Source organism: Labrus bergylta, chromosome 8 (genome assembly GCF_963930695.1).
Source record: "Labrus bergylta chromosome 8, fLabBer1.1, whole genome shotgun sequence".
Classification (NCBI taxonomy): domain Eukaryota; kingdom Metazoa; phylum Chordata; class Actinopteri; order Labriformes; family Labridae; genus Labrus; species Labrus bergylta.
The window spans coordinates 18,966,190-19,035,724 of NC_089202.1; the positions used below are offsets into that span (position 1 = coordinate 18,966,190).

At 37.5% G+C, this 69,535-nt stretch overlaps 2 protein-coding genes and 1 long non-coding RNA gene across 3 annotated transcripts; all 3 read left to right on the forward strand.

Moving 5' to 3' along the window:
- Window positions 1-17,708: 17,708 nt before the first annotated feature.
- Window positions 17,709-19,289, forward strand: LOC136179759 (uncharacterized). The gene is made up of 3 exons (XR_010666725.1): window positions 17,709-17,783; window positions 18,434-18,506; window positions 18,954-19,289. It is a non-coding gene; the product is annotated as an uncharacterized lncRNA (long non-coding RNA).
- Window positions 19,290-42,729: 23,440 nt separating this feature from the next.
- Window positions 42,730-49,902, forward strand: LOC136179808 (sialoadhesin-like). The gene is made up of 7 exons (XM_065957884.1): window positions 42,730-42,810; window positions 43,469-43,541; window positions 43,909-44,256; window positions 44,403-44,714; window positions 48,768-49,007; window positions 49,573-49,678; window positions 49,794-49,902. Exons 2-7 carry the CDS (start codon window positions 43,496-43,498, stop codon window positions 49,900-49,902), a joined length of 1,161 nt encoding a protein of 386 aa, XP_065813956.1. The 5' UTR covers window positions 42,730-42,810; window positions 43,469-43,495.
- A 3,370-nt stretch (window positions 49,903-53,272) lies between these two features.
- On the forward strand, window positions 53,273-57,391 carry LOC109976492 (sialoadhesin-like). Its single transcript, XM_065957887.1, has 8 exons — window positions 53,273-53,858; window positions 54,033-54,123; window positions 54,567-54,639; window positions 54,795-55,136; window positions 55,283-55,594; window positions 56,237-56,500; window positions 57,067-57,172; window positions 57,283-57,391. Exons 3-8 carry the CDS (start codon window positions 54,594-54,596, stop codon window positions 57,389-57,391), a joined length of 1,179 nt encoding a protein of 392 aa, XP_065813959.1. The 5' UTR covers window positions 53,273-53,858; window positions 54,033-54,123; window positions 54,567-54,593.
- Window positions 57,392-69,535: the final 12,144 nt, after the last annotated feature.

Genomic DNA, 69,535 nt, shown 5'->3' on the forward strand with positions numbered 1-69,535 from the left:
TCTATCTTTAGACCTTAAAAAAACATTGTCGTCATGGGGATGTCAGCATTTGATTAAAATGCAAAAACCAATGAAAAGCCTGTACTGTCAAAAGAATGTTTATAATTCATTTTAATGCAAAAACATCTTGATGTTTTTTTAATATTTACAACCCATCAGTTTGACTAGAATGTTAGTATCTGAGATCCACATACAGGAGGTGACAACGTATAAAAAACATTGTTGTCAAAGCTTCTGCCTAATCATGAAGCAATGAAATAAGCAGGCTACTCTATAAATTACTTTTTTAATCACAACAACACAATTGTGAAAAAAAAATACTTTCATTCTCACTCAAGGTCGGCTAACTCTTCCAGGTCAAACTAAATAAAAGTGTATAAAAATATGTAAGATGTATTCAAAGCTAAAAAGATGTTGTGTTCTTTGTGTTCAGACCGGGCTTTGAACCTGGAATCTGCTGATTCTAAAAATAGATGCAAAACAGAGAACAGAGTGAAAGTTTCAAGGTTTCTACAAAGACTTTCTCAGGCAGAGCTCAAGGCAACAAAGTCAAACGATTTTGTGATGGACTGTCGAGAAATTGAAGATTCTTGGCTCTCATGTCACATCTGTCCTCATGTCTTTACACACTGAGGCCATATAACACCAGCAGGTCCCTGAAGTCCTCTGACCAGGGTCTGCTGGTTGTTCCTCTGTGGACACTTTTAAAAAGCAGTTAAAGACCCACCTGTTCAGACGGGTTTGATCCGTCTATATTTGATTTTATGTAATTGTCTGTTAATAATGTCTCTGCTCAATCCTTTATTGTGAAGCACTTTGTGACGTCTGTTCTTGAAAGCTGCTATATAAATAAACTTTACTTACTTAGTCACCTGAGATCTCACACTTGTCTCACTTTTTTTAAAACTCAGATCTTTGAATGAGACACCACAAGATGATTTAAAGAACTTGGACTGTGTCTCATACTTGTCTCATCGTTTTCTTAGCTGAGATCTAAAAATGACACATCTGAACAGCCTGGCTCAGACTGGAGGATAATCGGGCTGATTTGAAGTCCGATTCTGCCTTACCGTCAACTGCGTGGGCGTTTCCGATTCGAGGCTGATCAGAAGTGATTATCTGGTGGACTATTTTGTAGTGTGAGTGGTGTAAAGATCCAATCTTAACCTCCCCAATCTGCTCTGAGAGCATCGGGATTTCAGATTAGATCAGCTGAGCTGCTCTGCTTCTTGTGCTGCAGACTGCTGAGAGTTTTTTTAAACTGTCGAAATAGCACTCCCCCTGCTGGACAAACTATGTATTGGCACTGTCTCTTAATTTCCTCAAGAAGTGTTTTCTGTAATAAATCATCTGCGAAAAAATCGTATTGAGACGTATAGAGAAAGAAATATGTATAGCTTTAGTCACATGACCGGCGTGCGGGCCTGAAGGGAAAAGCTAAAGAAAGTATCGACCAACCATTGAACAAACTTCATTTAATTTTCCATCTCTTCAAAACGACGCATGTTCTTGTGGTAGACAACACAACACTGAGGTCTTGAATGCAGCCTCTCACCTGTCCCACTCACTAGTCAGTGAAGCTTATTTAAAGGCACCTGGATGTCAGGTACAGGCCTCCTGCTCCTGCCTGGCATGTGCCTTTGCTGTTGCTGCTGGTATGTACAACCTTGTTTTGATGTACAGCTTGCTGGTTTGAATGTTTAAATGACCTCCTTGTTTGGTTGTTGCTGCAGCTTGACTAGTTTGCCCATGGCTCCTCACCCCCCAGATCAGTCCTGACTGAAACCCTGTAGTGGTGAGTAGGTGGCTCAGTTTTAACTTTAGAAGTTGAAGCATTGATTGTTTTTTTTTATTAATAGCTGTTTTCATTTTAGGTTGCTAAAATTCTACTTTTCTTTCAGCCACTTAGTTGGGAGGCTAGGCACCCAGGGTGAGGGCCCTCCACTTGTTTGCATGTGAGTTTAAGAGCACTGGGACACAAATGGACTACACCAAAAGTTGTTGAGGATTGCTGTGTGATTTGCTGTTCCTTCCCCAAAGCTTTGGTCCACCTTGTTTTTTACATTGATTAATTCAGAGAAATTCCTTAAATTATTTTGAAACCACGTCTCTGCCTCATCAGTTTTCGAGTCTGTGTGTCTTACCTATTTACAAGAGTAATAAGTTGTGTATTTCCTGGGGTGTGCTGTCTGTTCTTATTTTACATCATTAGTTATTACCACCACCAACTCTTGCCACATTTCCATCACCAGACAACCACAGAAAAAACAAAAGATATTAAAATAAAATGTAAGTTTTAGGCACGTGTGACTGTTTAGCATTCATCAGAATGACAGCCTGGGGGAACAAACTGTTGTTGTTTTGGTGTACAGTGATCCGTATCAGAGGGGAAGAGTTTGTAGTACTTCTACCTGCTCGTTTCCTGATAGGGGGCAGGTTGACACCAATGATATTTTTTCTGCAGTCCTGATTATCCGTTGCAATCTGTGTCTGTCCAGTTTGGTTGCAGTCCATTTTGCTCAATTTAACATAATATAGACTGAGGGTTTGGCTTAAAGGGATAAAACATAATTAGTTCTGAGTGTCAGACAAATATTGTGATGTACGAAACCAAGCTCCTGGATTTTATCTTATATAGTAGACTATCCTGAAAGAATCAAATAGCTGGATATCATTCAGTTTAACCTGGAAAGAAATGAGTTGGCTGACTCTGAGTGAGAATGAAAGTACTTTTTGTCATAACTGATAATTGATTGATAATTGTGTTGTGATTAAAAAGTAATTTATAGAGTAGCCTGCTTATTTCATTGCTTCATGATTAGGCAGAAGCTTTGACAACAATGTTTTTTATAAGTTCTCACCTCCTGTATGTGGATCTCAAATAGTAACATTCTAGTCAAACTGATGGGTTGTAAATATTGAAACACATCAAGATGTTATTGCATTAAAATGAATTATAAACATTCTTTTGACAGTACAGGCTTTTCATTGGTTTTTGCATTTTAATCAAATGCTGACATCCCCATGACGACGATGTTTTATTTAAGATGTAAAGATAGAAATAATTGGTGCAGAGAGATGTTTGTTATCAATAGTAAATAAAATGTAAAGAAGGATGTGACCCTGTATGAAAACTATTCCCATGAAATGTACTGAACATTTCATGTGAACATGAATGTTCACTTTTTTTTGACTTCCTCATTTTCAAAACAAATTTTGAATGCTCTTTATGAAGGTGGCCAAATGATGAGGAACTTCACTTCTTTAAACATCCTTCACCTCTCTGCTCAAAAAGACCTGACAAAAACGTAAGTTTAAAAAACTTTTATATCACTTTTAAATAACTTTATACTTTTTCAGGAGATAAAACAAATCAACATGTTTAATATCATAAAGGCTAATTTTTAAGAAGTGCATTTTTTCTGAAGTTAATCAAACAAACTTTGTTACAGGGGAAAGAAAACATTCACTCTGATCAAGTTTTGAACATTTTAAAGCTCTCATGCAGATTTTCTTCTGGGCGTTATTACTGATCAAATAGTTTCCTTAAAGAGGTTGTAAACAAAATGAACTCAGACAAAATATATATATATTTTTCTGTTTTGTCTCTTTTCTTTGAGGCAGGCAGTCAAACTTCTTGTTTTTTATTTTATTATCATTTCATCTTCTATGTTTTAATAATGAGCATCTTTACTTGAATTGAATGAAATGCAGAAAGATTTAAATTTAAACCTTAAAATGAGAAGCTGCACACCTTGAAGTCTTTTAGTTTTGTTGGGATCAATTTAGTTAACTAAACTCTGGATCCAACCTTTTCCACATTGATGAAGATTTAAACATTTCAAGATATTTCTCCATCTGCAACTTCTGCAAAGATCACATTCAACAACAGCCTCAAAATGAAATCTAAGTTTATTTGGAGCGAAATACACTAAACTGTAAATCTACATGTATTCTCTCCAGACTTTCTGCCTCTTCTGAAACACAAAGATGGCTGCAGCTCTGACTCTCCTCCTCATTGGCTGTCTGCTGCAAGGTGAGATGCTCACTTATATTTGTCAAAGAAATTAGCTACTAATGTGTTCTACTTTCTTTTAACGATATCATAATGTAGAGATTTGGTGTTAAATTTACAACTTTCATGTAAAAAAGCTGTGTGAAAATGATGAATCCTGAGTTATATGTGAAGACTATTTTATCTTTGAAAGCATACTGATAAGATTTTTAGAAACAGAGCCAACAATAAAATGTATCATGACTTCATTTTTTTTGTTTGTTTATTTAACAGAGACACATGCAATGAACATTGCTGTTTTTAGTAATATAGTCATTATAAACTCAATATGAATAAGGATTGTATTGTTAATGTATAATTGTAATAAGGATTTGTTTCTTGTGTTTCAGGTGCCCTGTGTGGACAGTTTAAGGTCTTTATACCAAAGACTATAGAGGTTCTGAAGGGATCCTGTGTGACAATCCCCTGCTCCTTTGACGTACAGGATCAATATAATGTAAACTTAGATAACACTTGTAAAGCATTATGGAAAGATTATTATAGGGGACCTGTTGTGTTTGATAGCAGTAATCCACAACACAAACAAAAGGGACAATTGATCGGTGACCTAACAAAAAAAGACTGCACCACAACCCTGAATGACATGCAACCTCAAAACAACAAAGTGCATTATTTTAGATTGCAATGTGACAATGATCTGAAATACTTTTTTGCTGGCGTGAAAATTTCAGTCACAGGTAGGTTTCAAATTAAACTTATTAACAGTTCAGTCATGTAGTAGTTCTCTGACCTTATCATTGATTACTTTAAAATAAAGATAAATCAAACCTTTGATAGTAGAGAGAAATGACTGCTTATACATGTTTATGTATCTTCTGAACAGATGATCCACCCAGACCGACTCTGACTCCGCCCACACTGAAGGTGAAAGAGGGAACCTCAGTGAGTTTGAACTGCTCTGCTCCAGCTCCCTGTCTGTCTCTTCCTCCAAATCTGACATGGAGCCCCGGCCTGGGTGAAGGTCAGGAGACCCTGCAGGAGAATCAGGACAAAACTAAAGTCAAGATCTCTGTGCTGAACTTCAACGCATCACACCTCCATCACAGACAGGAAATCTCCTGTACTGCTGTCTACAGAAAACAAGATGGCAGCACTGAGTCATCTGTGAACACCAGTTTAACAGCTGACATTACATGTGAGTATGTGTGTCTTGTGATAAATTGATTACATAAAATACATGCTTCTTCTTCTTTGTTTGTTGTTTTGTAATCATTTAGCAAACAGTTACGAGCATGGCCGTCACCTGGGGTGTGATTACCTTTTTTTCTCTCCACTCAGATGTTTGATTGTAGATGTATTCATTGTATGAACAGGGTTTGTTGTTTAGCCTCTACATAAATGATCTAATAAATGAATGCTATTAGGTCAGACATCCTAATGTACGCTGATGATACTATCATTTTTGAACATGCAACAACAAACCAGCAAGCTGCACGTAAACTAACAGCAGTGATGACTAATGTCACACAGTGGTTTAATAACTCCTGTCAATACTTAAACATAAAGAAAACAATCTGCATGTTTTTCACAAAGAGGTCAGCAGATCATTTCACACTCAGTGTTTTCATCACAGGGTTAAAGGTCACAGTTGTATCTGATTATAAATGAATGTAACACTGGACTTTAATCTCCCATTTCAAAAACAAATTAAGATGGTAACAAACATAGTAAAGTTCATATTTAAATATTTCTACCAACTGTTTATCCGCTGAGGAAGCAACACTGTACTGTAGGTCTACACTGTTATTAGAGGTGGGAATCACCAGAGGCCCTTTGATACGATATTATAACGATGCTTGAGTCACGTTACGATATTATTGCGATTTTAAACATTTTGCGACAGGCTGAGAATTGTGATATAATATATTGAATTTCAATTTTCAGTCTAGAATAATATCACTCATATAGCATTTCTCGCTAGCAGAATATTGTGATTCTATGCTGTATCTATTTTCCCCCACCTTTAATTGGTATGCTGTCTCATGTAGGCCTACGTCTCCTGCTTTGATGTCCTGCTTTTAGGTATCTTGTTTGTTTTACCAGGAGAACAGGATTACTGTCCTGTTTTAATGCACATCTCTCTTTTAAGTGTTTCATATGCTTCTAGAATTACAATTTTGTTGTCCCACTTTAGTCTGTTTTACATATTGCTACTGTCTATGACGGCTAAACTTGTGCATTACAGAAACGATATGAATGTGCATTGTTTTTATAACTTTACATTTTATTAATAAAAATAAATAAAAATGAATGCACTGAACGGTGAAGACCAAACCGTGATGGCTCTACATGAGTACACATACTGTTATAGTCCTACTCAGTGTTGGGCTCGTTATTAAAAAAAAGGAATCTATTACTCATTACTCTTTAAGTACTTTAATTACTTTACTTATTACTCCCTGCCATCAGTAATATGTTACACTACTTGTTATATTACTTTTCGTAATAAGCCACAACTTTCATTAGTTCTTTTTCGCTTTTAGCTGTGCTCGATTAAAATCCAGTCTTGGTTGATTTGTAGACATTGTAGGGCTACAGCTGTCCTCCACAGCTCATTGGTGGGGTTTATTTACACGAGCTTCATGTTGTTGTGTTGTCGTCAGATGTTGTAAGTGCTTAAGGAGTTTTGAAGTCTTGTGTTTTACAGTATAAAGAGTCCTGGTACTGGGACACAATTTACATATGACAATGATGTTCTTGTTATCTTTCTTGTCGACAAAACTTAAGTAATGGGAATATTTCCAGCCGCTGAATGTAAACTTCCATCTTTCAAGCTAGCCAGGGTTGCCAGGTATGTGTGACAACAAATGACAAAACAAGCCCAATGGCCAAAACAAAACTACTATCGGCGGCACCTAAAAAAAAATCCCAAATCCGCATATCTGGCAACCATGGCTACCTTCCTGCTTGTCTGAGATGCGCAACAAAATTAATCTGGGGTTTGTTGCATAAATCTGAAGTGGGGTAATAACAACAACAGTAATGTAGTAACAAGTTATTTTTTGTGTGGGTAACTGTAATATTATTACTGGAATTTCATTAGTAATTCGTTACACTTCTTGTTACTTGTAAAAGTAATATCATTACTGTAACGCATTACTAGTGATACGTTACAGACCAACACTGGTCCTACTAGCTGTTTCTATTGATGTTTAGCAGGGCTTGTTCAGGATAAAGGCATAACATTCTCTATCCCTCATCACAAATAAACTACATATTCAAAAAATACAACTTTATTTTTTTCTCTTTTCAGATTCACCCAAAGGGACCACAGTGTCAGTCAGTCCCTCTGGTCCAGTGCAAGAAGACACAAATGTGACACTGACTTGCAGTGCTAATGCAAACCCAGCTGTAAAGAACTACACCTGGTACAGAGCTGATGGAGGCCAGGAGACTTTCATGGGGACTGGACGTATTTTAAACATCAAAGCTTCTAGGGAGAGAGGACCTTTTTTCTGCCGGGCAGCAAATGAAGAGGGAAGTGGAAGATCGAACAACACACAGATGGATGTTCAGTGTAGGTATTGTTTGAAAAATTAGCATGAACACAGGTAAAAAAAATGGAACTGATGCAGAAGAAAAAAGAACCAGAAGTCCCATACACACCCCGTATTATAATGTCCATTGTGACAGCAGAAATGGACATGTTTATGGCCTGGTAAAAAATATATTTTGTTCTGATTTTTGCGATCTCCTGGATGGGAGGAAGTGGACTCTTAATGATCTTTTCCGCCGTCCTCACCACTCTCTAAAAAAATATATTTTGGTCTGATTAGTTATTGTCTTTATCGACTCACATTGTAAGCGGAGTGAATTTTCTCATTACTCACCAGTTTGGATTTTATGATGGTTATAAGGCCTGAAATGGTATTTGTACCACCTCATGGTTCAGTACATGCAGTGATAAGACAAAGACGACTGAGTGGAGAAAAAAGGCAATCCCTCATGGCAGTATTCACACCCTAATCTACTTTCCAGTAATGCTCCAGACTATAAGATATTGATTTTTTCCTTAACAAACAAAAGGAAGTAGCAGACACAAGAAAACACAAGAAAAAATAAAAAGTAATATTGTACACAGCAAAGGTAGAAGACCTAGAGCTAGTTTTTAAAATCAGTTGTGGGGGAAACTTTGGGTTTGCAGTGTATTTGAACATATTGAACATTTTCCCAGAGGTGCCCATTACCAGAGCAAATAATAGACTGAGAATTGACCCTTGGGGAACACCAAATGTGAGGTGGAAAGGGGATGAGGAAAATTGTATCGCCGAAACAGAAAGATCTGCCAGATAAATAAGATTGAAACCAGTACAGAGCAGTGTTTTTAATGCCAATGTACTCTTTCAGGAAATTCAGGAGGATATCATAGTCTTTCGTATTAAAAGCAAAGCTAAAGTCCAGGAGGATTCAAATTGAACAAGAACTCAACTGGAGATGTTCTGGGTTAAGGTGCAAATCATCTACGCGCGGTAGACCCCAGCTGATGACCCTGCAGATAACAAGTGGGCATTGGTGGAGATTTGGAAGGGAAGCAAGGGAAGAGCGTTTTGTTTGGCTTGATTTATTCTGAAAGGGGCAATGTCATCAAGGATTGCCTGACATGTTTTAGAATCACATGAAAAAAATCAGCAACCAAATAAAGGGTAATATGAAATCAGGAGATAAGCACATCGTCTGGGACAGCCTAATATTCATGTTGTGTTAATAACAGGGATTAAAGCAAAAAACATTTTGTCTGAAAATTCTCAACGTATAAAACAACAAATAACCAATTTCAATTGGTGTTTTCGATCTAGGTATAAAAAGCTCAAAATCTAGACTGACAGATATGGCCTTGCTTCTTTTTGACAAATATGACTAATGTCAAATTCATTGTATGCCTAGATAAAGTTAAGTTACTAAGTTAAGTTAAAGTTTTTTTCTTTAAGTACAAGAAGGCTTTTTAAAATGTGTACAGCACTAATGTAGTACTGTACTTCATAACTTTCACCCACTCAGTCGTTAAATGTATCAGAGAAAACTAGTGATAGCTTGTTAAGATAATAAGACATGTTAGAATTGTGTTGTCAAACGGTCCAGTTTAACGGTGACTCATGTCGCGCGTTGCTCTGTGAGTACTGTTTTGTATCACCTGTTGTCTTGATGCGCGTTCCTATCAGAGTGTTAGCCCTGCCTGCAGGTAATGTTACGGATTATCATTCTCCTGTATTTCACTTTGGTCGGGTAAATAAAGTTGCGCACCGAAGCCTAAAAACAAATCCTGATATGATGGGCAGTGCACGCTGATGTTCTCTACCACAATAAAAGCCTACTATACACCGAGCAGACTTCATGTAGCAGATCAAAGTTCTGACTTTATATTCAAAATGCCACACAAACACAAAACTACAATTGTAGTCATCACAAATAAACTACATATTCAAAAAATACAACTTTATTTTTTCTCTTTTCAGATTCACCCAAAGGGACCACAGTGTCAGTCAGTCCCTCTGGTCCAGTGCAAGAAGACACAAATGTGACACTGACTTGCAGTGCTAATGCAAACCCAGCTGTAAAGAACTACACCTGGTACAGAGCTGATGGAGGCCAGGAGACTTTCATGGGGACTGGACGTGTTTTAAACATCAAAGCTTCTAGGGAGAGAGGACCTTTTTTCTGCAAGGCTGAAAATGAAGAGGGAAGTGGACGATCGAACAACACACAGATGGATGTTCAGTGTAGGTATCGTTTGAAACATTTGCATAAATGCAGGTAGGTCAGGCTTCTTTTGTGCAGCGTTTTACAAATGAGGAATGTAAATAATCTTTGTTAATAAGCTTCTTGAAAGAGAGGCCCGTTTTTCTGCAAGGCTGAAAATAAACTGGGAAGTTTTCAATCAAACACAAGACAAATAGATGTACATTGTAGGTGTCATTCATCAGTTACATTTTTCAAAATGTATGAAAGTCTCTTTGTTTATCTTTAATTTGCTTTGATTGGAAACTTCATATCCATAAAATCTTTCTTTTGTAGAGGATTAACTTTGTTGTAAATAAAGGGAGAAAAGAGTTATAGATAATGGATGGATGGATAGTTTACATAGATAAAGTATTTAGTGCCTTTCTTTTAGGGTGGTGGGAGATCACTTTGGGTAATCCACCCTGAACGACCTGAATGGTAGGGAAAACACTGTGTTATATATGAGGTTCTATAATTAAATTAGAGACGAGCAAATGTTAACTTTACCCCCAAAAAGGTCTGCTTAGTAAGAATGTGCATATCAAGTAAAATTACAATCATTCAAATGAAATTGCTTGCGCGAGTAATATTGTATCCTGCGAGGACAAAACCATGCTTTGAGCGCAAAAAGAAAAAAGGAGAGAGCACTGTAGTTACGCGCTCAGGGTGAGATTTTGCTCGTGCTCAAAGCATGGTTTTCTCCTTGCAGGATACAATATTGCTGTGCAAGTGCTCACAAAAATAATATGCGTGCGTGGCTGTTTTATTGGCTGGGATAAAGCGCCTTAGGTCGGTTATGGAGATGTGACATAGAAGAGCATAGTGCTGTTCCATAAGTGGAATTGTTTTCAACTGAGAGCTGAGTGAATGCGGCCTCAAGAAACGTATGAAGCTGAGTGCTGAAAACACTGAACTACATTGGTTTTGTATTGAAAATAGGCGCTGCCAGCGTTAAAAGCGCCCTCTGTGGACACAGGCCCAGAATGAAAACCAATTGACATGGAGGAACTAGAATTTTTCTTTGCCTCATTCACTTCATTCACACGCACAGCTGATCAACTTTTATTTTTATTATTTTTACAGCCATAAGCCTTATCTTTTACTTTTGCAAATTTGATACAGCATGGCTTTACTTGACTCTCTCCTTGTCTCGCTTCCCTACATCCATTACAGATGCTCCACAGATCATGTCCTCATCTGATTGCACCAAAACTGCTAACCAGGTCAACTGTTCCTGTGAGTCTACGGGAAATCCTCCTCCCACTTTACAATGGAGTTTGGATGAATCACTGGTCAATCGTTCAGACGAGTTTGCAGTCAGTTATAAGCATCGAAATGGTACAGGCGTGAGCTTCATCACCATGAGTCAAGCCCAAAGGAAGGATCACTTCACTGTGCTTTGTCGCAGTTCAAACTCTCTGGGATCTGTTGCTCAGCGATTTATTTTCTACAGCCTTCCAACATCTGCAGAAAGTCAAGGTTTGTCTCTGAACTGAGTATAACTTATTGGTAAGCGGCACATTTCACAATTTGTTCTCATAATTACTAAGTATTAACAAGAAAGCTTTATGAATGGGTAAGTAGTGAAGAAATATTCCTCTTGAAAGCTTTAATATGTCCTGATTTAACAATTTACAAAAATGAATAATTAATAAGTGATGTCCGAATTTATTCAAGTAATAATCTTGTCTGAATAAGAGCTTGAACCATAATCCCTTATTGTCCTTTGTATTTTTCAGTGATTTTGCCAATCTTCATCGCCACCATTGTCGTCTTCCTGGTGCTAGTATGTGCTCTACTCTTTGTTATCAGGTAGGGTAACAGCAAATCAAGCCAAACCGTACAGAATACCACTATGCAAAATATTTAAAAACCTCCAACTTGGAATTTTATATTATTCAATTGAATGAAGATACAGATTCTATATGGTGTTCCTCTGGTCTTCAATTTAAAATCGTTGAAATGTTTAATATTTTTTGCTATTATGAGCAGACCAAGTCTTATCCAGGTAATTAATATTTTTCAATTGAGGCCCACAATTTCAATCAAATGTTGTGGATCGAAATTGTTGCCAATTTATTTGTGTTATTTATAGTGTCCTCTGCTCTGTGTCTGTTTGTGAGACATAAAGATGAATATACAGCTTTATGAGACACCTAAAGGACTGGAGAAACATCAGTATTTGCTGATCTGTGAATTTCAGATGTACCGCTGATCTCTTACTCTCTTTTTTGCTCAAAGCAACTTTGGGATTAAATATGACTGAAGATATGTAGTTATTTAAAGCTTTGTGTACTTTTGGGTACTATCGATCATTAGAATAAAGGAGATTTGGAAGAGTATTGTTTTAAAAGAGGTCGAAAGTATCAAATTATGAAAAAAAATGTTGATAACCTTACTCTGAAGAGAGGATGCCCACAGGTGGTTCATTATGTGGTGTTTTACTGTTCTTTACTGATTGGTGTGCTGTGTTACAGTTTGCAGCTTCTCAATAAGCCCCATGTTTGTAGGCAGCTGTAGCGAAGTCCGAATGGAAAACCTGCGAGTTTTGCTCCAGTATGTTGCAACAAAAAAGTTATGGCATGAAGTAATCATGAATATTTCCCCTTCTTGACAGAGTATGTCCTGTACTGTGACCTTTGCACATGCACACATAAGAATGTTGATGCTGAAATGCTGCCCGCCACCAGCCAAAGCTATAGACAGGCACTAATGCTCTATTACCTAGATGTAAACCAGCATAGTAGACAAGTGGCATGTCATAGCACAAAGAGGTTTGACTGTATTTTGATCTAGAAAATTGAATAAAAGTTGTATGTAGGCTGTCTCGTGTTAAAGTGGTGTATCTTGACCAGAGCAATGCGTAAAAAGCACAGACATGTGGAAGTAAACCTGCAAGGAAGACCAAAGGCTGGCAGTGCTAGTACTGCTAATGCTAGTACTGCTAATGCTAGTACTGCTAATGCTAGCCACACTCAGCACAACATGTTGACATCATTTTTCCTGCAGACGCTGTGATCCTGTGATCTGTTACCAGTGTTAAAATAATTAAATATGGACTGTTCCCTGAGTTTTTTCTCAACTTTAGACTAGGGAAAAAGAAAGATATTGTCAGTATATTCTTGTAGGTTTATACTCTGCTGGTTTTTTCAGGGCTCAGAGGACTCAACACAACCTGCTTAAGAGTCAGGGGTCAGGTAACGCCAGCACAGTTGCTATGAGCCAACATCTACCAAGTGGAGATGAGGTACTTTACCTTAGAATCCAGCAGTTTTCTACTTAGTGTCACTTAAATAAGCAGAATAACCTTACAACCGACATTTCCTTTTGATTTGTAGGAACCCAACAAAACAGATGAGGGCATTTATGCTAACACCACTCAGCTGAAGAAACCAGGTGTCACCCAACCTGCAACTATCTCTGAGCCAATCAGCACCAACTTACCAAGCTCAGGCCAAAACAACACGGAAGATGCCAGGACAAGTTCAGAGAAGAAAAACGAGGAAAGCAAAGATGTGATTTACACTAGTGTGACTTGGAGGAGCAAAGGGAAGAAGGAGGGAGGAAGCTCTGGGGACACAAATCAGTCAGGTTGCTCCTATCTGGAGGAGAAGAGCTTAGAGGGAGGATTGAATTTTGTGAGCAATGCAGTAGAGATGGTAAATCTATATGACGAAGTGAAGCCTAGAAATATGAAAAAGGACTCTGAATGTGAATATGCCCAGGTTAAATTTTGAGACTAGATTACGAGATGCAGACATAGATTACAGTTCAGTCCGGACTGGGCCTGGGCGATAAAACTAAATGATAATTATTGCGATATAATTTTTGTCAATGAATATGAAAAATGTTCGATAAAAGTTTGATAGATTTAATCGTGTGATTACACCACCAACCACTGGGAAGTGGGGAGCGCTAATGTTCCTTGAGCGCTACGTGCTACGTGAAATATTTAATTATAGTTTGTCATGTTCTGAATAATTAAACCATAATTAACCACCTTGTTTTTTCAACTTTAACTCAGGAGCCAAAATCAGCCTTTAAATTTGAAAAAAATGATGATTGACAATTATCGATATCGACTGATATGACATTTTTTATTGTGATAACACTTTTAGTCATGTCACGCAGGCCTACTCGCTATCATAGTTTGGCTCAGTTTACAGCAACAGACTACAGCAGGCTGTAACATTACCTAGTGAAGCTACTGATTGTTGTCACACACAGCCACCAGCTGATCTCTGCATGAGAGCAGACGGGGTGGAGGGAACGGAAAAAGGACGAAGCAGTGTTTGAAACAACGAAAAGATACACAATTAAACAGCAACACTTTATGAGCTCTTTCTGTGTGAAACTCAGCCAAAAATTATATTAAAATATACCATAAAAGTCTGTAATATCTTCCTATTTGTACAGCAGGTACAACTTAAATGCTTCCTACTTTTCACTGAGACTCTGCACAGGGATTCAGCCGTAGTTGATACACCATATTTATACATCCATCTACAGATCATGTGCATATTATATATATTAAGTCATTCTTTAAATAAATCTCACAGCTAAAAAGGCAAGACACTCAACTTAACCTCATAAGAACAGATAATAACCAAGACAAAAAGTTCAAATGGGAAAATACATTTTAACAAAATAAGGTTGTGGGTTTGGAGGTCGCCTATTTACTACAGATCTTGAGACTTCATATAATTGTTCAGCCTAACAAGTTTCTCTTTAACAACGGAGGATTAGGGCCACGATTAGGGCCAAATTATAATAAAGAATAAAGTCGGAAATTTACGAGTTTCCACTGTTGCATCCAACAAAGTGCTCTGTGGATGGAAAGTATAACAGGAACTTGAGTTTCGAGTTCGAGACCAGCCTGTGTGAAAATGATGAAAGGAGAACTGTTAAAGTCTGCTCCTCTGCAGACACAACTTCCTCCAAGTCAGTGTGGTTCTTTCTTCAGAAAAGCCACAGTTTCTTGCAGTATCTTTTCAGGGTCCTGATATTTTATGACAATGTGATAATGATGATGTGCCAAAAATATGTAGTTTCATATCTGCATAAGTAAAGCCCCAACACAACTATTTTATATTTGTGTTTGTTATCTGCACTTGTCTGCCTTGTTAAAGTGTCTCATGGGCAGAGCCAGTTTGTGTCCTGTTCACTGATCATTTTGCAGATGAATAAAGTCCTTGCAAGTTGAAGTGAAAACTTCTCTTGAACTAACTGTTTTTTACTGACTACACAAGGAAGTAGCCTATTTCCTTGAAACCTGTGAAACAAGTGAAACCTTTACTAAAGTATAACAAGATGCTCAACGTTTGTAATTTTAACAGGCTGCTGCTCTTCTGATATAGACTGAAATAACGTCATTATTCTTGTAAATTGAGATTCTTTATTTTCTTTAACGTGGCCATAATCCTCCGTCATACTTTTTCAGTTTGAGTTTAGGGGGATTTTGCTGTTTCTATGTTTCTGTCATCTGACTGTTGACAGGGGTGCAAACTCATCAGGGATGAAAAAGGTGACATGGATCCAAACCTCCTAGGGGGGTCCGGGGGCAAGCCCCCCCGGGAAGATTTAAAAAAAATATATATCAGCTTTAAATTGTGAATTTACAGAAGATTTCAGCATTCAGACCTACTAAAGAAGCAGTGCAAACAATGAGAAAAAACACAATTGCTTGTCGATATCTATGTTCTGTTTTAACTTTTTGATAAAGCTTCAGTGAAACATGAAAAACCTGTGCTCCCAACCTTGAGTCCCTTTTTATAAATGGGATGAATTTGCAGAACAGGGCTTACCATGTTCTACTAAGGGGTGATGTGAAGAGCAGTCAATATGCAAGTAGCTCTCAGAGCAGAGTCTGAGAGAACATAATGCAGTCATCAAGTATGACAATATTGTCAAATATCTTCTATCATAAAATATGTAACATATCAATATATGAACCTGATGTTTTGCTCCTGCTGATTCTCATTAAGTTTATATTCCCTCTGGCCTACCTTATTACATGTGTTGACACTGTCACATGTGCTGTCACTTTAGTGTTTCCTGAGATAACAATGAACCAGAAAGCTGTATGAAGTTACCTTCAGCTAGCACACATTTCTCTCAACATCTTTACCTATGGCTACCAAACGGTTAATATGATCAGACAGTATGTTTAACAGAAAGACTGGCTTGCTAGCCAGACTTCGAATTGGTCACTGTCCCGAATAATAAGAGTGTTTTTAGATGTTTTTATTCTGAAACATAACCTCACCAAAGAAACGAGTGTGAGTGACAGCTCTCATAATGTTACTTTGTATGACAAATGGCTGTACATTAAACTCTGCTTTCAAAAGCAGCTTTCACTGTTGTTCATTTCCTGTTGCATGACACATACTTTTCTTTGTCATCAGCCTTACTTCACTGAACCACTAACATTTGTTGCCAACTTTGCTAACACATTCACCCTCCCTTCCTCTTCCTCCTCTCCCTCACACAAAGGCTTCTCTGTGCTGCAGCAAGTGAGAAGCTGGAACATCACTGTACCTAAAACAGTGACTGCAGTGGAGGGGAGCTGTGCTGTGGTACCATGTCAGACAAAAGCTCATGTCCAGGTCACCTGGTATCAATACAATAAGATGTATTATCCTGTGGTGTATGACAGATATCCTCCTACAGTGGAACAACAGTTGGTTTGGTTCCAGGACTAAAACATTTTTTACAAAAGGAATTTCTCAAATGTCAATAGACGATTTGAAGGGAGAAATTTACTTTCAGAACCAGAGCCGCCATAAAAGTGGGGGATCACTGTTGAGTTCTATCGATCACTACAATTGGCATGTTTGAAATTAGCTTCAGGAGCTGATGTATTTCCCAGATCATTTCATCTCTAAAAGCTCAAAAGCAACAAATACAGCAAGTGAAAAAGTGAACTCAAAAAGTGAAAAAAATTGCTGACTTTGAGTAAGAATGAAAATACTTTTTGTCATACTATAAAATCCAGAATATAAGTGGCATGTTTTTGAAGGTCTCTGAGAGAGAAAAAAAGTTTTCCGGCCTGATCATTTCTATTGTGTTCAGTGAAGTCTACAACGTGCAGTTTGTGTTCAGCTGTGTCGCTCTTTTAGTTCAGTCTGTTTTCACTTTTTGGAGTTTGCACTCCTACTAGTTACAGTACGGTAGTTGAGCTCTCAGGCTGCAGTGAAAGTTGTGAGGCACAGACTCCTAGCTTGCAAGCTCTCTGCACGACTCCGCTGGTCACTTTTTGACTTTAATATAGAATTACTTCAATCAAAAGAGCACTCAACAAGGTTTATTTATGAAACAATATACTACTGTTTTCTGTGCATGCAGGATTATGACCTCGTGAGGGAGAAAAGCTGTGGTTTGTGTCACCTTCTCACCCAGCACAGCATGCAATCACATCTGGATACAGAAAGAATGGGGATGTATTTTTAATCGTCAGTAATGACGCCGCGTGTGTCAGCATTTTATACTGGTATATTGGTTGCACCAGTGTATAGATGCAGCCAACTTTTTGGATCTAGAAAAAGGGTGTGCGTCTTATACCTCAGGTTTTTATGGTAATTGATAAGATATTGATAATTGTGTTATTAGAAATGTATTCTATAGAGTAGTCTGCTTATTTCATTGCTTCATGATAAGGAAGTACAGGCTTTTCATGTGTTTTTGCATTTTAATCGAATGCTGACATCCCCATGATGACAATGTTTTTTAAGGTCTAAAGATACAAATAATTTGTACAGAGAGATGTTTGTTATAAATAGTAAATGGAAGGTAAGTAAAGATGTGACCCTGTATGAAAACTATTCACATGAAATGTACTGAACATTTCATGTGAACATGAATGTTCACTTTTTTTGACTTCCTCATTTTCAAGACAAATTTTGAATGCTGTTTATGAAGGCGGCCAAATGATGAGGAACTTCACTTCTCTAAACATCCTTCACCTCTCTGCTCAAAAAGACCTGACAAAAACGTAAGTGTATAAAACTTTTATATCACTTTTAAAACAACTTTATACTTTTTCAGGAGATATAACAAATCAACATGTTTAATATCATAAAGGTTACTTTTTAATAAGTGCATTTTTCTGAAGTTAATCAAACAAACTTTGTTACAGGGGAAAGAAAAAAACATTCACTCTGATCAAGTTTTGAACATTTTAAAGCTCTCATGCAGTTTTTCTTCTGGGCGTTATTACTGATCAAATAGTTTCCTTAAAGAGGTTGTAAACAAAGAAAGAAACAAAATAAAAAACACAACATTTGTCTCTTTTCTTTGAGGCAGGCAGTCAAACTTCCTGTTTTTTATTTTATTATCATTTCATTTTCTACGTTTTAATAATGAGCATCTTTACGTGAATTGAAAGGAATGCAGAAATATTTCAATTTAAACCTTAAAATGAGAAGCTGCACACCTTGAAGTCTTTTAGTTTTGTTGGGATCAATTTAGTTAACTAAACTCTGGATCCAACCTTTTCCACATTGATGAAGATTCAAATATTTCAAGCTATTTCTCCATCTGCAACTTCTGCAAAGATCACATTCAACAACAGCCTCAAAATGAAATCTAAGTTTATTTGGAGCGAAATACACTAAACTGTAAATCTACATGTATTCTCTCCAGACTTTCTGCCTCTTCTGAAACACAAAGATGGCTGCAGCTCTGACTCTCCTCCTCATTGGCTGTCTGCTGCAAGGTGAGATGCTCACTTATATTTGTCAAAGAAATTAGCTACTAATGTGTTCTGCTTTCTTTTGACAATATCATAATGTAGAGATTTGGTGTTAAATTTACAACTTTAATGTAAAAAAGCTGTGTGAAAATGATGAATCCTGAGTTTTATGTGAAGACTATTTTATCTTTGAAAGCATACTGATAAGGTTTTTAGAAACAGAGCCATCAATAAATTGTATCATGACTTCATTTATTTATTTGTTTGTTTATTTAACAGAGACACGTGCAATGAACATTACTTCATATAAATACAAAGTAGATAACATGCAGTCAGGTTTCTAGCCACGGCTCATTTGAAACCTCTATCCCTGTCAATGATTTTAGTAATATAGTCATTATAAACTCAAAATGAATAAGGATTGTATTGTTAATGTATAATTGTAATAAGGATTTGTTTCTTGTGTTTCAGGTGACCTGTGTGGACAGTTTGAGATCATTATACCACAGACTATAGAGGTTCTGAAGGGATCCTGTGTGACAATCCCCTGCTCCTTTGACGTAGAGGATCAACATAATGTCAACTTAGATAACACATGTAAAGCATTATGGAAAGAAAGTACTAATGGACCTGTTGTGTTTGATAGCAGTAATCCACAACAGAAAGGACAATTGATTGGTGACCTAATAAAAAAAGACTGCACCACAACCCTGAATGACATGCAACCTCAAAACAACAAAGTGTATTTTTTTAGATTGGAATGTGACAATAGACTGAAATATAATTTTGATGGCGTGAAAATTTCAGTCAAAGGTAGGTTTCAAATTAAACTAATTTACAGTTCAGTTATGTAGTAGTTCTCTGACCTTATCATTGATTACTTTAAAATAAAGATAAATCAAACCTTTGATAGTAGAGAGAAATGACTGCTTATACAGGTTTATGTATCTTCTGAACAGATGATCCACCCAGACCGACTCTGACTCCGCCCACACTGAAGGTGAAAGAGGGAACCTCAGTGAGTTTGAACTGCTCTGCTCCAGCTCCCTGTCTGTCTCTTCCTCCAAATCTGACATGGAGCCCCGGCCTGGGTGAAGGTCAGGAGACCCTGCAGGAGAATGAGAACAAAACTAAAGTCAAGATCTCTGTGCTGAACTTCAACACATCACACCTCCATCACAGACAGGAAATCTCCTGTACTGCTGTCTACAGAAAACAAGATGGCAGCACTGAGTCATCTGTGAACACCAGTTTAACAGCTGACATTACATGTGAGTATGTGTGTCTTGTGATAAATTGATTACATAAAATACATGCTTCTTCTTCTTTGTTTGTTGTTTTGTAATCATTTAGCAAACAGTTACGAGCATGGCTGTCACCTGGGGTGTGCATACTGCCATGTGTGATTACCTTTTTTTCTCTCCACTCAGATGTTTGATTGTAGATGTATTCATTGTATGAACAGGGTTTGTTGTTTAGCCTCTACATAAATGATCTAATAAATGAATGCTATTAGGTCAGACATCCTAATGTACGCTGATGATACTATCATTTTTGAACATGCAACAACAAACCAGCAAGCTGCACGTAAACTAACAGCAGTGATGACTAATGTCACACAGTGGTTTAATAACTCCTGTCAATACTTAAACAGAAAGAAAACAATCTGCATGTTTTTCACAAAGATGTCAACAGATCATTTCACACTCAGTGTTTTCATCACAGGGTTAAAGGTCACAGTTGTATCTGATTATAAATGAATGTAACACTGGATTTTAATCTCCCATTTCAAAAACAAATTAAGAATGCAGTGAGGTTCACAAATGACAAACAGTTTGTAAATGCAGACTGAACAGTTTATATATTTGTGGATTTCTATTAGTCTACGTTTACAAAACTATAAATATTTGTGTGTGAATCAGAAATACATTTGTGAATCTTATTTTTTTATTTGTGGATTTGTTTTACATTTATATAGAATGAAATATATTTGTGTGTGCATTGAAATACATTTATGAATCATTCTGTGTGCATTTGTGAATATTGAGACTGATCTAACTCCATAACAGCTGTCCTCCACAGCTCATTGGTGGGGTTTGTTTACACGAGCTTCATGTTGTGCTGTCGTCAGATGTTGTAAGTGCTTAAGGAGTTTTGAAGTCCTGTTTTTTGCAGTATAAAGAGTCCTGGTACTGGGACACAATTTACATTTGACAGTGATGTTCTTGTTATCTTTCCTGTCGACAAAACTTAAGTAAAGGGAATATTTCCAGCCACTAAATGTAAACTTCCATCTTTCAAGCTAGCCAGGGTTGCCAGGTATGTGTGACAACAAATGACAAAACAAGCCCAATGGCACAAAAAAAACTACTCTCGGCGGCACCTAAAAAAAAGCCCAAATCCGTATATCTGGCAACCATGAAGCTCGCTACCTTCCTGCTTGTCTGAGGTGCGCAACAAAATTAATCTGGGGTTTGTTGCATAAATCTGAAGTGGGGTAATAACAACAACAATAAGATAGTCACGAGTTATTTTTTGTGTGGGTAACTGTAATATTATTACTGGAATTTCATTAGTAATTTGTTACACTTCTCGTTACTTGTAAAAGTAATATCATTACTGTAACGCGTTACTAGTGATATGTTACAGACCAACACTGGTCCTACTAGCTGTTTCTATTGATGTTTAGCAGGGCTTGTTCAGGATAAAGGCATAACATTCTCTATCCCTCATCACAAATAAACTACATATTCAAAAAATACAACTTTATTTTTTCTCTTTTCAGATTCACCCAAAGGGACCACAGTGTCAGTCAGTCCCTCTGGTCCAGTGCAAGAAGACACAAATGTGACACTGACTTGCAGTGCTAATGCAAACCCAGCTGTAAAGAACTACACCTGGTACAGAGCTGATGGAGGCCAGGAGACTTTCATGGGGACTGGACGTGTTTTAAACATCAAAGCTTCGAGGGAGAGAGGACCTTTTTTCTGCCGTGCAGCAAATGAAGAGGGAAGTGGAAGATCGAACAACACACAGATGGATGTTCAGTGTAGGTATCGTCTGAAACATTTGCATAAATGCAGGTAGGTCAGGCTTCTTTTGTGCAGCGTTTTACAAATGAGGAATGTAAATAATCTTTGTTAATAAGCTTCGAGAAAGAGAGGCCCGTTTTTCTGCAAGGCTGAAAATAAACTGGGAAGTTTTCAATCAAACACAAGACAAATAGATGTACATTGTAGGTGTCATTCATCAGTTACATTTTTCAAAATGTATGAAAGTCTCTTTGTTTATCTTTAATTTGCTTTGATTGGAAACTTCAAATCCATAAAATCTTTCTTTTGTAGAGGATTAACTTTGTTGTAAATAAAGGGAGAAAAGAGTTATAGATAATGGATGGATGGATAATTTACATAGATAAAGTATTTAGTGCCTTTCTTTTAGGGTGGTGGGAGATCACTTTGGGTAATCCACCCTGAACGACCTGAATGGTAGGGGAAACACTGTGTTATATATGAGGTTCTATAATTAAATTAGAGACGAGCAAATGTTAACTTTACCCCCAAAAAGGTCTGCTTAGTAAGAATGTGCATATCAAGTAAAATTACAATCATTCAAATGAAATTGCTTGCGAGAGCAATATTGTATCCTGAGAGGACAAAACCATGCTTTGAGCGCAAAAAGAAAAATCACCTCGCGAGCGAGCAGGAGAGAGCACTGTAGTTACACGTTCAGGGTGAGATTTTGCTCGTGCTCAAAGCATGGTTTTCTCCTTGCAGGATACAATATTGCTCGTGCGAGCAGATGAATTCTGCATGAGAATGCTGTGCAAACGCTTGCAAAAATAATATGCGTGTGGCTGTTTGAGTTGCACAGATCTCATGTGCGCACGCAATTTTATTGGCTGGGATAAAACGCCATAGGTTGGTGATGGAGATGTGACATAGAAGAGCATAGTGCTGTTCCATAAGTGGAATTGTTTTCAACTGAGAGCTGAGTGAATGCGGCCTCAAGAAACTTATGAGTGCTGAAAACACTGAACTACATTGGTTTTGTATTGAAAATAGGCGCTGCCAGCGTTAAAAGCGCCCTCTGTGGACACAGGCCCAGAATGAAAACCAATTGACATGGAGGAAACTGAATTTTTCTTTGCCTCATTCACTTCATTCACACGCACAGCTGGTCAACTTTTATTTTTTTATTTTTATAGCCATAAGCCTTATCTTTTCCTTTTGCAAATTTGATACAGCATGGCTTTACTTGACTCTCTACTTGTCTCTCTTCCCTACATCCATTACAGATGCTCCACAGATCATGTCCTCTTCTGATTGCACCAAAACTGCTAACCAGGTCAACTGTTCCTGTGAGTCTACGGGAAATCCTCCTCCCACTTTACAATGGAGTTTGGATGGGTTAGCTGTCAATCACTCAGAAGAGTTTGCAATCAGTTATGAGCATCGAAATGGTACAGGCGTGAGCTTCATCACCATGAGTCAAGCCCAAAGGAAGGATCACTTCACTGTGCTTTGTCGCAGCTCAAACTCTCTGGGATCTGTTGCTCAACGATTTATTTTCTACAGCCTTCCAACATCTGCAGACAGTCAAGGTTTGTCTCTGAACTGAGTATAACTTTTATTGGTAAGCGGCACATTTCACAATTTGTTCTCATAATTATTAAGTATTAACAAGAAAGCTTTATGAATGGGTAAGTGGTGAAGAAAACGTCCTCTGGAGAGCTTAAATATGTGAAAAATGAATTATTATTACATTATGTCTGAATTTACTAAAATAATAATCTCGTTTGAAGTGGAGCTTGAACCATAATCCCATATTGTCCTTTGTATGTTTCAGTGATTTTGCCAGTCTTCATCGCCACCATTGTCGTCTTCCTGGTGCTAGTATGTGCTCTACTCTTTGTTATCAGGTAGGTTAAGAGCAAATCAAACCAAACCGTACAGAATACCACTATGCAAAATATTTAAAAACCTCCTACTGGGATTTTTATTTTCTTTATTTGAGTGAAGATACAGATTCTGTGTGGTGTTCCTCTGGTCTTTAACATTTTAAGTATTTTTTTGGATTATGAGCAGACCAAGTCTTATCCAGGTCTGGGCCAGCTGATTGCACGTTCAGCTGGCGGCTTCACTGCTGTCACTTCTGCAAGCGCGCTAGCTACACTCAAATTGTACACTTGCACACAGATTTTAGCGCAGGTTTTCTCTACTAAAACACACGTTTGGTAAAATGGTTTTAAAATCATCATATCCTAACAAAAGCCGAGATAAAATCAGCATTCAAAGAAAAAAAATCACCAGAAAAGTTGAGTGACAGCAGGGCATGACGAAAACTGAATGGAGAAAAGTTTCAGCCACAGTGGCAGACAGCTGGAGGAGCTGGAACACACTGCAGCTAAATTTCCCCTTAAAGTTAAAGACTAGATCCTGGTAAAGATAAAAGTTATTCACAAAGCATCTTAGCTCTTAAGAGAGCTCCGAAAGTAAAGATCTAAGGATGAAGAGTTTCTCACAGAGAAGAAAGAAGGAGAGAAAGGTGATCAGAAGACTTCCAGCTCTATCACAGTCTCATATTAATATCAGATTAAGTAGACTCTTACAGTTACCAGCATGGTGAATAAACAGGAGCATATAAATATGAGAAAAATACAAAATATTTTTATTTTCTATAATTAGAGCTCAATTAATTAAATAAAAGTCGTAATTGACTTTTGCATCACAATGGTTCAAGAGTAAATTGGTGACTGTTATTCTTCGATCAAAATTAAAGTTCCTGGGCCAGTGATTACAATGGTCGGGTGATATTTTTTTTATACATTGGAGATTCAGTTTTATAGGCTACATTTATAAACTTTAATACGATAAATATCGAATCATATCGAATATCGACATTAGTCAAAAAAAATATTGTGATATCAAATTTAGGCCATATCGCCCAGCACTACTCTCTGCCGAGACTGTTGTTTGTAGGATGGAGAATGAATACAGACACACAGACTCCTTCACAGACTTTCACATGTGTATGACCACTTACCTCCTCTGTAAACATTATGCTGGTAAATATCCAGTGTTTCGTGGCCGATGATGATGCTCGCAAGGGAGAGCGAGCAACAGGTTACTGGTGCAGTTTGCCTGACGGCCATGCGGTGTCACTACTAACGCAGTATTTTTGAAAAGTTACATATAGCCCCTTTAACCTGCATGGAGGACCAAAGGCTGGTAGTGGTAGCACTGTGAATGCTAGCCACACTTGGCACAACATTATGATATAATTTTTTCTGCAGACGCTGTGATCCTGTGTTTCGAGAGCTGTGAGACATCTTAAAACAACTCAATTTAGTTTTCTGAATTTTTTTCTCAACTTTAAACTACCAGTGGGAACAACAAAACTGTTTACAGTATATTCATGTAGGTTTATACTATGCTGTTTTTTTCAGGGCTCAGAGGACTCAACACAACCTGCTTAAGAGTCAGGGGTCAGGTAATGCCAGCACAGTTGCCATGAGCCAACTTCTACCAAGTGGAGAAGGAAACGAGGTACTTTATCTTGGAATCCAGCAGTTTTCTACTTAATGTGACTTACATAAGCACAACAACCAACCAACATTTTATTTTCAATTGTAGGAACCCAACAAAACAGATGAGGACATTTATGTCAACACCTATGAGCTGAAGAAACCAGGTGTCACCCAACCTGCAACTACCTCTGAGCCAATCAGCACCAACTTACCAAGCTCAAGCAGAAACAACACAGAAGACGCCAGCACAAGTTCAGAGAAGAAAAACGAGGAAAGCAAAGATGTGATTTACACTAGTGTGACTAGGAGGAGCAAAGGGAAGAAGGAGGGAGGAAGCTCTGGGGACACAAATCAGTCAGGTCGCTCCTATCTGGAGGAGAAGCGCTTAGAGGGAGCATTGAATTTTGTGAGCAATCCAGTAGAGATGGTAAATCTATATGACGAAGTGAAGCCTAGAAATGTGAGGAAGGACTCTGAATGTGAATATGCTCGGGTTAAATTTAGAGAAAAGAGTGTGATGCAGACATAGCTTACAGTTCAGTCAGGACCACTTTGTCAAGAAAATGTACTTTATTGCAATTATTTATATTCAGCAGTATGGCTCTGTTTTTGGATCTCCCTGACCTTCCACGTTCTTAAGTTGAATGCGTAAGGCAGGAGCAGCACACATACCTGCCCTTCCTGTGCATACAAGGAAAGCTTTAGGCAGAGATAAGCAGCAAAGCCAAACAGAGCAGACATCAATGACATGCATGACATTGATTGATGCAAGTCATTGCAGCATAAAAGGAGGAGCTGGGGTGGAGGAGGGCTGCAAATGTGGCTCGCAGAGGGAGCAGCAAAGAGTAGGCAGGCTAGAGCAGTTTAAATAAGCGGCATAAGAACTTTTGGCTAATAGAATGCTTTGAAGTAAATCAGCTGGCCATCAGCTGATGAGGCTTGTGTGAGATCAGCTGTTACCAAAACTCTGGCATGATAGTAGAGCGTGACTCCATTCCCTGCCTGAACCTGAAACGAAGAAACATAGTGACTTCAGTTCTGTTGTGCTGGATAGCTGAATTTTTTTTATTTTTATAAGTTGTGTCAACGCTGAAGGCATTTGATCCTCAATGAATTTGCAGCAACTACTGCAGACCCATAACCTGCAGGGTGATGAAGAATGACTAGTTGTCCTTGGTCTCAATGCAAAGAATTAACCAAACTGTGAGCACAAAACAGAGGCACATTTTAAATGAAAATCAAGTTAAAGTCGTCAGTCAAGTTCGGTGTGGAAAAAACATCTAAGATTTTATTTCAAGGCCATATCACCCAGCCCTAGTTTCAACTTTTCTTTTGAAAAAAAAGAAAATATACATTCAAGAGAGCAAAACAATATCAAAAGTTCTTAAATCAGCAATAGAAATTTAGCGTAGCGTTAGTTCAGGAAGGGAATCAACACAATGCTCTATATGTCAACCAAATTAAGTGAAGCTTTTGAAAGCCCCTTAGCAACATCTTTCAGCTATCTTCAAATTGTGTGTCTTTATACCATTGCCAAGACTACCACATAGCATATAACACAAGTGTAACAGGAAATAGAAAAGCAAACTAACATTCTGCCAGGTACAAAGCCTTGTTAAAAAAGTTTGAATTTAGAGTGCCTTAATGTTTATGTTCTTTAAGCTAGTGACAGGTTTTGTTTATTAATGAATAAAATTATTCAAATTTCCACTTTTTTTTAACCAATAATAACAAACAAAAAGTTAATTCGGGGTCTCAGTTGTTAATTTTGTGTGAACTTAGAATAGATGTTACTAAGGAAATGACTAATGAGCAGCTTGTGTAAATAAATGAATAAATGTCCCAGTAACAAAGGTTTGACTCGAGTCTGATCTGTTTGATGCAAGTCATCGCTTCTTTTTCACTCTAGATTCCTCTTTCTATCTTTGGCTGTTACTTTACAATATGCGCATTTACTGCGCAAAAATAAAAAATAAAAGAGTAACGTATGTGACCATTGATATTTATGATGCACAAAGACTCACAATACTATGGCTCCCAAATATATACTCATTTATTTGCTATAAGTACATGAAATAAAATTGTTTTGAGCCTGACAGGGAATATCTAGAGACTTTTTCGACCCAGCACCTAAATAACTGATGTGCATGTTCGCTGACTTTTTCAGCATTGATATTTACTCATATACTGATGCCTAAGGCATGTCTTATATGAGAGAGCTCTTAGTTTTTTATGCTATTTGACTAAGTAGCATGGATATTTTATAGCCTCTTTTGTGAACTAAGGGTGCATCGAATTTAAAGTTTCACAGGTCAGATTGTCACTGATCGTTTTGCAGAATGGCCGACGAATCACAATACATCTTCTGCATCTTAACAACATATCATATTCTCATATTTCATCACTTTACCCACATTGCTACCATTTTCATTATGATAATTCAAAGGCAAGTCAAGTTTGCATGTTTAAAAACAGCCTCAACTAACCAATGCGCTTTACTTACAAGGCGTAAAAACAACAGCAGCTTCAAAGAAAGACAATAAAATATATATACACACATGAAGAGGGTTTTACATAAGATGACAGTGGGCCAAGTGTTTTACAGATAAAGCTGGTTGGAGTCAGGGGGGCCAAACAGAACTACCTCATTTTTTTACTCATTTAGTATTAAAACGTTTTGTGCCATCCAGTCTTTCGAGTAGTATTTGCAGGGAGTGGGGGTTATTGCTTTTGAGAGGGGTATATATTTACATGTCATCTGCAAACCAGTGGAAGGATAAGCCGTGCTTCCTTATTAGGGAGACCAGTGGCAGCATGAACAGGGAAAAACAAAAAAGAGGTGATAAAACTGAGCCCTGAGGAACCCCACAGGTGAGGGCAGCAGAGGGAGAAAAGCTGTATCCTAGGCATACTTTAAAACTTCTGTTTTCCGAGTATGATTTGAGCATATTTAGCCTGGATCCCAACCCAGTCTTTAAGCCTGGTGATAATTATTTTGTGGTCAACCGTCTAAAATGCAGCACTGAGATCTCCACTCTAAAAGTATTAAATTGCATAGTCCCCATTGTCTACTGCTAAAAACAAATCATCAAGAACTTTTAAAAGAGCTGTTCAGTGCTGTGCTTTTCTCTAAAACCTGATTGGAGTGCTTTAAATATTTGATTATTGCTTAAAAATTGATTCATTTGTTTATTGATTACTCTTTCGAGAATTTTGGATAGTAATGGGAGTTTCGAAATGGGTTAAAATTTGATCAAATGTTAGGATCTAGGTTAGGTTTTTTTAAAGAGGCTAAACCACTGCATGTTTAAAATCGGTCTGGAAGCATCTCGTGGAGAGGCAGCTGTTGATGAAGGAGAGGATGCTAATAATTTAAAATGTTTCTTTAAAAAGGCAACAGAGAATACAAGCAGATGTCCATGATGTGGGCTTCAAATGAAGGATTATTTCTTGCAGAGAGGAGAGAGATAATGGATCAAATCGATTAAAGAATTGCACAGCTGACCGAGGGTCTGGCTGTGGTGCAGAGGGTGGTAAAATTTGCTTTTTTATATCAATTGTTTTTTCCACCAAGAATTCTAAAAAATCTCGCAATTTTCTGTGCAAGAGACTGGAGAGGTGTAGTCAGTGAGTCAGGCCCCATCCACACGTATACGATTTTTTTGAAAACGTAGTATTTTCTCTCCCTTTTGGCGACCCGTCCACATGAAAACAATTGAAAACTGAGTTTTTGGTCACTGCAAACAAAGTCTTTGAAAAAACGCATTCCAAGGTGGAGATTTTTTAAAAATCACGTTTACTTGTATTCGTGTGAACAGTTAAAACAGTTAAAACGGAGCTTTTTGTAATAGTGACGTAATTATGTCGACTTGCGTGTTGAGCATGCGTCATAACCAAGATGGCGGGCTACCAGTTTGTTTACATCTGTTCTCTGCTGTTAGTCGACATTCTCCTGGCACTTATTCAAGTGTAACTCAAAGCAGCAACTCCACTTCGTCGTCCGTCCAAACGAATGAATCGGCTTTGTGTTTGTTGACTTGTTTCGCCATCTTTCCAAATTGCCGCTGTCAAAAGGACGCTTAATACGCATGCTCGCAATGTTCTTTTACAGTGTTTGATGTGAATGAGACACAGCTATTATCGCCACCTACTGGTCTGGCATGCTTATGGCATGCTTATGTGAGCGTTTTCCATCGTTTTTGCGTTGCCATGTGGACTGAGAGATTTTTTTAAAACTGTTGGTGTGGACAGGATTTTTTTTGCAACCGGAGGGGGAGGAAACAGGTTTTTAGAAATATCCGTATACGTGTGGACGTGGCCTCAGTGAGTTTACGTTTTTTATTAACCTTGGGTCTGTTAAAGTTTTGTGTTGTGAGATCGCATAAGTATTTTTTCCTTGCTAAAAAAAGTCCTTTGCTCAATACCAAGACTCTGTCAAAGCAGCAAGTCATAAGAGACTTGGAGTTTAAATTTTTTCCATTTTCTTTCTGCCTTTCTACAGCTTCAAACAATTAGATAAACCTAAACTCCCCTTTTATTTTTAAAGTACTTTTAAAATCTGATAACATCAGACTGAAATATAAAAGGCGTGTGTGTTGAGGAACTGCATCTTCAGTTTTTGGACTGAACACACCCCTCTGTAACATAGTTTGGCTACGTTTACAGATACAGACTACAGCAGGCTGAAATGTTACCTAGTGAAGCTACTGATTGTTGTCACACACAGCCACCAGCTGATCCCTGCGTGAGAGCAGAGGGGGGGGAGGGAACGGAGAAAAGACGAAGCAGTGTTTGAAACAAAGAAACGATACCCAATTAAACAGCAACATTTTACGAGCTCTTTCTGTATGAAAGTCAGCAAAAAAAGTTTGTAATGTCCTCCTATTTGTACAGCAGGTACGACTTAAGCCTGGCTCACACTGCAGGATAATCGGATCTCAAATCGGCCTGATTCCTCCTTTCCGATAATCGTGGGGTCGCTCCCGACTCAAGACTGCTCGGAACCGATTATCTACCGACATTATCTTGTAGTGTGAGTTGTAATAAAGCTCCAATCTTAACGTCCCCAATCTGCTCGGTGATCGTCGGGGACTCCCCGATTTATTTCAAACATGTTTGATATTGAAAGGGTCTGGCAGAAGTCGTGTGTGACTACAGAGACGAGGGAGGACAGTAATATGTGTAGTAGTAGTGACCAGCGGCAGGAGGGAACCCGCACAGGACACCTGTATGCATCTGACAGGTACAATCTGACCTCCAGCTCTCACTGAAGATTAAGCAATCCATGTTTTTCGCGTTTCCCAAGAAATTTCTTCTACCAAAACTTTAAAAAACATGTTTTTGTATTTTATTCTCTGTGCAAATCAGTATAATCGCAAATTTAACCGCGGCTCCATTGTTAACGTGAGGCCAGGTGAGGTGGTGCGTTCCTCCGTCGGGCACGATAATCCTAATAAAATCCTGAAGATTGTGATGTGAAAAGATTTCATATCTTGTAGTATGAGCATATTTGAGATTATGGAGAAGAATATCTGTTAGGATTCTCTGTCTGATGCTGCCCGAATTCAAAATTGGGAAGGAGTTTAAAACTCCTGCAGTGTGAGCCAGGCTTTAAATGCTGCCTTCTTTTCACTGAGACTTAGCGGTAGTTGTTACACCATATTCATGCATTTTCCATCTATCTGCAGATCACGTGCACATATATATATATATATATATATTATACAGTATATATATATATATATATATATATATATATATATATATATATCTTAACTCATTCTGTGAATAAATCATACAGCCATAAAAGATCTAGAACTAGGAAACAACGTCAGAAAGTTCAAACGAACAACTTTAAGCCTATTGGACACACAGGTGCTGCACTACAAGAAGTTTATATAATCAATATCAGAAAAGCTACAAATACTTCAGAATGTTTTCGATTGGTCATCATCTCTAATAATAAAAGGGGTTTTTTAAAGATGTTTTTATTCTGAAACATAACCTCACCAAAGGAAACGAGTGTGAGTGACAGCGCTCATAATGTTACTTTGTATGACAAATGGCTGTACAGTAAACTCTGCTTTCAAAAGCAGCTTTCACTGTTGTTCATTTCCTGTTGCATGACACATACTTTTCTTTGTCATCAGCCTTACTTCACTGAACAATAAACATTTGTTGTCAACTTTGCTAACCCATTTACCCTCCCTTCCTCTTCCTCCTCTCCCCCACACAAAGGCTTCTCTGTGCTGCAGCAGGTGAGAAGCTGGAACATCACTGTACCTCAAACAGTGACTGCAGTGGAGGGGAGCTGTGCTGTGGTACCATGTCAGACAAAAGCTCATGTCCAGGTCACCTGGTATCAATACCATAAGATGTATTATCCTGTGGTGTATGACAGATATCCTCCTACAGTGGAACAACAGTTCAGAGGACGCACCTCAGTAAAGGGAGCAGCCACAGAGGGTAGCTGCACCCTGAAGATTAAAACTTTAGGAAGAACAGACAACAACCTTAAAGTCTATGTGTGGATCAATCCAGACTCAATAACAAGTCAGACATTCTTTGATCAAACTGTTACGATCAATGAATAGAGCACTTGACTCTGAAACCTTAAGCAAAAGAAGATGGGGATTGGCTTGGCAACCTTGCAGTATTTACTGCCATGGTTTATGTGGAACACAGTTGCCATTGTTGTTTGTTTATTCTTGCAAATAATATTCCTAATGTTGCTGACTACAACTAAAGGCTACAAAGATGCTGATCCTATAAACACCACAAATTTGAATATGTCACTTATGAAATACATTTGTACACTGTAAGAAAACAATTGTACCTAATGTGAAAACACCTTTAAATAATTTTATATTTACTGTCCTTCAGTTTCACTTGGAAAAAAAATACAATTGCTGACTTTGAGTAAGAATTAAAGTGCTTTTTTCACAATTGTGTTATGATTAAAAATGTAATTTATAGAGTCGCCTGCTTATTTCATGCTTCATGATTAGGCAGGACGCTTTGACAGAAAAGTTTGAGTTGTCACCTCCTGTATGTGGATCTCAAATAGTAACTTTCTAGTCAAACTGATGGGTTGTAAATATTAAATTACATCAAGATGTTATTGCATTGAAAAGAACTCATAAAAAGTACAGAACATTCTGTGCTAACATGAATGTTGCTGTTTTTTTTACTTCCTCATTTTTTAAAAAAAAATTAAGATTTATTTTTTGGGCTTTTTGGGCCTTTGTTTAATGGAGAATAGACAGTGGATAGAGTCGGAAATCAGGGAGAGAGAGTGGGGAACGACATGCGGGAAAGAAGCCACAGGTGGGATGTGAACCTGGGCCACCCGCTTGAGACGACAATCTCCATACATGGGGCGCGCGCACAAACCACTGCACCCCTACTTTCTCATTTTTAAGTCAATTATTGCATGCTGTTTATGAAGGTGGCCAAATGATGAGGAACTTCACTTCTCTAAACATCCTTCACCTCTCTGCTCAAAAAGACCTGACTAAAACGTAAGTTTATAAAACTTTTATATAACTTTTAAATAACTTTTAAATAACTTTATCCTTTTTCGGGAAATAAAACAAATCAACATATTTGATGTCATTAAGCTACTTTTTAACAGGTGCATCTTTTTTGCACTTGCAGGTTGATCAAACAAACTTTGTTACAGGGGAAAGAAAAAAAACATTCACTCTGATCAAGTTTTGAACATTTTAAAGTTCTCATGCAGTTTTTCTTTTGGGCGTTATTACTGATTATTAATTATTGAATAGTTTCCTTAAAGAGGTTGTAAACAAACTGAACTCAAGTAAAAAACATAAAACACTTGTCTCTTTTCTTTGAGGCAGGCAGTCAAACTTCCTGTTTTTTTATTTTATAATAATTTCATCTATGTTTTAATAATGAGCTACTTTACTTGAAATGAATGAAATGCAGAAAGATTTCAATTTAAACCTTAAAATGAGAAGCTGCACACCTTGAAGTCTTTTAGTTTTGTTGGGATCAATTTAGTTAACTAAACTCTGGATCCAACCTTTTCCACATTGATGAAGATATTTCTCCATCTGCAACTTCTGCAAAGATCACATTCAACAACAGCCTCAAAATGAAATCTAAGTTTATTTGGAGCGAAATACACTCAACTGTAAATCTACATGTATTCTCTCCAGACTTTCTGCCTCTTCTGAAACACAAAGATGGCTGCAGCTCTGACTCTCCTCCTCATTGGCTGTCTGCTGCAAGGTGAGATGCTGACTTATATTTGTCAAAGAAATTAGCTACTAATGTGTTCTGCTATCTTTTAACAATATCATAATTTAGAGATTTGGTGTTAAATTTACACCTTTAATGTAAAAAATAACTGTGAAAATGATGAATCCTGAGTTTTATGTGAAGACTATTTTATCTTTGAAAGCATACTGATAAGATTTTTAGAAACAGAGCCAACAATAAAATGTATCATGACTTTATTTTTTTGTTTGTTTATTTAACAGAGACACATGCAATGAACATTGCTGTTTTTAGCAATATAGTCATTATAAACTCAATATGAATAAGGATTGTATTGTAAATGTATAATTGTAATAAGGATTTGTTTCTTGTGTTTCAGGTGCCCTGTGTGGACAGTTTAAGAGCATTATACCAAAGACTATAGAGGTTCTGAAGGGATCCTGTGTGACAATCCCCTGCTCCTTTGACGTAGATGATCAATATAATGTCAACATAGATAACACTTGTAAAGCATTATGGAAAGAAAGTACTAATGGACCTGTTGCGTTTGATAGCAGTAATCCACAACAGAAAGGACAATTGATCGGTGACCTAACACAAAAAGACTGCACCACAACCCTGAATGACATGCAACCTCAAAACAACAAAGAGTATTTGTTTAAATTGGAATGTGACAATATTCTGAAATATAATTTTTACAAACAAGAATGGAAAATTTCAGTCAAAGGTAGGTTTCAAATTAAATGTATTAACAGTTCAGTCATGTAGTAGTTCTCTGACCTTATCATTGATTACTTTAAAATAAAGATAAATCAAACCTTTGATAGTAGAGAGAAATGACTGCTTATACATGTTTATGTATCTTCTGAACAGATGATCCACCCAGACCGACTCTGACTCCGCCCACACTGAAGGTGAAAGAGGGAACCTCAGTGAGTTTGAACTGCTCTGCTCCAGCTCCCTGTCTGTCTCTTCCTCCAAATCTGACATGGAGCCCCGGCCTGGGTGAAGGTCAGGAGACCCTGCAGGAGAATCAGGACAAAACTAAAGTCAAGATCTCTGTGCTGAACTTCAACGCATCACACCTCCATCACAGACAGGAAATCTCCTGTACTGCTGTCTACAGAAAACAAGATGGCAGCACTGAGTCATCTGTGAACACCAGTTTAACAGCTGACATTACATGTGAGTATGTGTGTCTTGTGATTAAAGAAGTCAAACTTAAACTTTTAAATGCTCTCTCATCTCCTTAAAATCTTGACTAAATTAAATTAGGTCCTTTGAAGGATATCTTTACACAATTCTTTAGATTTTTAATCAGTGTTGACATTTAATGACATAAATTTAATTTATTAAACACCTCAGTGTGAGATGCTTATGGATCAAATTAAATTAAATTAAATTAAATTAAATTAAATTATCCTTTATTAATCCCACGAGGGGAAATTCAGTTTTGCACTCTGTCTAATGAACATGCTACACAAACATAAACTAGTCTGGAGTAGTGTGTTCAAAAGTAGTCATAGACAAAGCATACACATACATACAAAGCACACAGAGGGGAGAGACAACAGCAGGAAGAATATGAAGAAAATGCCCTGCCAACTTTAGTGACAAGGTTGGCTGTGGGAAATAAGAGGACGCTACTACCTAAGGAACGTAAGCAGCAGCTAGGCTCATAGGGTATTAGTAAATCTGTGATGTAGGAAGGGGCAAGTCTGTGTTTGAGAGAAAGACCATAATGTGGGAAAGTTCATCATTGCTCTGTGTGAGTTCTGTTTTGTATCACCTGTTGTCTTGATGTGCGTTCCTAACAGAGTGTTAGCCCTGCCTGCAGGTAATGTTACGGATTATCATTCTCCTGTATTTCACTTTGGTTGGGTAAATAAAGTTGCGCACCGAAGCCTGAAAACAAATCCTGATATGATGGGCAGTGCACGCTGATGTTCTCTACCACAATAAAAGCCTACTATACACCGAGCAGACTTCATGTAGCAGATCAAAGTTCTGACTTTATATTTAAAATGCCACACAAACACAAAACTACAATTGTGTTACAGGATTCAGATAAATGCCTGACATTAAAAACCGCAGTTTGCACGTGAGGGTAGGGCTATGTCATCAACCCATTTTGCACGACTTTTATTTGTCCGATTGACACCGACTAAAATTATTACAATAGTGAAATTGACGGAAATCCGTCGTAGCAACGGAGAACTTTAATCCCTGTAATAATTTTTCAGATTCACCCAAAGGGACCACAGTGTTAGTCAGTCCCTCTGGTCCAGTGCAAGAAGACACAAATGGGACACTGACTTGCAGTACTAATGCCAACCCAGCTGTAAAGAACTACACCTGGTACAGAGCTGATGGAGGCCAGGAGACTTTCATGGGGACTGGACGTGTTTTAACTGTCAAAGCTTCAGATGTCAGCAGTCCTTTTTTCTGCAAGGCTGAAAATGAACTGGGGAGTGGACGATCTGACAACAAACACATAGATGTTCAGCGTATGTATACAAGTTAAACTGTGTGTTTTTAAACCTTTAAAGGTCTATAATTCATCCAGAGCAGTGATTTACTGATTATAAAATGTTGTTAATGTTTCAGTTTTCAAGATTGATTTCCATCTTTGGCACTTTCTGTATTAGTATATAAAACATTACTAATTTGTCTTTTTCATCCAAATGTCCATGTGTGCCAATTTGGGCCAATCAATCATTCAGTTTCCCTTTCATAATCAACTCCTTCATGTGCCAGTGGGTTTAATGTGTTTAAATTGTGCTTTTGAACATAACCACCATGAAACAATCAGAAATGAATATTGAATTTCTTCTGGCTCAGTGTTGTTCCTGCTGAAACCACTCCTCTTCTTTTAGTCTTTTGGTTGCTCAGCCTACACTCGTCTCTCTCGCTCGCTTTGCAGTCTTGATTTGGAAATATGATACAGCTTTGGTACTTCCTTCACTGTCAAACTGACAATGAAGTAGACTTTAGTGGTAAAAACCATCAAGTTGAAAAAGTGTCTCAGTTTCCATCAACGTGTTTTAACCAGCTTGATTTTATCATTGAAAGATAGTCCTTGTTCAGTCACGTTTACAAATCAACAAGCTCAGGTTTTTACTTCTACTCAATTTAATCTGAGAAAACCCAGACAGGAGGACATTGTTGATGAATGCTATTAGAGGTGTTCATGTTCCTCGAGGAAACAAAATAACGGCCTTCTCCTAATCCTGCCATGAATTATTTAGTTGAGTTTATCAGTATCACCGTGGGACTGTGTCTCAATATCTTACAACTTACATTCAACATTACCCCAACAAACAGGACAACATCCAGTATTCGGGTTGCATCATATAAAATGACAGCACTAACAGGACATTCATTTTTTTCACACATTACGGACAGCCTCTGGACACAGAAATGATAAGATAAAGTGAATGCAGTGACATCAGTGTGTAGCAGCCAGTGTTGGGTAGTGATATTGATATTAGGTAGGAAAAAAAAGCTGAGACTGATCTTTCAATCAGGAGAGACTTAATTGAGAATGAACAATTATTTATTTAACAATAAATGTGCGACAATTTAGATTTGAATGTGCAAAGTCTTTGGAGGATTAGACTCCATCGTGACGACTTCATGTACTCGGAAGGGTAATGAGGCCGACAGCAGGATAGGATACCCCCCTATGGAGTCTAGACACTGGTGGTGGTGAAGAGGAATGGAGGCTATAATGAGCCTGAATCTGGACTCTGCTGAGCTGGAATGGAGGTGACTGGGGCGGTGGTGGGTTGCAGCAGTTGCCTTGAAATGACAGAATGACTGTTGAAGAGAAAGAACTATTTTAGCATTTTGTCGCAGCAGTATGATTGGTTGAGAGAGGTTGTGCCCGACTCTGGTTGGTTAATCACTTAAAGAATAAACACCCATTAACAGCTGATCACCAGAGCAGGTAGACAGAGGAAGTAGTTTAAGTTGAAGTGAAAGAATGAATGAATTTGTGAAAGAATATAAGCAGTCTTCCTTCCCTTACGCTGAGCTCCATATCGGCCAATGTCTCTCTTATATCTAATAATAATAATAATAATAATACATTTTATTCATAAGCGCTTTTCAAAAACTCTTACACACTAAACATTTGATAAAAAAGACAAAAGAAACAGCACAGTAAGGAAAGACTAACAGACATTGCAGCATTCCACACAAATCATAAAGACAACAACATAAAGGTACAGCTACAGATAAACAGAACACATATCACAATCATACATCAAAAGATTGTTTGAAGAGGTGAGTTTTGATCAGTGATTTGCAATTAACCCAGATGCAATTTGTCCTGCAGAAACATGATGTTGTAACAGAGTGTCCAGAGGTGGCACCTGTCTGTTCTGATGAAATAAATAAGTTTTTGTAGTAGTTCAAGCAAGAAAGCTAGGGCTTGAGTGGCTTGTCAAGAGGTCGACTTTGTGTCAGTTTAATCTCATCATTGAGACAGAAAGTTTGGTTCCTATTTGGGCACTACACCATTTTGACATGTATGTTAGTGCCACTGTTGTGCCTCTGATTTTGTATGATAGTTACTAGCCTTGTCAATAGAGCATTGGCCACTGGTGTTAAAAGATGCTTAATTCAGACTGATCTCTATAAGGAACATTTAGTTAGCCTGCTAATCACAGTTTGTTTTCCTACTCTTGAAGTGGTCCTAGGACCTGATCCAGGCGGCTGAGAGGGAAACTGAAACTAACATTGGGAAAGTATAAGTGATGTTGGGTTTGGTCAAATATGTATGTTATTGCTTATGTTTGGTGAACTAAATTTGGTAAATATAGTAATTTGTTTATGGGTACTGGGTGGGACCCAGTATTTTAGGGGGAGGGTGTGATGACCCCTGACTGTCAGTGCTCTTCCTGCTGCTTTGTATCGCTCCCCACTTAAGTTCAGGTAGAAATTGGCGGAGCCAGTTCAATTTATATACACCTGGGCAGGCTGGGCCTTAGTATTTAAACTGGCTTCTCAATCTGTCACTCTCTTGTCAACACTTAACACATTCACCATTACAACCACCACTGATTTACAGATTGCACATTCTTTGAACAGGATGATTTGCCTTAGTTTGCAATAAATTATTATTTAATAAATTAAAAAATGTGTGGTCTCCCTGTTTGTCCAGCTCACTGAGCCTGGGTTGTGAAAACAATGTGACAACTATTCAAAGAAAAAGTGCTGAACATTCAATGTGAACATGAATGTTCACTTTTCTGTCTTCCTCATTTTCAAGTCAAATTTTAAATGCTGTTTAAGACGGCGACCAAATGATGAGGAACTTCACTTCTCTAAACATCCTTCACCTCTCTGCTCAAAAAGACCTGAGAAAAATGTAAGTTTATATCACTTTTAAATCTATTTTAATATCATATTCAAATATCATAAAGGCTTTTTTTTAAGAAGTGCATTTTTTCTGAAGTTGATCGAACAAACTTTGTTACAGGGGAAAGAATAAAAACATTCACTTTGATAAAATTTTAAACATCTTTAAGCTCTCATGCAGTTTTTCTTCTGGGCGTTATTACTGATCAAATAGTTTCCTTAAAGAGGTTGTAAACAAGATGAACTCAAGAAAAAACACAGAATATTTGTCTCTTTTCTTTGAGGCAGGCAGTCAAACTTCCTGTTTTTTATTTTATTATCATTTCATCTTCTACGTTTTAATAATGAGCTACTTTACATGAATTGAATGAAATGTAGAAAGATTTAAATTTAAACCTTAAAATGAGAAGCTGCACACCTTGAAGTCTTTTAGTTTTATTGGGATCAGATTAGTTAACTAAACTCTGGATCCAACCTTTTCCACAAAAGGAAATTATTCTTAAAATCTAAGTTTATTTGGAGGGAAATACACTAAAAATAAATCTACATTTATTCTCCCCAGACTTTCTGCCTCTTCTGAAACACAAAGATGGATGCAGCTCTGACTCTCCTCCTCATTGGCTGTCTGCTGCAATGTGAGATGCTCACTTATATTTGTCACAGTGGAAAAAATATAATTTTATTCATTATAACATTTAAAAAATCCAGAGATTTCCATACAATGTACAACAGAGTAAAAAAGTATGTGAAACAAATGAGGTGAAAAAAATGTGCATCATGAGCTAAAATGTGTTCTGCTTTCTTTTAACGATATCATAATGTAGAGATTTGGTGTTAAATTTACAACTTTAATGTATAAAAAAAGCTTCCCTCTTCATTTGCTGCCCAGCAGAAAAAAGGTCCTCTCTCTCTAGAAGCTCTGATGTTTAAAACACGTCCAGTCCCCATGAAAGTCTCCTGGCCTCCATCAGCTCTGTACCAGGTGTAGTTCTTTACAGCTGGGTTGGCATTAGCACTGCAAGTTAGTGTCACATTTTTGTCTTCTTGCACTGGACCAGAGGGACTGACTGACACTGTGGTGAAAAGAGAACAGTGAATAAACTTCTTATCTTGACAAATAAATTATAAGCTTTCTCAGCAAAATTTCACAAGTTATCAAAAAACAACAGTTAAGTTCACATGAAATGTTCAGTACATTTCATGGGAATAGTTTTCATACAGGGTCACAATAAAATTTGATTTTAGGAGTAATATTCTTTTGAGGAAAAGGTTGGATCCAGAGTTTAGTTACTTAAACTCATCCCAACAAAACTAAAAGACTTCAAGGTGTGCAGCTTCTCATTTTAAAGCTGAAATTGAAATCTTAATGATGAAATTATAATAAAACAAAAAACAGGAAGTTTGACTGCCTGCCTCAAGGAAAAGAGACAAAACAGAAAAATATATATATATATTTTGTCTGAGTTCATTTTGTTTACAACCTCTTTAAGGAAACTATTTGATAATTTGCAATAACACCAGCAGGTCCCTGAAGTCCTCTGACCAGGGTCTGCTGGTTGTTCCTCTGTGGACACTTTTAAAAAGCAGTTAAAGACCCACCTGTTCAGACTGGTTTGATCCGTCTATATTTGATTTTATGTAATTGTCTGTTAATAATGTCTCTGCTCAATCCTTTATTGTGAAGCACTTTGTGACGTCTGTTCTTGAAAGCTGCTATATAAATAAACTTTACTTACTTAATCATCTGAGATCTCACACTTGTCTCACTTTTTTTAAAACTCAGATCTTTGAATGAGACACCCCAAGATGATTTAAAGAACTTGGACTGTGTCTCATACTTGTCACATCGTTTTCTTAGCTGAGATCTAAAAATGACACATCTGAACAGCCTGGCTCAGACTGCAGGATAATCGGGCTGATTTGAAGTCCGATTCTGCCTTACCGTCAACCGTGTGCGCGTTTCCGATTCGAGGCTGATCAGAAGTGATTATCTGGTGGACTATTTTGTTGTGTGAGTGATGTAAAGATCCAATCTTAACCTTCCCAATCTGCTCTGAGAGCATCGGGCCACCCCGCAACATTTCAGATTTCAGATTTGATCAGCTGAGCTGCTCTGCTTCTTGTGCTGCAGACTGCTGAGAGTTTTTTTAAACTGTCGAAATAACACTCCCCCTGCTGGACAAACTATGTATTGGCACTGTCTCTTAATTTCCTCAAGAAGTGTTTTCTGTAATAAATCATCTGCGAAAAAATCGTATTGAGACGTATAGAGAAAAAAATATGTATAGCTTTAGTCACATGACCGGCGTGCGGGCCAGAAGGGAAAAGCTAAAGAAAGTATCGACCACCATTGAACAAACTTAATTTTCCATCTCTTCAAAACGACGCATGTTCTTGTGGTAGACAACACAACACTGAGGTCTTGAATGCAGCCTCTCACCTGTCCCACTCACTAGTCAGTGAAGCTTATTTAATGCACCTGGATGTCAGGTACAGGCCTCCTGCTCCTGCCTGGCATGTGCCTTTGCTGTTGCTGCTGGTATGTACAACCTTGTTTTGATGTACAGCTTGCTGGTTTGAATGTTTAAATGACCTCCTTGTTTGGTTGTTGCTGCAGCTTGACTAGTTTGCCCATGGCTCCTCACCCCCCAGATCAGTCCTGACTGAAACCCTGTAGTGGTGAGTAGGTGGCTCAGTTTTAACTTTAGAAGTTGAAGCATTGACTGTTTTTCTTTGTTAATAGCTGTTTTCATTTTAGGTTGCTAAAAGCCTGCTTTTCTTTCAGCCACTTAGTTGGGAGGCTAGGCACCCAGGGTGAGGGCCCTCCACTTGTTTGCATGTGAGTTTAAGAGCACTGGGACACAAATGGACTACACCAAAAGTTGTTGAGGATTGCTGTGTGATTTGCTGTTCCTTCCCCAAAGCTTTGGTCCACCTTGTTTTTTACATTGATTCATTCAGATAAATTCCTTAAATTCTTTTGAAACCACGTCTCTGCCTCATCAGTTTTCGAGTCTGTGTGTCTTACCTATTTACAAGAGTATTAAGTTGTGTATTTCCTGGGGTGTGCTGTCTGTTCTTATTTTACATCATTAGTTATTACCACTACCAACTCTTGCCACATTTCCATCACCAGACAACCACAGAAAAAACAAAAGATATTAAAATAAAATGCAAGTTTTAGGCACGTGTGACTGTTTAGCATTCATCAGAATGACAGCCTGGGGGAACAAACTGTTGTTGTTTTGGTGTACAGTGATCCGTATCAAAGGGGAAGAGTTTGTAATACTTCCACCTGCTCGTTTCCTGATAGGGGGCAGGTTGACACCAATGATATTTTTTTCTGCAGTCCTGATTATCCGTTGCAATCTGTGTCTGTCCAGTTTGGTTGCAGTCCATTTTGCTCAATTTAACATAATATAGACTGAGGGTTTGGCTTAAAGGGATAAAACATAATTAGTTCTGAGTGTCAGACAAATATCATGATGCACGAAACCAAGCTCCTGGATTTTATCTTACACAGTAGACTATCCTGAAAGAATCAAATAGCTGGATATCATTCAGTTTCACCTGGAAAGAAATGAGTTGGCTGACTTTGAGTGAGAATGAAAGTACTTTTTGTCATAACTGATAATTGATTGATAATTGTGTTGTGATTAAAAAAGTAATTTATAGAGTAGCCTGCTTATTTCATTGCTTCATGATTAGGCAGAAGCTTTGACAACAATGTTTTTTATAAGTTGTCACCTCCTGTATGTGGATCTCAAAAAGTAACATTCTAGTCAAACTGATGGGTTGTAAATATTGAAACACATCAAGATGTTATTGAATTATAGAAGAATTATAAACATTCTTTTGACAGTACAGGCTTTTTATTGGTTTTTGCATTTTCATCAAATGCTGACATCCCCAAAATGTCAATGTTTTATTTAAGATCTAAAGATAGAAATAATTTGCATAAAGAGATGTTTGTTATCAATAGTAAATAAAATGTAAAGAAGGATGTGACCCTGTATGAAAACTATTCCCATGAAATGTACTGAACATGAATGTGAACATGAATGTTCACTTTTTTTTGACTTCCTCATTTTCAAAACAAATTTTGAATGCTGTTTATGAAGGCGGCCAAATAATGAGGAACTTCACTTCTCTAAACATCCTTCACCTCTCTGCTCAAAAAGACCTGACAAAAACGTAAGTTTAAAAAACTTTTATATCACTTTTAAATAACTTTATACTTTTTCAGGAGATATAACAAATCAACATATTTAATATCATAAAGGTTACTTTTTAAGAAGTGCATTTTTCTGAAGTTGATCAAACAAACTTTGTTACAGGGGAAAGAAAAAAAACATTCACTCTGATCAAGTTTTGAACATTTTAAAGCTCTCATGCAGTTTTTCTTCTGGGCATTATTACTGATCAAATAGTTTCCTTAAAGAAGTTGTAAACAAAATGAACTCAGACAAAATATATATATATTTTTCTGTTTTGTCTCTTTTCCTTGAGGCAGGCAGTCAAACTTCTTGTTTTTTATTTTATAATCATTTCATCTTCTATGTTTTAATAATGAGCATCTTTACTTGAATTGAATGAAATGCAGAAAGATTTCAATTTAAACCTTAAAATGAGAAGCTGCACACCTTGAAGTCTTTTAGTTTTGTTGGGATCAGTTTAGTTAACTAAACTCTGGATCCAACCTTTTCCACATTGATGAAGATTGAAACATTTCAAGATATTTCTCCATCTGCAACTTCTGCAAAGATCACATTCAACAACAGCCTCAAAATGAAATCTAAGTTTATTTGGAGGGAAATACACTAAACTGTAAATCTACATGTATTCTCTCCAGACTTTCTGCCTCTTCTGAAACACAAAGATGGCTGCAGCTCTGACTCTCCTCCTCATTGGCTGTCTGCTGCAAGGTGAGATGCTCACTTATATTTGTCAAAGAAATTAGCGACGAATGTGTTCTGCTTTCTTTTATTGATATCATAATGTAGAGATTTGGTGTTAAATTTACAACTTTCATGTAAAAAAGCTGTGTGAAAATGATGAATCCTGAGTTTTATGTGAAGACTATTTTATCTTTGAAAGCATACTGATAAGATTTTTAGAAACAGAGCCAACAATAAAATGTATCATGACTTTATTTTTTTGTTTGTTTATTTAACAGAGACACGTGCAATGAACATTGCTGTTTTTAGCAATATAGACATTATAAACTCAATATGAATAAGGATTGTACTGGAAATGTATAATTGTAATAAGGATTTGTTTCTTGTGTTTCAGGTGCCCTGTGTGGACAGTTTGAGAGCATTATACCAAAGACTATAGAGGTTCTGAAGGGATCCTGTGTGACAATCCCCTGCTCCTTTGACGTAGATGATCAATATAATGTGAACTTAGATAACACTTGTAAAGCATTATGGAAAGAATTTGATCGCAGACTTGATGTGTTTGATAGCAGTAATCCACAACAGAGTACAATCAACGGACAATTGATCGGTGACCTAACAAAAAAAGACTGCACCACAACCCTGAATGACATGCAACCTCAAAACAACAAAGTGTATATGTTTAGAATGGAATGTTCAGGTGTGATATTCTATTTTGATAACGTGAAAATTTCAGTCAAAGGTAGGTTTCAAATTAAACTTATTTACAGTTCAGTTATGTAGTAGTTCTCTGACCTTATCATTGATTACTTTAAAATAAAGATAAATCAAACCTTTGATAGTAGAGAGAAATGACTGCTTATACATGTTTATGTATCTTCTGAACAGTTGATTCACCCAGACCGACTCTGACTCCGCCCACACTGAAGGTGAAAGAGGGAACCTCAGTGAGTTTGAACTGCTCTGCTCCAGCTCCCTGTCTGTCTCTTCCTCCAAATCTGACATGGAGCCCCGGCCTGGGTGAAGGTCAGGAGACCCTGCAGGAGAATCAGGACAAAACTAAAGTCAAGATCTCTGTGCTGAACTTCAACGCATCACACCTCCATCACAGACAGGAAATCTCCTGTACTGCTGTCTACAGAAAACAAGATGGCAGCACTGAGTCATCTGTGAACACCAGTTTAACAGCTGACATTACATGTGAGTATGTGTGCCTTGTCTTATGGTCTGTCCAATTACAATGACGTTGCAATGAATACCATGCCAACATAAAACAACTCTGACAATTCATTCTTCATAAGAAATAAGAAGGAAAACACACACAAAACACACTAACTGCCAATTTCATACAGTCTGAAAAACTTTGTCCTTGTGAATTTTCTTAAATTGAAATATCTGAACACACCCTTCAAATTTGATTCCAAATTACAGAAATCTGTTTTAAAGTTGTCTGTGCAAACTGATGCTTAAAATTAAATGTTATTTTATGTTCTGGTCTTCTTATGATAATTATCAAGATAATTGTCAATCATTATTTATTTTAAATTTAAAAGATGATTTCTGCTCCTGAGTGAAAGCTGAAGAAACCAGATGGTTCATTATGGTATAATTATTCTTTATTGTCAGAACATGACGAATTATGATTAAACGGATAGAAACATTTCACCATCATAAGCTCAGAGCACGGAGCTGGAAAACGCTGTTATGACAGTTTGTTGCAGGGGAGTAACACTCACTGGCCCGCTGGGGTCCACACCATGCATAGACAGTTTATATTATTTACAATACGGTGCACACTAACACTCGTTTATGACATTTGGACATTTATTTCCTTCGGTGTGTTCTAATGGGTCATATTGTTTCCAATGGGGTAACAGGTTCGTGGCGTCGCCGTTTTACCTGCACTTTGGCACAGTTAACAGAGAACTTTACTCTGTTTTTTTTGTTGGACTGTAAATAGCCAAAATGTCTCTAAACTGCAGAAGTTAAGCGGCCTTTCTTGTCGTCTTGTCGATGATGTGTTCTTCTACTTTGAGCCGGTAGATTCAGCGTTTTCTTCAGAGTAGCTATTGCTAATTTCAGCTGTTTCCTTTCCGCTCCTGAGGTCTGTAAGCCCGCCTATCGCTATCCCTGCGACATGATTGGCTCTTTGAAGTCTTTTTCTTCTTCTCTTTAATGTTGGGTGGCAACTAGCGTTCAAGGCGCATTGGTGGCCACCCCCCCCCCAATTCCCTGTGGTTGGATGGTTGTTGGATGTTGTTTAGCCTCTACATAAATGATCTAATAAATGAATGCTATTAGGTCAGACATCCTAATGTACGCTGATGATACTATCATTTTTGAACATGCAACAACAAACCAGCAAGCTGCACGTAAGCTAACAGCAGTGATGACTAATGTCACACAGTGGTTTAATAACTCCTGTCAATACTTAAACATAAAGAAAACAATCTGCATGTTTTTCACAAAGAGGTCAACAGATCATTTCACACTCAGTGTTTTCATCACAGGGTTAAAGGTCACAGTTGTATCTGATTATAAATGAATGTAACACTGGACTTTAATATCCCATTTCAAAAACAAATTAAGAATGCAGTGAGGTTCACAAATGACAAACAGTTTGTAAATGCAGACTGAACAGTTTATATAATTGTGGATTTCTATTAGTCTATGTTTACAAAATTATAAATATTTGTGTGTGAATCAGAAATACATTTATGAATCATTCTGTGTGCATTTGTGAATATTGAGACTGATATAACTCCATAACAGCTGTCCTCCACAGCTCATTGGTGGGGTTTATTTACACGAGCTTCATGTTGTTGTGTTGTCGTCAGATGTTGTAAGTGCTTAAGGAGTTTTGAAGTCCTGTTTTTTACAGTATAAAGAGTCCTGGTACTGGGACACAATTTACATTTGATGATGATGTTCTTGTTATCTTTCCTGTCGACAAAACTTAAGTAATGGGAATTTTTCAAGCCACTGAATGTAAACTTCCATCTTTCAAGCTAGCCAGGGTTGCCAGGTATGTGTGACAACAAATGACAAAAAACAAGCCCAATGGCCAAAAAAAAATACTCTCTGGGGCATCTAAAAAAAAGCCCAAATCCGCATATCTGGCTCGCTACCTTCCTACTTGTCTGAGGTGCGCAACAAAATTAATCTGGGGTTTGTTGCATAAATCTGAAGTGGGGTAATAACAACAACAGTAATGTAGTAACGAGTTATTTTTTGTGTGGGTAACTGTGATATTATTACTGGAATTTCATTAGTAATTTGTTACACTTCTTGGTACTTGTAAAAGTGATATTATTACTGTAACGCGTTACTAGTGATATGTTACAGCCCAACACTGGTCCTACTAGCTGTTTCTATTGATGTTTAGCAGGGCTTGTTCAGGATAAAGGCATAACATTCTCTATCCCTCATCACAAATAAACTACATTTTCAAAAAATACAACTTTATTTTTTCTCTTTTCAGATTCACCCAAAGGGACCACAGTGTCAGTCAGTCCCTCTGGTCCAGTGCAAGAAGACACAAATGTGACACTGACTTGCAGTGCTAATGCAAACCCAGCTGTAAAGAACTACACCTGGTACAGAGCTGATGGAGGCCAGGAGACTTTCATGGGGACTGGACGTGTTTTAAACATCAAAGCTTCTAGAGAGAGAGGACCTTTTTTCTGCCGTGCAGCAAATGAAGAGGGAAGTGGAAGATCGAACAACACACAGATGGATGTTCAGTGTAGGTACATGAACACAGGTAAAAAAAAATGGAACTGATGCAGAAGAATAAAGAACCAGAAGTCCCATACACACCCCGTATTATAATGTCCATTGTGACAGCAGAAATGGACATGTTTATGGCCTGGTAAAAAATATATTTTGTTCTGATTAGTTATTGTCTTTATCGACTCACACTGTAAGTGGAGTGAATTTTCTCATTACTCACCAGTTTGGATTTTATGATGGTTATAAGGCCTGAAATGGTATTTGTACCACCTCATGGTTCAGTACTTGCAGTGATAAGACAAAGACGACTGAGTGGAGAAAAAAGGCAATCCCTCATGGCAGTATTCACACCCTAATCCACTTTCCAGTAATGCTCCAGACTATAAGCTATTGATTTTTTCTCAACAAACAAAAGGAAGTAGCAGACACAAGAAAAAAGAAAGAGTAATATTGTACACAGCAAAGCAAGAAGACCCGCCTAGTTTTTTAAATCAGTTGTGGGGGAAACTTTGGGTTTGCAGTGCATTTGAACATATTGAACATTTTAATGAAGACACCATTTCCCAGAGGTGCCCATTACCAGAGCTAGGCAAAAGAAAAGACGTGTCCAACAACAATGTATCCCCACTGTTTTTAAAAAGCCTCTGGATGTGAAAGCATAGAGGGTGGAAGACTACTAAACTTTTCAGGTTACACGCTAAATCTGTAGTAGTAGAGGACCCTGGCTTCAAATGTGTATTAAAAGTGTCCCATCCAGTGTGCACATAAACTAGTCTGGAGTAGTGTGTTCAAAAGTAGTCATAGACAAAGCATACACATACATACAAAGCACACAGAGGGGAGAGACAACAGCAGGAAGAATATGAAGAAAATGCCCTGCCAACTTTAGTGACAAGGTTGGCTGTGGGAAATGTGAGGACGCTACTACCTAAGGAACGTAAGCAGCAGCTAGGCTCATAGGGTATTAGTAAATCTGTGATGTAGGAAGGGGCAAGTCTGTGTTTGAGAGAAAGACCATAATGTGGGAAAGTTCATCATTGCTCTGTGTGAGTACTGTTTTGTATCACCTGTTGTCTTGATGCACGTTCCTAACAGAGTGTTAGCCCTGCCTGCAGGTAATGTTACGGATTATCATTCTCCTGTATTTCACTTTGGTTGGGTAAATAAAGTTGCGCACCGAAGCCTGAAAACAAATCCTGATATGATGGGCAGTGCACGCTGATGTTCTCTACCACAATAAAAGCCTACTATACACCGAGCAGACTTCATGTAGCAGATCAAAGTTCTGACTTTATATTTAAAATGCCACACAAACACAAAACTACAATTGTGTTACAGGATTCAGATAAATGCCTGACATTAAAAACCGCAGTTTGCACGCGAGGGTAGGGCTATGTCATCAACCCATTTTGCACGACTTTTATTTGTCCGATTGACACCGACTAAAATTATTACAATAGTGAAATTGACGGAAATCTGTAGTAGCAACGGAGAACTTTAATCCTTGTTATAATTTTTCAGATTCACCCAAAGGGACCACAGTGCAAGGAGACACAAATGGGACACTGACTTGCAGTGCTAATGCAAACCCAGCTGTAAAGAAATACACCTGGTACAGAGCTGATAGAGGCCAGGACACTTTCATGGGGACTGGACGCGTTTTAACTGTTAAAGCTTCAGATGTCAGCGGTCCTTTTTTCTGCAAGGCTGAAAATGAACTGGGGAGTGGACGATCCAACAACAAACACATAGATGTTCAGCGTATGTATAAAAGTTAAACTGTGTGTTTTTAAACCTTTAAAGGTCTATAATTCATCCAGAGCAGTGATTTACTGATTATAAGATGTTGTTAATGTTTCAGTTTTCAAGATTGATTTCCATCTTTGGCACTTTCTGTATTAGTATATAAAACATTACTAATTTGTCTTTTTCATCCAAATGTCCATGTGTGCCAATTTGGGCCAATTAATCATTCAGTTTCCCTTTCATAATCAACTCCTTCATGTGCCAGTGGGTTTAATGTGTTTAAATTGTGCTTTTGAACATAACCACCATGAAACAATCAGAAATGAATATTGAATTTCTTCTGGCTCAGCGTTGTTCCTGCTGAAACCACTCCTCTTCTTTTAGTCTTTTGGTTGCTCAGCCTACACTCGTCTCTCTCGCTCGCTTTGCGGTCTTGATTTGAAAATATGATACAGCTTTGGTACTTCCTTCACTGTCAAACTGACAATGAAGTAGACTTTAGTGGTAAAAACCATCAAGTTGAAAAAGTGTCCCCCCCCCAAACAGGGTTATGATATTATCATGTTATTTCTTATGACAGGTCTTGAGGATAACTGTGGACCCTACGGTGGAGTTCTCTTCTGGGCTGTTACTGGAGTGTCTCTCACTGTGAACATCGTCCTCACACTCTGCATGGTGTTTCTTTGGTATGTTATTACACCGGAGGACTTTTTAGAATAAACTGTGCTGATGAAGATATGACAAATGGAGCAGACTTGTATATAAAACAATTTTTAATCCTCATTTCTTCTTTTACTAAAGGAAACAAAGAGAGAGCATGAAGCCAAAAGAAGAGGACAGCACTTACATGAATCTGGATCACACTAACAGATCTCCAGACTATGATGTCATTGCCAAACGTCATACCTGATTATTTGAAGACTCTCTCTCTGTCTCCCTCTCTCGCTCTGCTCTTCCTGCATTGCTTTAAATATCGACTTTGCGATATAAGTGTCGATATTTCAATATTCTGCAGGGTGTTTGGCACAATACATGATAAATTCTCAGTAATTTCACATAATATTTTCTCCATGAAGCCTCTGATGTTCAAATCTGGAGAGATATTGGTCATGAATTATGGATAAGTTTGAGGTGATGGTTTTCACTTTTGTTTGTATTGAAGCTCTGCTAATCAAGATTTTTATTTTTTATTGAGAAAGTAAATGGTTTATCAAAAGAGATGCACATTGAATCAATCCAAGATATAGAAACATTGGTACAGTTGTATCCTCTGGGGCGCTGTTTTTATCTTTTTAGTGATTTTATACCATGCATTGCATTTAAGTTGCAGGTTTTTATACTATGCTTTGTATTTCATGTATCTTGTATTGTATTTTATGTCTTTTGGATTTTATTATTTGGACCCTGAGTCTGTAATAAAGTTTTGATTCATTCATTGCATGCTCTTGTTTTCCAATCAGATTAAAGAAAGCCTGTGAGGCCAATTCCAGAGGACAGGGTTTAAATGGCCCTGAATCAAAGACGAGGTTAAGGAGGATAGTTGAAATGTCCAATATGTAAGACATCTTCTGAATTAAATCTTGAAATGGTCTTTCTATATCATCAGACATTAAGGAAACATGATCTGTTTAAGTGCTGGTTTATCTGTAAATGTAGCAGTCGGTATGTCCTCCTTTTAGTTTTCCATTGTGGCGCAGAATCATTGTATTTTGAGCAGAGAAGGTAGGCGGTTGCTTCTGAAAAAAGGAGAGAGGTTAGAGAGCAGAAAAGTCTCTAGACCGATGCAGAGCTGGTTAAAAACTGAAGCTTCAGTGTCCACGCCATAGTAACCTGTTTGCACATTGGCTCTAGGAGGGAGGGGGCGGGGGAAGAAAGCTCTGTCCAATGTTTTGAAATTGAAGAAAAGTGTTGACCAGCTGATATCCTAAATCACACAAGAACGTTAAAACATTATTACAGTGGTAACAGATACATGTTTATCTCTGAATTTATAGTTTCCGCTCTTCTGGCGGTTGAGAAAGGCGTCCTAATACTGCTGGGGAAGTTCGTGGTCTCAGTTTCCATCAACGTGTTTTAACCAGCTTGATTTTATCATTGAAAGATAGTCCTTGTTCAGTCACGTTTACAAATCAACAAGCTCAGGTTTTTACTTCTACTCAATTTAATCTGAGAAAACCCAGACAGGAGGACATTGTTGATGAATGCTATTAGAGGTGTTCCTGTTCCTCGAGGAAACAAAATAACAGCCTTCTCCTAATCCTGCCATGAATTATTTAGTTGAGTTTATCAGTATCACCGTGGGACTGTGTCTCAATATCTTACAACTTACATTCAACATTACCCCAACAAACAGGACAACATCCAGTATTTGGGTTGCATCATATAAAATGACAGCACTAACAGGACATTCATTTTTTTCACACATTACGGACAGCCTCTGGACACAGAAATGATAAGATAAAGTGAATGCAGTGACATCAGTGTGTAACAGTCAATCAACAACCATTACAAGCTAATCTGAAGCAAGCCAAACATTATGAAGCAAAGCTTGTGAATGGGGTGTAAGGTTGTAGTTATGTAGTTGTGTGTGTGTGTGTGTGTGTGTGTGTGTGTGTGTGTGTGTGTGTGTGTGTGTGTGTGTGTGTGTGTGTGTGTGTGTGAGCTTGTGCGTGTGTGTGTGTGTGTGTGTGTGTGTGTGTGTGTGTGCGTGTGTGAGACTGTGCGTGTGTGTGCGTGTGTGTGGGTGTGTGTGGGTGTGTGTGTGTGGATGGGTGTGTGTGTGTGTATGGGTGTGTGTGTGTGTGTGTCTGTGTGTGTGTGTGCGTGTGTGTGTGCGTGTGCGTGCGCGTGCGCGTGCGTGTTGGTGTGTGTGTGTGTGTGTGTGTGTGTGTGTGTGTGCGTGTGTGTGTGGGTGTGTGTGTGTGAGCCTGTGCGTGTGTGTGTGTGTGTGTGTGTGTGTTTGTGTGTGTGTGTGTGTGTGTGTGTGTGTGTGTGTGTGTTTGTGTGTGTGTGTGTGTGTGTGTGTGTGTATGTGGTTGTGTATGTAAGGGAGAGAGAGAGAGAGAGAGAGGAAGAGATAGAGAGAGAGGGACAAGATGATGAAGATAATCACGTGTGATCAGGTTCAAACTGAGATGGCGGCGTGATCACGTGTGGTCACTAAAAACTAGAAGATGGCGGCGTAATCACAAGTGATCACGTTCAAACTGTAAGATGGTGACGTGATCACTTGTCGTCACTATGATGGCGGACACTGACCTGAGACGGCCTAATGGTGTGGTCTATTGTCTACCCAATGAAGCAGGATTAAGTTAAACTCCAGCCACCATGTGAACCTTTTTACTTTTAGTGCTACAGCACATAGTTTATCTGTAAGGACCGAGTCGAGAACACACGTGATCTGGTCAAAGGTTAGGTACGACTTTACTCCATTCACTCTCATCGTATCTGCAGCTAATTTAACAATAGCAACGTCATCTCACAGCAGTCTGCTGTAGTTTGTGAACATCTTCACACAGATTAACGCAGATTAAAGTTGTTTGTTGCAAACTACATTAATTTAGAGGGGAAAAAATATTTGATATAAATACAAACTTAATATTAAAATGTACCCTAAAATAAGAGTAAAAAAATAATCTGGAATTATAACTGTTTGTTATGTGCATATTAAATGGGTTTGTAGGCTGTCTGTAATGGCTACGGCTCCCTGTGAGGACTGGTAGATCTCGGCAGACTGAACGCTAACAGTTGGAGTTAAAAGAGGCGGTGATGATGCAACAGAGTAGTAACAATACATGTTTATCTCTGAATTTGTAGTTTTCCGCTCTTCTGGCGGTTGAGGAGGCTTCCTATTGTTGCATGCTATGGGGGAAGTTTGTGGTCTACATTGAAATTAATGTGTTTTAAAAATTCATAATAAAGGTGAGTATTACAAACATGTTAATTTAGTTCCAAAGATGAAAAATAGAAGAGAACATGTGTGATCGAGAAGAGTCCTCAAAGATTTTACTCCACAGGTCACACCAACACATTCACACAGTTAAGGCAGAGGCTGCTATGAAAAGTGACCATCAGAAGTAACTCATCCCATTCATACACATTCAGACTCCACCGACGAAGCAGCGGGACACATCATACATGTGCTGGGTATCGAACCCCCGACCTTCTGGTTGAGAGACAACTAACTATACCAACTGAGCCACAGTCACCACTGTCTGTCTGTGGAGTTCAAATAGTAATCATCTATTTTACTAATGGGAGGAAGTATTGTACTTTATTTAAAAGTAAATACCTTGTTAAATGGTCTAATCAGCTGGTTGGTGAGTCACGGCTCTACCAAGCGTCCCTGTAATCCAGACCGTTAGAGCAGATAGCTACCTACAGTATGTCTTAAACATTGACTCCCACCCTTTGCACCGTGATTTTCAGCATCTTCCCTCTGGACGGAGGTTTTTCAGTCCCAAGGGGCAGAACAAAGCCGAACAAAAATAACTATCTTTCTGCTGCTATCACTGAACTGAAAAAGCTGTAGCCATATTTGCAAATATCCTGGCTTAATTTTGTGATTAATTTTATTGTTTTTTTCATTCATTGGTGGAACCTTGAGCACTTTTCTACAATTCTACAATTCACATAGCAGACACTTTTATCCAAAGCGACTTTTATCATTGTTATAATTTATTCATTTTTTAAAATAATGTTTCCGTTGGTTATAAATAGATTGATCCTTCTCGAATGTGTTTTATCTTCTTACATCTGTTTTGTCATTTCTCTCATAGCTCGCTAGGTGTACAAATACAGTAACCTGCACCTGAACAATGTGTTATTTCTTTAAATCTCATAAAACAGGCGGGTGGAGACTAATAGGTGAGTATTACAAACATGTTAATTTAGTTCCAAAGATGAAAAATAGAAGAGAACAGAAGAATACATGTAATTGAGAAGAGTTGTGGCACTGTTATGAGCCATGATAGAAATGACTGTAAAATGATTGTAACACGCATGTTCACTACTGTGACTTCCTCGTGTAATTTACTGAAGAAGGCTGTTTGAAAAAGCAGCACACACTTTGAAGGAAACGTCCCTCCTCTGAACATCTTCACCTCTCTGCTCCAGAGGACCTGACAAGAATGTAAGTTTACATGATTTTGATAAGAAAAATATGAAAATCAGCACTTGATACATAATTCTAAAAATGTGTACTTTTTCTCAACTTGGATTTAGATCAATAAACTAATACCATAGGTTAAGGAAAAACAGACACTGTAAAAGGAGAAGCATTTTCTCTTTGATCTTGGACGTAATAAAGCTGTCGTTGTGTTTTTGTATATTGCTGGTGATTAAAGGAGCTGCCTATAAACAGATTATAGCGTTCATTTTAACTATAGACTGAAAATACATTAATGAAAAGTAGCATTATGTGTCACTTTTGCCTTCACAGACCACAAAACTTCCTGTTTTTTTCTAATCATTTTATCCTCTACAACATGATGCTGCAATAAGCAACTTCAGAAGTATGAAATAACTCAAATATACTTAGTATGAAACTGATGTGTACCCATGTGTACTCTCCAGACTTTCTGCCTATTCTGAAACACAAAGATGGCTGTAGCTCTCACTCTCCTTCTTGTTGGCTGTCTGCTCCCAGGTGAGATATTCACTCACATTAAGCCCACCACTGTAAAAAACAAAAAGTAATTTGAAATAATACCTCAAAAACTTAGCGTTACACATAGCTAGTCCAAAAATTCACAAATGATTAACACATTCTTCTTTATTTAAATGTTCTTTCTTGTGTTTCAGGTGCCCTGTGTGGACAGTTTGAGAGCATTATACCACAGACGATAGAGGTTCTGAAGGGATCCTGTGTGACAATCCCCTGCTCCTTTGACGTAGAGGATCAATATAATGTCAACTTAGATAACACTTGTAAAGCATTATGGAGAGAAAGTACTTTTGGACCTGATGTGTTTGATAGCAGTAATCCACAACAGAAAGGACAATTGATCGGTGACCTAACACAAAAAGACTGCACCACAACCCTGAATGACATGCAACCTCAAAACAACAAAGTGCATAATTTTAGATTGGAATGTGACAATGATCTGAAATACTTTTTTGATGGCGTGAAAATTTCAGTCACAGGTAGGTTTCAAATTCAACTTATTAACAGTTCAGTCATGTAGTAGTTCTCTGACCTTATCGTTGATTACTTTAAAATAAAGATAAATAAAACCTTTGATAGTAGAGAGAAATGACTGCTTATACATGTTTATGTATCTTCTGAACAGATGATCCACCCAGACCGACTCTGACTCCGCCCACACTGAAGGTGAAAGAGGGAACCTCAGTGAGTTTGAACTGCTCTGCTCCAGCTCCCTGTCTGTCTCTTCCTCCAAATCTGACATGGAGCCCCGGCCTGGGTGAAGGTCAGGAGACCCTGCAGGAGAATCAGGACAAAACTAAAGTCAAGATCTCTGTGCTGAACTTCAACGCATCACACCTCCATCACGGACAGGAAATCTCCTGTACTGCTGTCTACAGAAAACAAGATGGCAGCACTGAGTCATCTGTGAACACCAGTTTAACAGCTGACATTACATGTGAGTATGTTTGTCTTGTGATTAAGGAATTCAAACTTAAACTTTTAAATGCTCTCTCATCTCCTTAAAATCTTGACTAAATTAAATTAGGTGTGAAACAATAAGTCCTTGAAAGTAAATCTTTACCCAATTCTTTAGATTTTCTAATCAGTGTTGACATGACATCAATTTAATAAATCAAACACCTCAGTGTGAGATGCTTCTGTATTTTCTTGCTCACAAAGCTTCAACAGCAAGCCTTTAACTTGCTCTGCTTCATTTCTCTGAAGTGTTTCCTCATCCAAAATATCCTTTGCAGGCACAATTCTTGTTAATTGCATAAACTTCAAGCTGCTTTGAAATCAAGCTAAAGCAGAGACTGAGAAGAAAAGACAAAAGGGAACATCTACATCTGCATGCCATATATCTAATTCTGATTAAGATGCATTTTAGGATTAACATAATTCCCTTTAATGTACAGAAAACATGAAACTAATGGCAACCTTTCTTGTAAGTGCAAACATGCTGAAAAGCAAAGGCTTCAAATGTTGCTGAAGCAGAGTCAGTAATTTTCTTCATGATTTTTCTTCCAAATCAGCAAGAAAGTGACAGTTTACAATTCAATTATCAAAAGAACAAGTCTGTTTATTTTTTTCCTCCCAGATTCACCCAAAAAACCCACAGTGTCGGTCAGTCTGTCCGGTCCAATACGACAAGACAACATTGTGACTCTGACCTGTAGTAGCAGTACCAACCCAGCTGTAAAGAAATACACCTGGTACAGAGCTGATGGAGGCCAGGACACTTTCATGGGGACTGGACGTGTTTTAACTGTCAAAGCTTCAGATGTCAGCGGTCCTTTTTTCTGCAAGGCTGAAAATGAACTGGGGAGTGGACGATCTGACAACAAAGACTTATATGTTCAGCGTATGTATACAAGTTAAACTGTGTGTTTTTAAACCTTTAAAGGTCTATAATTCCTCCAGAGCAGTGATTTACTGATTATAAGATGTTGTTAATGTTTCAGTTTTCAAGATTGATTTCCATCTTTGGCACTTTCTGAATTAGTATATAAAACATTACTAATTTGTCTTTTTCATCCAAATGTCCATGTGTGCCAATTTGGGCCAATCAATCATTCAGTTTCCCTTTCATAATCAACTCCTTCATGTGCCAGTGGGTTTAGTGTGTTTAAATTGTGCTTTTGAACATAACCACCATGAAACAATCAAAAATGAATATTGAATTTCTTCTGGCTCAGCGTTGTTCCTGCTGAAACCATTCCTCTTCTTTTAGTCTTTTGGTTGCTCAGCCTACACTCGTCTCTCTTGCTCGCTTTGCGGTCTTGATTGGGAAATATGATACAACTTTGGTACTTCCTTCACTGTCAAACTGACAATGAAGTAGACTTTAGTGGTAAAAACCATCAAGTTGAAAAAGTGTCCCCCCCCCCAAACAGGGTTATGATATTATCATGTTATTTCTTATGACAGGTCTTGAGGATAACTGTGGACCCTACGGTGGAGTTCTCTTCTGGGCTGTTACTGGAGTGTCTCTCACTGTGAACATCGTCCTCACACTCTGCATGGTGTTTCTTTGGTATGTTATTACACCGGAAGACTTTTTGGAATAAACTGTGCTGATGAAGATATGACAAATGAGTTGTTTGTAAAACCCTTTTTTAATCCTCATTTCTTCTTTTACTAAAGGAAACAAAGAGCGAGCATGAAGCCAAAAGAAGAGGACAGCACTTACATGGCATTGGATCACACTAACAGATCTCCAGACTATGATGTCATTGCCAAACGTCATACCTGATTATTTGAAGACTCTCTCTCTGTCTCCCTCTCTCGCTCTGCTCTTCCTGCATTGCTTTAAATATCGACTTTGAGATATGAATGTGATATTTCAATATTCTGCAGGGTGTTTGGCGCAATACATGATTCATTCTCAGTAATTTCACATAATATTTTCTCCATGAAGCCTCTGATGTTCAAATCTGGAGAGATATTGATCATTAATTGTGGATAAGTTTGAGGTGATGGTTTTCACTTTTGTTTGTATTGAAGCTCTGCTAATCAAGATTTTTATTTTTTATTGAAAAAGTAAATGGTTTATCAAAAGAGATGCACATTGAATCAATCCAAGATATGGAAACATTGGTACAGTTGTATCCTCTGGGGCGCTGTTTTTATCTTTTTAGTGATTTTATACCATGCATTGCATTTAAGTTGCAGGTTTTTATACTGTGCTTTGAATTTCATGTATCTTGTATTGTATTTTATGTCTTTTGGATTTTATTATTTGGACCCTGAGTCTGTAATAAAGTTTTGATTCATTCATTGCATGCTCTTGTTTTCCAATCAGATTAAAGAAAGCCTGTGAGGCAGTTCCAGAGGACAGGGTTTAAATGGCCCTGAATCAAAGACGAGGTTAAGGAGGATAGTTTAAAGGTCCAATATGTAAGATATCTTCTGAATTAAATCTTGAAATGGTCTTTCTATATCATCAGACATTAAGGAAACATGATCTGTTTAAGTGCTGGTTTATCTGAAAACATAGCAGTTGGTATGTCCTCCTTTTAGTTTTCCATTGTGGCGCAGAATCATTGTATTTTGAGCAGAGAAGGTAGGCGGTTGCTTCTGAAAAAAGGAGAGAGGTTAGAGAGCAGAAAAGTCTCTAGACCGATGCAGAGCTGGTTAAAAACTGAAGCTTCAGTGTCCACGACATAGCAACCTGTTTGAACATTGGCTCTATGAGGGAGGGGGCGGGGGAAGAAAGCTCTGTCCAATGTTTTGAAATTGAAGAAAAGTGTTGACGAGCTGATATCCTAAATCACACAAGAATGTTAAAACATTTCACGTTCAAAGTGACAGCAACAGGTCTCCTGGGTTAACAAACGCTAACAAACTGTAGTTGAAAGAAGAGGTGATGATGCAACAGAGTGGTAACAGATACATGTTTATCTCTGAATTTATAGTTTCCGCTCTTCTGGCGGTTGAGAAAGGCGTCCTAATACTGCTGGGGAAGTTCGTGGTCTCAGTTTCCATCAACGTGTTTTAACCAGCTTGATTTTATCATTGAAAGATAGTCCTTGTTCAGTCACGTTTACAAATCAACAAGCTCAGGTTTTTACTTCTACTCAATTTAATCTGAGAAAACCCAGACAGGAGGACATTGTTGATGAATGCTATTAGAGGTGTTCCTGTTCCTCGAGGAAACAAAATAACGGCCTTCTCCTAATCCTGCCATGAATTATTTAGTTAAGTTTATCAGCATCACCGTGGGACTGTGTCTCAATATCTTACAACTTACATTCAACATTACCCCAACAAACAGGACAACATCCAGTATTCGGGTTGCATCATATAAAATGACAGCACTAACAGGACATTCATTTTTTTCACACATTACGGACAGCCTCTGGACACAGAAATGATAAGATAAAGTGAATGCAGTGACATCAGTGTGTAACAGCCAGTGTTGGGTAGTGATATTAATATTAGGTAGGAAAAAAAAGCTGAGACTGATATTTCAATCAGGAGAGACTTAATTGAGAATGAACAATTATTTATTTAACAATAAATGTGCGACAATTTAGATTTGAATGTGCAAAGTCTTTGGAGGATTAGACTCCATCGTGACGACTTCATGTACTCGGAAGGGTAATGAGGCCGACAGCAGGATAGGATACCCCCCTATGGAGTCTAGACACTGGTGGTGGTGAAGAGGAATGGAGGCTATAATGAGCCTGAATCTGGACTCTGCTGAGCTGGAATGGAGGTGACTGGGGCGGTGGTGGGTTGCAGCAGTTGCCTTGAAATGACAGAATGATTGTGGAAGAGAGAGAACTGTTTTAGCATTTTGTCGCAGCAGGATGATTGGTTGAGAGAGGTTGTGCCCGACTCTGGTTGGTTAATTACTTAAAGAATAAACACCCATTAACAGCTGATCACCAGAGCAGGTAGACAGAGGAAGTAGTTTAAGTTGAAATGAAAGAATGAATGAATTTGTGAAAGAATATAAGCAGTCTTCCTTCCCTTACGCTGAGCTCCATATCCGCCAATGCCTCTCTTATATCTAATAATAATAATAATAATAATACATTTTATTCATAAGCACTTTTCAAAAACTCTTACACACTAAACATTTGATAAAAAAGACAAAAGCAACAGCACAGTAAGGAAAGACTAACAGACATTGCAGCATTCCACACAAATCATAAAGACAACAACATAAAGGTACAGCTACAGATAAACAGAACACATATCACAATCATACATCAAAAGATTGTTTGAAGAGGTGAGTTTTGATCAGTGATTTGCAATTAACCCAGATGCAATTTGTCCTGCAGAAACATGATGTTGTAACAGAGTGTCCAGAGGTGGCACCTGTCTGTTCTGATGAAATAAATAAGTTTTTGTAGTAGTTCAAGCAAGAAAGCTAGGGCTTGAGTGGCTTGTCAAGAGGTCGACTTTGTGTCAGTTTGATCTCATCATTGAGACAGAAAGTTTGGTTCCTATTTGGGCACTACACCATTTTGACATGTATGTTAGTGCCACTGTTGTGCCTCTGATTTTGTATGATAGTTACTAGCCTTGTCAATAGAGCATTGGCCACTGGTGTTAAAAGATGCTTAATTCAGACTGATCTCTATAAGGAACATTTAGCTAGCCTGCTAATCACAGTTTGTTTTCCTACTCTTGAAGTGGTCCTAGGACCTGATCCAGGCGTCTGAGAGCGAAACTAAAACTAACATTGGGAAAGTATAAGTGATGTTGGGTTTGGTCAAATATGTATGTTATTGCTTATGTTTGGTTAACTAAATTTGGTAAATATAGTAATTTGTTTATGGGTACTGGGTGGGACCCAGTATTTTAGGGGGAGGGTGTGATGACCCCTGACTGTCAGTGATCTTCCTGCTGCTTTGTATCGCTCCCCACTTAAGTTCAGGTAGAAAGGGGCGGAGCCAGTTCAATTTATATACACCTGGGCAGGCTGGGCCTTAGTATTTAAACTGGCTTCTCAATCTGTCACTCTCTTGTCAACACTTAACACATTCACCATTACAACCACCACTGATTTACAGATTGCACATTCTTTGAACAGGATGATTTGCCTTAGTTTGCAATAAATTATCATTTAATAAATTAAAAAATGTGTGGTCTCCCTGTTTGTCCAGCTCACTGAGCCTGGGTTGTGAAAACAGTGTGACAACTATTCAAAGAAAAAGTGCTGAACATTCAATGTGAACATGAATGTTCACTTTTCTGTCTTCCTCATTTTCAAGTCAAATTTTGAATGCTGTTTAAGAAGGCGACCAAATGATGAGGAACTTCACTTCTCTAAACATCCTTCACCTCTCTGCTCAAAAAGACCTGAGAAAAATGTAAGTTTATATCACTTTTAAGTCTATTTTAATATCATATTCAAATATCATAAAGGCTTTTTTTTAAGAAGTGCATTTTTTCTGAAGTTGATCGAACAAACTTTGTTACAGGGGAAAGAACAAAAACATTCACTTTGATAAAATTTTAAACATCTTAAAGCTCTCATGCAGATTTTCTTCTGGGCGTTATTACTGATCAAATAGTTTCCTTAAAGAGGTTGTAAACAAGATGAACTCAAGAAAAAACAAAGAATATTTGTCTCTTTTCTTTGAGGCAGGCAGTCAAACTTCCTGTTTTTTATTTTATTATCATTTCATCATCTACGTTTTAATAATGAGCTACTTTACATGAATTGATTGAAATGCAGATAGATTTAAATTTAAACCTTAAAATGAGAAGCTTCAAACATTTTAGTTTTATTGGGATAAGATTATTAGAATTAGAATTAGAATTATTAGGATTAGATTAGAAATTTCTCTTAAAATCTAAGTTTATTTGGAGGGAACTACACTAAAAATAAATCTACATTTATTCTCTCCAGACTTTCTGCCTCTTCTGACACACAAAGATTGATGCAGCTCTGACTCTCCTCCTCATTGGCTGTCTGCTGCAATGTGAGATGCTCACTTATATTTGTCACAGTGGAAAAAATATAATTTTATTCATTATAACATTTAAAAAATCCAGAAATATCCATACAATGTACAACAGAGTAAAAAAGTATGTGAAACAAATGAGGGGGAAAAAATGTGCATCATGAGCTAAAATGTGTTCTGCTTTCTTTTAACGATATCATAATGTAGAGATTTGGTGTTAAATTTACAACTTTAATGTATAAAAAAAGGTTCCCTCTTCATTTGCTGCCCGGCAGAAAAAAGGTCCTCTCTCCCTAGAAGCTTTGATGTTTAAAACACGTCCAGTCCCCATGAAAGTCTCCTGGCCTCCATCAGCTCTGTACCAGGTGTAGTTCTTTACAGCTGGGTTTGCATTAGCACTGCAAGTCAGTGTCACATTTGTGTCTTCTTGCACTGGACCAGAGGGACTGACTGACACTGTGGTGAAAAGAGAATAGTGAATAAACTTCTTATCTTGACGAATAAAATGTAAGCTTTCTCAGCAAAATTTCACAAGTTATCAAAAAACAACAGTTAAGTTTGCTTCCACCAAACTGTCTGACTGTTTAGAATAAGTAGTTTATTTGTGATGAGGGATAGAGAAGAGAGTTATGCCTTTATTCTGAACAAGCCCTGCTAAACATCAACAGAAACAACTAGTAGCACTGTAAATATGCAAATATGTGTGTTTTGTTTTTTTAATTGCTCAGGGGGTTGCACAATTCATTTTGAACATGTTGCATTTGTAAAAATGGCTGCAGTTGTTCAGTCGTCCGTACATGTTTGTATTCAGTAAAGTTTGATCAGACTGAAACACCATCAGTTCAGATTGTGAGGTGCATGCAGCCTTTTTCTTTCATCACAGTGTTGGTCAGTCTGTGGGCTCGACTCCCATTGTGTAGAAATGAACAGACAGAAGTGAGACAAAAAGACTGAGAATTTTTCCTTATTTGACAAAACACTTCTTGATTTAGTTTAATTTTGTGTACATAATATGCAGTTAAAAAAATGAGATTCAAAATATCACAATTCTCAGCCTGTCGCAAAATGTTTAAAATCGCAATAATATCGTATCGTGACTCAAGCATCGTTATAATATCGTAGCTTGGGGCCTCTGGTGATTCCCACCCCTAATACCAATGTAAGTCTATTACGTTCACGGTACAGTGTTGCTTCCTCAGCGGATAAACAGTTGGTGAAAATATGTAAATATGAACTTTACTATGTTTGTCACCATCTTAATTTTTTTTTGAAATGGGAGATTAAAGTCCAGTGTTACATTCATTTATAATCAGATACAACTGTGACCTTTAACCCTGTGATGAAAACACTGAGTGTGAAATGATCTGTTGACCTCTTTGTGAAAAACATGCAGCTTGTTTTCTTTATGTTTAAGTATTGACAGGAGTTATTAAACCACTGTGTGACATTAGTCATCACTGCTGTTAGTTTACGTGCAGCTTGCTGGTTTTTTGTTGCATGTTCAAAAATGATAGTATCATCAGCGTACATTAGGATGTCTGACCTAATATCATTCATTTATTAGATCATTTATGTAGAGGCTAAACAACAAACCCTGTTCATACAATGAATACATCTACAATCAAACATCTGAGTGGAGAGAAAAAAAGGTAATCACACATGGCAGTATGCACACCCCAGGTGACGGCCATGCTCGTAACTGTTTGTAAGGTACATAAACATGTATAAGCAGTCATTTCTCTCTACTATCAAAGGTTTGATTTATTTTCATTTGAAGTAATCAACGATAAGGTCAGAGAACTACTACATGACTGAACTGCTAATAAATTTAATTTTGACTGAAATTTCAATTTGTTGAGGAAAATAATATTTGACACCATCACAATCCAATCTAAAATAATACACTTTGCTGTTTTGAGGTTGCATGTCATTCAGGGTTGTGGTGCAGTCTTTTTTTCTTAGGTCACCGATCTCAAACTGTCCACACAGGGCGCCTGAAACACAAGAAACAAATCCTTATTACAATTATACATTTACAATACAATCCTTATTCATATTGAGTTTATAGTGTCTATATTTGTATAGTATCACTGTTTCTTTGTTTCTTTAAGTCTAATGATAATAAATAGTAAATAAAAAAGTCTTCATGTAAAACTCAGAGGATTCATCATTTTCACACAGCTTTTTTTATAGATTAAAGTTGTAAATTTAACACCAAATCTCTACATTCTGATATGGTTACAAGAAAGCAGAACACATTTTAGCTCATTGCACACATTTTTTGCCTCATTTGTTTCACATACTTTTGTGTAAATTGTATGGTTATCTCTGTTTTTTATTGATTTTTCTTCCACTGTTACAAATATAGAGGCAGAAAGTCTGGAGAGAATACATGTAGATTTACACTTTAGTGTATTTCGCTCCAAATAAACTTTGATTTTAGGAGTAATTTCCTTTTGAGGAAAAGGTTGGATCCAGAGTTTAGTTACTTAAACTCATCCCAACAAAACTAAAAGACTTCAAGGTGTGTAGCTTCTCATTTTAAGGCTGAAATTGAAATCTTAATGATGAAATGATAATAAAACAAAAAACAGGAAGTTTGACTGCCTGCCTCAAGGAAAAGAGACAAAACAGAAAAATATAAAAATATTTTGTCTGAGTTCATTTTGTTTACAACCTCTTTAAGAAAACTATTTGATAATTTGCAATAATGCCCAGAAGCAAAACTGCATGAGAGCTTTAAAATGTTCAAAACTTGATCAGAGTGAATGTTTTGTTTCCCCTGTAACAAAGTTTGTTTGATCAACTTCAGAAAAAATGCACTTACCGTATAAACAAATAGCCTGTATGATATTTAAATATGATAATTTATTTAAAAGTGATTTTAAAGTGATATACTGTAAATCTAAGTTTTTGTCAGGTCCTTTTGAGCAGAGAGATGAAGAATGTTTAGAGAAGTGAAGTTCCTCATCATTTGGCGCCTTTCCAAACAGCGTGCAAAAGTTGACTTGTAAATGAGGAAGTCAAAAAAGTGAACATTCCTGTTAACATTGAATTATCAGTACTTTTTATGTAAATTGTTGTCATGGTGTCACTCCTCACCGTTCATGCCAACATCTCTCTCTGTGCAAATGATTTCTATCTTTAGACCTTAAAAAAACATCGTCGTCATGGGGATGTCAGCATTTGATTAAAATGCAAAAACCAATGAAAAGCCTGTACTGTCAAAAGAATGTTTAGAATTCATTTTAATGCAATAACATCTTGATGTTTTTTTTATATTTACAACCCATCAGTTTGACTACAATGTTAGTATCTGAGATCCACATACAGGAGGTGACAACGTATAAAAAACATTGTTGTCAAAGCTTCTGCCTAATCATGAAGCAATGAAATAAGCAGGCTACTCTATAAATTACTTTTTTAATCACAACAACACAATTGTGAAAAAAAAAAAACTTTCATTCTCACTCAAGGTCGGCTAACTCTTCCAGGTCAAACTAAATAAAAGTGTATAAAAATATGTAAGATGTATTCAAAGCTTAAAAGATGTTGTGTTCTTTGTGTTCAGACCGGGCTTTGAACCTGGAATCTTCTGATACTAAAAATAGATGCAAAACAGAGTACAGAGTGAAAGTTTCAAGGTTTCTACAAAGACTTTCTCAGGCAGAGCTCAAGGCAACAAAGTCAAACGATTTTGGGATGGACTGTCGAGAAATTGAAGATTCTTGGCTCTCATGTCACATCTGTCCTCATGTCTTTACACACTGAGGCCATATAACACCAGCAGGTCCCTGAAGTCCTCTGACCAGGGTCTGCTGGTTGTTCCTCTGTGGACACTTTTGAAAAGCAGTTAAAGACCCACCTGTTCAGACTGGTTTGATCCGTCTATATTTGATTTTATGTAATTGTCTGTTAATAATGTCTCTGCTCAATCCTTTATTGTGAAGCACTTTGTGACGTCTGTTCTTGAAAGGTGCTATATAAATAAACTTTACTTACTTAATCATCTGAGATCTCACACTTGTCTCACTTTTTTTTAAACTCAGATCTTTGAATGAGACACCCCAAGATGATTTAAAGAACTTGGACTGTGTCTCATACTTGTCACATCGTTTTCTTAGCTGAGATCTAAAAATGACACATCTGAACAGCCTGGCTCAGACTGCAGGATAATCGGGCTGATTTGAAGTCCGATTCTGCCTTACCGTCAACCACGTGGGCGTTTCCGATTCGAGGCTGATCAGAAGTGATTATCTGGTGGACTATTTTGTAGTGTGAGTGGTGTAAAGATCCAATCTTAACCTCCCCAATCTGCTCTGAGAGCATCGGGCCGCCCCGCAACATTTCAGATTTCAGATTAGATCAGCTGAGCTGCTCTGCTTCTTGTGCTGCAGACTGTTGAGTTTTTTTAAACTGTTGAAATAACACTCCCCCTGCTGGACAAACTATGTATTGGCACTGTCTCTTAATTTCCTCAAGAAGTGTTTTCTGTAATAAATCATCTGCGAAAAAATCGTATTGAGACGTATAGAGAAAAAAATATGTATAGCTTTAGTCACGTGACCGGCGTGCGGGCCTGAAGGGAAAAGCTAAGGAAAGTATCGACCACCATTGAACAAACTTCATTTAATTTTCCATCTCTTCAAAACGACGCATGTTCTTGTGGTAGACAACACAACACTGAGGTCTTGAATGCAGCCTCTCACCTGTCCCACTCACTAGTCAGTGAAGCTTATTTAAAGGCACCTGGATGTCAGGTACAGGCCTCCTGCTCCTGCCTGGCATGTGCCTTTGCTGTTGCTGCTGGTATGTACAACCTTGTTTTGATGTACAGCTTGCTGGTTTGAATGTTTAAATGACCTCCTTGTTTGGTTGTTGCTGCAGCTTGACTAGTTTGCCCATGGCTCCTCACCCCCCAGATCAGTCCTGACTGAAACCCTGTAGTGGTGAGTAGGTGGCTCAGTTTTAACTTTAGAAGTTGAAGCATTGATTGTTTTTTTTTATTAATAGCTGTTTTCATTTTAGGTTGCTAAAAGCCTGCTTTTCTTTCAGCCACTTAGTTGGGAGGCTAGGCACCCAGGGTGAGGGCCCTCCACTTGTTTGCATGTGAGTTTAAGAGCACTGGGACACAAATGGACTACACCAAAAGTTGTTGAGGATTGCTGTGTGATTTGCTGTTCCTTCCCCAAAGCTTTGGTCCACCTTGTTTTTTACATTGATTAATTCAAATAAATTCCTTAAATTCTTTTGAAACCACGTCTCTGCCTCATCAGTTTTCGAGTCTGTGTGTCTTACCTATTTACAAGAGTATTAAGTTGTGTATTTCCTGGGGTGTGCTGTCTGTTCTTATTTTACATCATTAGTTATTACCACTACCAACTCTTGCCACATTTCCATCACCAGACAACCACAGAATAAACAAAAGATATTAAAATAAAATGCAAGTTTTAGGCACGTGTGACTGTTTAGCATTCATCAGAATGACAGCCTGGGGGAACAAACTGTTGTTGTTTTGGTGTACAGTGATCCGTATCAGAGGGGAAGAGTTTGTAGTACTTCTACCTGCTCGTTTCCTGATAGGGGGCAGGTTGACACCAATGATATTTTTTTCTGCAGTCCTGATTATCCGTTGCAATCTGTGTCTGTCCAGTTTGGTTGCAGTCCATTTTGCTCAATTTAACATAATATAGACTGAGGGTTTGGCTTAAAGGGATAAAACATAATTAGTTCTGAGTGTCAGACAAATATCATGATGCACGAAACCAAGCTCCTGGATTTTATCTTACATAGTAGACTATCCTGAAAGAATCAAATAGCTGGATATCATTCAGCTTCACCTGGAAAGAAATGAGTTGGCTGACTTTGAGTGAGAATGAAAGTACTTTTTGTCATAACTGATAATTGATTGATAATTGTGTTGTGATTAAAAAGTAATTTATAGAGTAGCCTGCTTATTTCATTGCTTCATGATTAGGCAGAAGCTTTGACAACAATGTTTTTTATACGTTGTCACCTCCTGTATGTGGATCTCAAAAAGTAACATTCTAGTCAAACTGATGGGTTGTAAATATTGAAACACATCAAGATGTTATTGCATTATAGAAGAATTATAAACATTCTTTTGACAGTACACGCTTTTCATTGGTTTTTGCATTTTAATCAAATGCTGACATCCCCATGACGACGATGTTTTTTTAAGGTCTAAAGATAGAAATCATTTGCACAGAGAGAGATGCTGGAATGAACGGTGAGGAGTGACATTATAAAAACTATTTACATAAAAAGTACTGATAATTCAATGTTAACAGGAATGTTCACTTTTTTGACTTCCTCATTTTCAAAACAAATTTTGAATGCTGTTTATGAAGGTGGCCAAATGATGAGGAACTTCACTTCTCTAAACATCCTTCACCTCTCTGCTCAAAAAGACCTGACAAAAACGTAAGTTTAAAAAACTTTTATATAACTTTTAAATAACTTTATACTTTTTCAGGAGATAAAACAAATCAACATGTTTGATATCATAAAGGCACATTTTTAAGAAGTGCATTTTTTCTGAAGTTGATCAAACAAACTTTGTTATAGGGGAAAGAAAAAAAAAATTCACTCTGATCAAGTTTTGAACATTTTAAAGCTCTAATGCAGTTTTTCTTCTGGGCGTTATTACTGATCAAATAGTTTCCTTAAAGAGGTTGTAAACAAAATGAACTCAAGAAAAAACACAGAATATTTGTCTCTTTTCCTTGAGGCAGGCAGTCAAACTTCCTGTTTTTTTATTTTATTATCATTTGATCTTCTACATTTTAATAATGAGCATCTTTACATGAATTGAATGAAATGCAGAAATATTTCAATTTAAACCTTAAAATGAGAAGCTGCACACCTTGAAGTCTGTTAGTTTTGTTGGGATCAGTTTAGTTAACTAAACTCTGGATCCAACCTTTTCCACATTGATGAAGATTTAAACATTTCAAGATATTTCTCCATCTGCAACTTCTGCAAAGATCACATTCAACAACAGCCTCAAAATGAAATCTAAGTTTATTTGGAGCGAAATACACTAAACTGTAAATCTACATGTATTCTCTCCAGACTTTCTGCCTCTTCTGAAACACAAAGATGGCTGCAGCTCTGACTCTCCTCCTCATTGGCTGTCTGCTGCAAGGTGAGATGCTCACTTATATTTGCCAAAGAAATTAGCTACTAATGTGTTCTGCTTTCTTTTAAAGATATCATAATGTAGAGATTTGGTGTTAAATTTACAACTTTCATGTAAAAAATAACTGTGAAAATGATGAATCTTGAGTTTTATGTGAAGATTATTTTATCTGTGACTCCTCAGGTTCTTAGTAACAGAGCCAACAATAAATTGTATCATGACTTTATTTATTTATTTGTTTGTTTATTTAACAGAGACACGTGCAATGAACATTGCTTCACATAAATACAAAGTAGATAACATGCAGTCAGGTTTCTAGCCACGGCTCATTTGAAACCTCTATGATTGATCTCAATGATTTTAGTAATATAGTCATTATAAACTCAATATGAATACGGATTGTATTGTTAATGTATAATTGTAATAAGGATTTGTTTCTTGTGTTTCAGGTGCCCTGTGTGGACAGTTTGAGAGCATTATACCAAAGACTATAGAGGTTCTGAAGGGATCCTGTGTGACAATCCCCTGCTCCTTTGACGTAGAGGATCAACATAATGTAAACTTAGATAACACTTGTAAAGCATTATGGAAAGAAAGTACTAATGGACCTGTTGTGTTTGATAGCAGTAATCCACAACAGAAAGGACAATTGATTGGTGACCTAATAAAAAAAGACTGCACCACAACCCTGAATGACATGCAAACTCAAAACAACAAAGTGCATTACTTTAGATTGGAATGTGACTATCCCCTGAAATATAATTTTGATGGCGTGAAAATTTCAGTCAAAGGTAAGTTTCAAATTAAACTTATT

Excerpts from the sequence above, each read along its gene's own strand:
- LOC136179808 (XM_065957884.1), top strand. The coding sequence starts at position 43,496 with ATGGCTGCAGCTCTGACTCTCCTCCTCATTGGCTGTCTGCTGCAAG. Across the intron at positions 44,257-44,402 it reads CGTGAAAATTTCAGTCAAAG|TTGATTCACCCAGACCGACT; the intron begins GTAGGTTTCAAA and ends TCTTCTGAACAG. Across the intron at positions 49,008-49,572 it reads CAAACACATAGATGTTCAGC|GTCTTGAGGATAACTGTGGA; the intron begins GTATGTATAAAA and ends TTCTTATGACAG.
- LOC109976492 (XM_065957887.1), top strand. The coding sequence starts at position 54,594 with ATGGCTGTAGCTCTCACTCTCCTTCTTGTTGGCTGTCTGCTCCCAG. Across the intron at positions 54,640-54,794 it reads TGTTGGCTGTCTGCTCCCAG|GTGCCCTGTGTGGACAGTTT; the intron begins GTGAGATATTCA and ends CTTGTGTTTCAG. Across the intron at positions 57,173-57,282 it reads CTCTGCATGGTGTTTCTTTG|GAAACAAAGAGCGAGCATGA; the intron begins GTATGTTATTAC and ends CTTTTACTAAAG.